Raw genomic sequence first — 60948 nt, 5'->3', positions numbered from 1 at the left:
TTTGTGTGAATGGCAAAGACGACTGCGCGGGGGAGTGGAAATAGAGATGAACCAAATTGGCTTCCTTAACTTACAGTAGACTAGATAGGCTCACTTCCACTCCTGGCTATTAAACCACCTTGCAGCAGCTCATAGGTTTGCTTGCAGTGATTTGAGTGTATGGGAATGACGGCTACGAAGGTGAGTGGAGGAAACCGAGATTAACCTAATTGGCTTCCTATCTTACAGTGGACTAGATAGGCTCACTTCCACTCCAGTGTATTGCACTAGACTCCAGTCTATTGCACCTCTTTGTTTAACTTTCTAAAGGATTTGTGTAGCGCTGGGTTATGGCTGGTGATCGCTGCATACTGTCAGCAGAAGCGGCCGTGAAAACAAAGAAGCGCCACTTCTGTCATGAAACCTTATTTTACGCTTGAGAACGCCCAATGTGATCCGCTAAGTTACGCCCCCTGTGACGTAATGTTACCGTCGTACGGAGGATCGCAACTTTTAAGGAGGACAACAAGATTGGTAAGGAAATCGGAGGATCCCGGGAGAATAATCCTCAGCTTTAACTACATCCGCTGTCTTCTTCTAAAAACATTTATTTTGGAAGATATATGTAAAATATGTAAACGTCTGGGCAAAGAAAAAAAATTTACGGGGTTTTACAAGAGGAGAGGCCTAGGGGTATGTTTAACATGCACTACTACTACTACAAATCATTTGTATAGCGCTATCAGTCGTACGCAGCGCTTCACAACATGCACGTCGCCTTGACGCCTTCTAGTAGGAAAAGGTAATTTAATTTTTAGTTTTGTTTTGACTCTGTGTTGGCTCTCATCAAGGATGGGGGCCACATCAGTTGTTGTTTTGGGTTGGTTTTTTTTTTTTATTATTTCTTACGTTTCCAACTAAGGTCATAAATGCTTATAATATATACATTAATAGACATTTCTTTTGCTGCCATACTTAACATGATGCATCTTTTATCGTTTTTAACAGTAATACAGTCCCACCAGCCAATTCCTTTCTAGTTCTACCCTGGTTGCTGCCATCTCCCAAAAAGAGTTCATATTTCTTTGCCAGAATTTTTCTTGTCTTGTTCTGATGAAGTGCAGTTAATTTTAATATTAGGTCAATCTGATCTAATCTCTTCACCATCCTACTGATTGAGGGTGTTTGTAATTTCTTCCAGTATCCTTAGAAATCAAACAAAATAAAACATGGAAAAGAAAATAAGATGATACCTTTTTTATTGACATAACTTAATACATTTCTTGATTAGCTTTTGAAGATTGCCCTTCTTCGTCAGATCGGAAATAAGCAAATGTGTTAGCTGACAGTGTATATAAGTGAAAACATTCAAGCATTACTATGACAGTCTGACACTCCTCTACTTCCAGTATCCTGTCACTGCTATGCAGGCTATTATCATCATATAAGTTACAAATTGCACCATCTCGACTTCCTTCCCGGGGACAGTCCGTTTAGCAAGACTACTCCAGTCTGCTTCCCAACCTTAATCTTCAGTACATCTCCCACAGCGCCCATTATCTTATCCCAGTAGGCTTGGACTTCAGATCAAGATCACCAATATGCTTAAAAATCCCCCTTTCTCCATATTACCTCCAGTAAGCATTATTTCACGATCCAAAAATCTTTAGGCTTTTGGGGTATAATACAGCATTTTAAAACAATTTTCCACAGAATTGCATGTTAACCTCTCTTAGAACAGGAAATAAATGTTTTCCATTCCTTTTCCCTAGTAGGTCTTCTCACATCTTCCTCCCATCTCTGGCAGAACTTAGGAGTCAGCACAGGTATAGCTCTCAATGCCATGTAAATGCAGGATATACCCCAGTATCTGTCTTATTTTTTGTGCAGTTTCTATTATACATAACCTTTTATAGGAATGGAAGGAACAGCCCCTTCTTTTCCAATCTGTACTTTTACCACTACTCCCTATACTCCAGAATTGTACCCTTCCGTAGTGTTAGCACCAGACCAGTCCAGGACTTTCTGGGTTATGATGTCCATCAGCCAGCAGGTGGAGATAGTAGAGAATTGTGCTGTACCTCATTAGACATCTGTGCAGCTCAAGCAATTCAGTATTCTATCTGCAGCAGGTGGTGGATGGATGACTGTGCAGCTCAAACTCAATTTTCAGTGTGCTCTTGGACCGGTTGGTAGCTAGTGTCAGTTGAAACGAGGATTGCCTTTATCCTAAGTTGCTGTTAATCCTGGGGTAGCTTCATTGCGTGCCCCCTAGTCCTAGTATTTTTGGAAAGAGTAAACAAGCCACTCAATATTTTATATACCTCTATCATATCTCCCCTCAGCCATCTCTTCTCCAAGCTGAAATGCCCTAGCCGCTTTAGCCTTTCCTCATAGGGAAGTCATCCCATCCCCTTTATCATATTTGTCGCCCTTCTCTGTACCTTTTCTAATTCCACTATATTTTTTGAGATTCAATGACCAGAACTGCACACAGTATTTGAGGTACGGTCATACCATGGAGCGATACAAAGGCATTATAACATTCTCAATTTTGAGCTTCAAGATTAGAGTTTAAAAGAGGAATTGTAGAATATTGCTAAACACAGTTAGAATTTTAAAATAATAATTAAAAACCCTTTTTCACATAGTTTTAAAACTTGAAGTTTCTGCCGCAGCATTAACAGTCTCTAGAAGGCACAGTAGGGCCCAGTTAAGTCTGAGAAAGAAAATAAAAATAGAGGGAATCAAGTATTATTAGCTAGTTTCCATAGTGTACAATCCCTTTTCCCTATTGTTTTTTAAACTGAAAATTTCTCTAGAGGTAGAAACTTAACAGCCAAGAGTATAAAAAGGATAGTAACTAGGCTTGAACTGTTCTAAAAGAAAGTTATTCTCTGTTCTTGTCTGCTGGAGAGGTAGCACTATAGTTGACTTGAATTAGCTGTGAGAAAGTAGAACAGTTGCTAAGGTTACTAAGGGCAATTTGATTACTGGCCCAAGAGACAGGCAGCGCTCCGGAGTTTCAATGCGTGGATGAGACGATGGTGCAGGGAGGAGGGTTTTAGATTTGTTAGGAACTGAGCAACATTCTGGGGAAGGGGGAGCCTATTCCGAAAGGATGGTGTCTACCTTAACAAGGGTGGGACCAGGCTGCTGGCATCAGCATTTAAAAAGGAGATAGAGCAGCTTTTAAACTAGGGACTGGGGGGAAGGCTGACAGTCGCTCAGAAGTGCATGGTTTGGAATAAGGTATCTTGTAAAGATATCACCAAAACAGGGAAGATAGGGTATCTTGATAGTGAGGTTGCAAAAGAGACCATAGTAGATCAGGTGTCCTTAAATAAAAATAAAAATCAGACAGATTGCAAATTAAAACTATCAAGTACTGAGCATGATGTAGATAGGAACAACAAACATAGTTTGAAATGCCTATAGAGGATCGGCTGCGATGGTCAAAAATTTACATCAGGCGTGGGTGCTGTTCAAAAATATCATCCTGGAAGCCCAGGCCAAATATATTCTGTGTATTAAAAAAGGAAGGAGGAAGACCAAACGACAACCAGCATGGTTAAAAAGTGAGGTGAAGGGGCAGTCGGAAACAAAGCCGTAGTGGAGAGATTAACTGAATTCTTTGCTTCAGTCTTGGAAGATTTGGGAGGGATACTGGTGCCAGCTGATGAGTCAGAGAAACTGAATGAAATCTCTATAAACCTGGAGGATGTAATGGGGCAATTTGACAAACTGAAGAGTAGCAAATCTCCTGGACTAGATGGTATTCATTCCAGAGTACTGATAGAATTGAAAAATGAACTGGCGGAACTATTGTTAGTAATATGTAGTTTATCTCTAAAATCGAGTGTGGTACCGGGAGATTGGAGGGTAGCCCACGTAACACCGATATTTAAAAAAGGTTCCAGAGGGGATCCGGGAAATTATAGACCAGTGAGCCTGACGTTGATGTAGGGCAAAATGGTAGAGACTATTGTAAAGATCAAAATTACAGAGCATATTCAAAAGCATGGATTAATGAGACAAAGCCAACATGGATTTAGTGAAGGGAAATCTTGCCTCACCAATCTGAAGGGATGAACAAACGTGGATAAAGGCGAGCTGGTTGATATTGTGTATCTGGATTTTCAAAAGGTGTTTGACAAAGTACCTCATAAGACTCCAGAAGAAATTGAAGAGTCATGGGATGGGAGGTAGTGTCCTAGAGTGGCTGTGTTCAATCAGCTGATTCTAGTTATCAATTAAATTTGGTTGATTAACTAAGAGGGGGCAGTTAGATTTTCACATGAGTGATATAGGTGTTGGATAACTTTATTCTTAAATAAATGAAGTAGTAATTAAAAAATTGTGTTATGTGTTCAGGTTCCCTTTGTCTAATATTACATTTTATTTAAAGATCAGAAAACGATCGGTGTGGCGTATGCAATAATAGGGGAAATCTTTTTCACTTCACTGTAATTCTAAATCTTGATTCTAGCGTAGGACCAAAGGATTGTCTAAGATAGTGTGGCGCTTTACCGCAGATGACACTATATGGCCTGGACTACCAATCGCCCATCCCAATGTCCCAGTGACTCAATAAGGACTTACTGGAGAGGAATGCTTTTTTTGTGTGTGTTTGGGCCAGGGCACGTCTGTATTTGGTACATTGACTCCTAGTGTGCATCTCAATGTACTGCCACGGGTCAAGTGCTACCAAGATGGCATCAGGAGGAACAGTGCCCTGCTGGGCACCATATATAAAAATGTGCTTTTTATGCACAAGCTAAATGTGCCTAAAGTTTTATGTTGACAGCAGCACACAGCACATTTTAAATCCCATGTTAATGAAGCTATTAGCTATTCAGCATAGATGCAGAGAAGTGTGGTAAAGACCAAAAGGTTGAGAGCAATGCTGTGGCTTTAGTATAAGGTCTGAGGAGATGTAAAAGTTTAGCTTATTATGCGGTCAGCTTTAGAAGTTTTTTTATGCCTGCTTCTTCTCTTTACTGAGAGTGTATATGTGTGTGTCTGTGTCTGCCTGTCTCTCTATCTAACTTTGGGTATTTAAATACTCTGTGCCCAAATATAACTGTCGCTAGGGCAGAAGACCCATGTGCATACGTGTCCCATGTGTTCTTCCATGTTAACATGCATTTTCTGACTTCTGCCTGTTTGCATAGGGAGCAAAAGTTTGGTGTTTGTTGTGGGAAGGCATGCACTAAGCATTAGTGCATGGTTCTAATGGAGAAATTATGTCTTGTCTGATAATTTTCTTTCCTTTAGTCCTACCAGACCAGTCCAGACAAGTGAGTGTTGTACCTGCCAACTAGCAGATGGAGACGGAAAAACATAGTAGTTCATGTGATTTGCCACAAGGGTCTCATGCAGCCCTGGAATGTTAAGTATTTCAAATATCCAAACAATGGTGCTCATGTGTATACTGCCGATAGCAGAAAAAAAGAGTTTAGGTGAAATGCCACGCATGGCCACAAGGAACAGCTTAGTCATACCAAGTTATGCAGAAGACCTGTTGTAGAATCCAGATAGTCTTCGCTATCTCAGAGCTACAGAAATTCTTCTCTATCAAAAAATGCAGGCAGTGTACAGCATCTTGAAGTAACTCCAAACATGTCTGCAATTTCCTCTCAGGGCCTCTGAGCCTTAGAAAGGCTATATGTCTAAAATGCAGAGCTACATCAAGGACATGATTGTTAACAAGAATGAGCTAACTCATTCCACTTCTCATGAAAAACTTGGAGGTATGCTATTGAGGCAGGTGAGAAGGCTGGAACCCTTTTTATTTCTTTTCTAAACAAGGTTCCATCTCAAGTTGCCAGATATAGATATTGATAATCAGCCAGTAGCGTGATAATGCAGAATTTAAGGTAGTGAGAATTGCTAAAAACATATGCAGTAATACATGTTACTTGAGACTGGTAATACCAGGTAGGAGCAAGAGACGGGGGAGGGGGGGAACAAGGCCAAGCTAGAACAAACTGGAGAAAAATCCACTAGCCCCTGAAAGATTTCGTAGCGCTTGAGTGAGGAGAAAAAGAAAATGGTGCCAAAAAAGCCAGAAAAAGGATTCAGAAAGCCGAAAAATATGAAGGAAATTCATAGTAAAGAGGCTCCTGCCATCCAACTGTCTGCCAGATTCGAAAGCAGAAAAAACTAACCTTCTAAATAATAGTACCGTGAGAGAAAAAAAAAACTATTCTGATCAGACAGAGAAAGAGATGAGAAAATGAAACTAAAGAGCTGATGGTAAAAGCAAAAATTATATTCCTCTACCATTTAATAAATATAGAAAGCAGAAGAAGAAGCTACATATGACAAAAAAAGCAGTATTGTTTCAGACAAAAAGGCAGTATTATGCAGATGCGTAGAGTAGGGGCTGGCAGAGGGACTGGACACCACAGTGTCACCCCAGCTCCAAGAAATCCTAAATTCCATTAAAAGGACCATTATCCTGCCTGCAACACAACTCCCTGCTCTTCTAACACCTAGTCATAGGTTAGGAGCTGAGAAGCACCAACTAGGAGCTGCATGGTCCATCCACCAGCTGCATGGAGATGGAAAATACTGAATGTTCTGTGGCTGCATGAGCCAATTTATGGGGTGCGTCACAGGGAACTACTTTGTTTTTCTGTCTTAATCCACTGGCCAGCAGACACAACACCCACTTGTCTGGACTGGTCTGGTATGGATGCTAAGGAAGTAAAGTTAGTGCATTGGCCCCCAAGTAAGTATTATTGCGCCAAGGGAGCAGAGCACTACAGCACTAGAGATTCTTTGAGGACCTCTCTGACCTGAGGGGGCCGTGAACCATATCCTCAGATTTGGGGGGGGGGGGGGATAACTTTTGTTTTGGTGGTGAGCCAATCAATCCCTCTTCACTAAATGAGGAGTGGATCAAACTGACGAGAAAGGGGCAACACATTTCCACCCAGTACAATAAATGGTGGCATGTTTCCATGGTGTGCTAATTGAAAAATTGGTAAATACTATGTTAGTTTATCATGGTAATTTGCATGCATTAATTTACAGCATTGGAAGTTAAAGCTTTTTGGGGTGCTGAAGCTCAGTGTATGGTTTTAATGCACAAGCTTACTATATCTGCCCCTAAGTGGAGATCTGAAGCTGAAGATAATAGCTGGGGGTTTTTTTGCCATTTTTTATATGAAGGTTAGCCCAAAAGGTGAATTTTTAGTGTTTTGATCCTGTACTTTATTATATCAACTTGCATTTTGAATTGTCTGCCAGGACTTGTGGAGTTTCGTGCATCTCCTCTTTGCACTTACCAATGAGCAAAAGTGGGGAGAGCACTAGATCATTTTGTTTATAATTTTCTAACAGGAAGGAGTCTTCCTAACTTCATGTAACCTAAAAGGCAGGTCTAAATTAAACAGAAGTGGTGGTAGTCAGGGGTTGAATACATATATGTTCAGTGCCACTGGACAGAAAGAAGCAATGCAAGCATGTACCAATGCCAAGATTTATTAAAAACAAACCAGTAAAACCTGACATGGCTATGCTTCAGTATATGTCGTCATTAAGGTAGAAATTATTCAGTGTCAGATGAGACACTGATTACATTTTACCTGGGGTTTGCCGGTTTCTTTTTATGTACCAATGCCAAGATTTATTAAAAACAAACCAGTAAAATCTGACATGGCTGTGTTTCAGTATATGTCGTCATTAAAGGTGGAAATTATTCAGTGTCAGATGAGACACTGATTACATTTTACCTGGGGTTTACCAGTTTCTTTTTAATAATTTGTGGCATTGGTGTATGGTTGTACTGACTTTCTTTTCTTGGATTTTTTTGTACTATTTGATCTCTCCATTTTGTAACACACATTCAGTGCTACTGACTATATAAAAGTCACACTGCCACTGAAAATTTGCTTCTTACTCCAAGAAGATATTTATAAGGCAAAGCATTTGAACACTGTATTTTCTGAAACTCATTTACAGGTCAGTCATCTGAGCAATGGAGGATGATGGCAAAAACAAGAGTGAAACAGTATCTGAGGTGCTTCAGCTCAATGTAGGAGGCTGCATGTACACTGCAAGGCGTGACTCCCTCTGTCGCTTTAAGGATTCAATGCTAGCATCAATGTTTAGTGGACGCTTTCCTCTGCAAAGGGATGAATCTGGTAAAACAAAGACACACACACCTTTTGTTTTCTTCTGTCGTGTTGAAATAACTTTTTTTGCCCACTGTTTTGTTATTCCTATAATATATATGTCATATAATTTTATAGTTAGACATTTGACATCGTAGAACCAAATCATTCGGTGTCTTTCTATGAAAGACATATGTACTGAGATGGAGATATTTTTAGGTTACCAGAAATTCAATGTAAAAATAAGAAGAGACAGACAGTTAAGCCAAAAATTATTCTATAAACAAGATACTTCGGCAGGTTGGTTGATTTGATATACTTGTTTCCCATCCACAGTCCTGCTGTTGACTTGCTCATGACGTTATTCTAATTTTCAACAGATTATCAGAAGGTCAAGTGGGAAATTGAGTAATTAAGTCCAGACCTAATCTGAGCTCAAGGTGTGTTCAAATTCAGGTAGAATTGGCAAGTCCCTCCAGAGGACTTCCAACCTAAGGGCAAGATTTACAAATGAGCCCTTCAGAGCAAAAGCAGGCCATGTCCATTTTTTTTTGCATTATTTCAGCTATACACTGATTCATAACCTCTGTGACCTAAAGACTTAGAAGACAAAATGAGCAGGTCTGTACCTAACCATTGATCTGTTGGCGAGTACAATTTAAGATAATGACGTTAAATCAGTGGGCTTTAAATAATGATGCTGTACCCACAGAGTTTTGCGATCTGCGAATAAATACATTTTAGATATTCCTTATTTTCATCAGGTTTGATTAGATGAATATCTGGGGTGCAGGGCCAAGCCTATGTAATGCTTTACCTTTTAGCTTTAGCTTTTTGTTCTCTTCCACAGATGGAGATTTTCAGGAAACAGCTTAAAGCTTATTTATTTAATAACTCCTCCTTACAGCAGGACTTTAAACAGCATTGCACAGATTAAATTTGTTTAGAGACCTTCATTTTTGTATAGACAGCGTAAATATTTTGTTAACTTGCTCTCAAGTGGTTCCTATTGTGCCATTGCATCCATACTCAATTATGGTGTCAGACAAATCCCTGGCATCTTGTTTGCGTTTTAATGCGGCGGCTGCAGAACTTGATGGCTTCTTTCTGATATTGAGCAAAGAGGTCCCTAACGTAGGATTACAAAACAAGGACCCTCATTAGACTGTAGGCAGAACTAGCTACAGTATAGTGCCTTATATATACTGTGAGGGAGAGGGCAACAGTGTATAATGGTAGCTCTACTTGTATGAAAAAAGTACCCTCCCCATGCATTATACAAATCTGAGTTCTTGTGCTCCAAGAACTGACCAGCAAAGGAACAAGCCAATTTATTTTTAAAATAGTCTGTTTATTTACTCGCAAGTGAAACTAACAAAAATGAAAACACGAGTAACATCAAATTATATACAATTATAAGTGAATGCAAGATAGCTCAGGAAAATGAAAGACAAATGTGCTCAGAGCAATCGCACATTACACCCTAGGTCAGGCCTCCTATCATTACCCTTTAGTAATAGAGCAGGTATACTACCTGGATGTAGATGAGGTCAGCAGATAGCTGGATGCAGAAGATCCCAGTGGTTTTGTAAAAGACCCCCTTAGTATGTCTTATACTGTCCTTTGGTTAGGAGGGTATGTATGTGCGCACACATAATTGTAACAGTAGATTGGTTTTCATCATTCTTAAAGTTCCATGGATGAAATCAAATTTGGAATGTATACATATGAATTTGGATTTTAAATTTTCACTTGACGTTGATCTGAAATGGAACCTTAAGGTTTAATGATGAGTCATGACCTAACTCACTTGCTAGAAAGATCATGAAAGAAAATGCACCAGGCAAAAGGAAATTATGGCCATAGACAAAAAAAAATGAATATTGAACCATGGTTTTTCTTTGTTATAGCGTAAACAAAACCAGTGACTACATACAAAATGATAGGAAAGAGGGTGGGAAAAGAACATAAGGAGCTAGCCATATGATGCAATGTTGAAAGAAAATAAACAATTTGAGAGAGTGAAAAATGAACAAAAAAATCTACCTGCACTTTTTATGATGCAATTACCAATGAAAATGTGGTGCACTGCTGAAAGGAGTTATGCAAAAATGATGAAAATTTGTACTGAAAAGATGCACTCTTATCTGCAATGGATTGGAAAAATTGAAGACTTGGAAACTTTGTAATGATTTTCATTATTTAGACTTACGTGCTAAATACAAGTGTACCCAACCAGTTTGTTTAAAGAACTTATATGTAGTGTTGTCTGTACTCCTCACTTTTCTTCATTCCTTTTTTCTGATGTAGGTGCATGCCTTATTGAGCGGAATGGGGCCCTTTTCAAATACTTGCTAGACTACCTTCATGGTGAAGTATGCATACCCAGTGATGAGCCAACGCGACTAGCCCTACAAGAAGAGGCTGATTATTTTGGAATCCCATACCCTTACAGCCTTATTGACCATTTGGCCAATGAAATGGAGACATACTCTTTAAGGTCAAATATAGAACTTAAAAAGGTCTTGCCTGTTTTGTTTTCTTTTTAAAGTATTTTTTTTTTAATTTGGCATATTTGGGTCGATATTCAAATCAATTTAACCAGCCAGAAATAGCACCTGCCTGTGTAAATCATCTGTTTGAGGCTAACCACTAATTTTCAGTGGCACTTAGCCTGTTAATGTTGCTAAAAATAACCGGTTAGCCCCAAACTGAAAACTGGCTATTTTGGGGGTATTCTGGGTGTGGAGACAGCACTTGGCCGGTTAAGTGCCAATATTCAGCACTTAACTGGCCATGTTAACTGCATAAATACTGTAAGACCACAGAAGTCAGTCCTATCTTTATGTAAGTAACCCTTAGTGGGTTAAGTGCTGAATATTGCACTTAACTAGCTATGCATTAGCCACCTCCTGAAACCTGGAAATTCAATGCTTGTGCCTGAACATGGACTGGCATTGAATTTCCAGGTTTTAATGCTGACAGCAGTCAACAAATGCTGATTACCACCGACTGAGGACCTGTTATATTTATATACCACACCTCCGAAACGCCCATAGCAGTGAATAGTAAATAAGACATACAAATATAAATCAAAACAAGATGATTAACAGTAGTACATCCAGTGTGAAACTGTAAAATTAGCAATAATAAAACTATGAAGCTACACTAAAAAGAAAATAAATAAAGCAGGAACACACTGAGAAAAATAAGAATAAATTCAGATCAGAATAATAAAATCACTATTTCCAAAACGGCTCAGAGTGGATACAAAATAGAATACTTACAAAATTGATGAGTGATTTAGGCAGAAACCAGGGCATCATAAACCTGACAGAGAGCTCTCAGTAAAGTTGTCTTATGTTTTGGTTTCTGTAATTTTATTGTTACCTGCCTAGTTAATAGGCAGGCTATAAATGGAAAATAAATCAATAAAACTAAATAAAATGAATATCGTGCTCTCTGTTCACTGAAATAAAAGCAATACACTGATTATTTAATTCTGCTTATTTTACTTGAACTATTAAACTGAGATTAGGCAGAATTGATGTTCAGCTAAGAATTTCATAAAGAAGAGCATTTGATAAAACCAGGCTTTTCAGTCCTTTTTTTCTAAACTGTCAGTAATCATCTAGGCGTTGGATGTTTTAAGCAGCGCATTCCACAGTTTAGGTGCAAACTCTTAAAAGGTGCTCCCAGTACCTTTTATTAAATTCTGATTGTAGGTATTCGTTGCATAATTGCATTGTACAAGCTGGCTTTTGCCAAGAGGGTACTTTCAGTTAAATGAACTGGAGCAAGATTTCTTAAGGCTCTAAAAATGAGTACTTTGAAACTGAATATGGAACCAAGGCTACCATTGCAGTACAGGAGCATTTTGATCCCTGTGATGATCTTGATAGCACTTCCTAGTTTGCCTAGTGTAAAACAGTAGAAATTAATGTTTGGATTTTTTAATTGTTTTCTTTGTAAAAACAGAGGGCTGATTTTCAGATCAAAATATATATAGATATATATTTGCTGTCAAGTGGTAAACACATAACTCACCTGTCCATGCTCTTTTTTTTTTTTTTAATAGGGTTGATAGTCAGCCGCCAGTGTTATACTCGGAAATTCAGTGCCAGGCTATATCCAAGCTCCTGCTTTGAATTTTCAGGTTTATGGAGCCAGTGAAACCATAGCTGGTTAAGTGTGATATTTGGCACTTAACTGGCTATGGCGAACCGTATACAGATAAGACTGACTTTTATGCGGTTACCTTGGCCAGTATCAGCACTTAACCAGCCAAGTGCTGACTCTACCTCTGAAATAGCTGGTTTTGAGTTGGGCACTAACTGGACGTTTTCAGCAACACTAACTAGTTAAATGCGGCTGAATATGACTGGTTAGCTCTGATCAAGCAATTTAACCAGCCAGGAGCCATTTCTGGCCAGTTGAATCGCTTTGCATATCGATGTCTATATGGATAAAGTCTGGCCATTGTTGAACTGACTAAATGGACAAATTTTATCTATATCAAAAAGGGCTGGATTAGGGGAAGTGCAAAGGCGGTGCAGGAAATCTGTTTAGCTGTGATGTTCAGCCACTAAACGGATAAGTTATCCATTTAGGCCTGCCGAAGAGCAATTAGACAGTCTCTAGAGTGGTACTAATTAGATAGGACTACTGGATATACATGTAAATTATATCAAGAGCTTAATAAACATAAATATTAAATTAAGTATCTGCATGCTTTGGGTACAGGTGTTTAAGGGGGTCCTGTGAGATGAGCTCAGGATTGGGGGATTAGGATTGACAAATGTTTGTCTTTTTTTAGGAGTCAGAAGATTTTGCACTAATGTCCAGGAAGCACAGTGATGACTAACATGTCTAGATATTTGTCTGAGTTTTAAAACTTTTATCTGCAGTTCTCTAATGTATCTGCTGTGTAAATGAGCTTGCCCTGCCTCTTCCAATGTAACTTTCAGCAGAGTCTGTGTAGGTAGGATTCAGTCAATGGCAAGACACTGGGGGCAGAGTACCAGAAAGCAGCCCTTCTCTCAGGGAGGAAGGAGAAGAGCTGAGGGAAGTTCTTGTGTTCTACAAGTAAAGTTTCTGCATGCGGTGGGGAACAGAAGTGAAGCCCACAAAAAATACACCAATACGTTTCTATAGGAAAAGCAGTTAGAACAGCTATAGCATACATACATACACTGACTCACATAGTGATTAAGGAATTGCACTTTTCAAAATTGACTTCCCCTCTCATCTTTTCTCACCTTTTCACAGCCAGCCGGTATAGATATAGATGCATGTGCATTTACACACCTCAACACACATACAAATATGCATATACAGACACACATACCTGCCCATACACAAGAGATAAACATACAAAACGTATACATACATGCAGAGAAGTTGGATAGAATTCCATGAACTATGAGTGCTTTCCCAGCTTGTTTTGTCATTGGTTTCTGCAGCCAACTGGTACCAGTATAAATGTTTTCCACCCACTCTGTCCTGTAATTTGATAGATCTTTTATTATATTGGCCATACAGATTAATAGAATCAGGTTTGCTAAAAGAAAAGCAATGTATACCATAGTTTTTGTGCTATGTTAGTCCACTTAGGTATGTAGAAATAAAAGGTAGTTATTTTAAAAAGGTACTACTTGCAACTTGTTCATTGATCCTTGCAATGTAGTAGAGAGAAAAATATAAAGAAATTTGGTCTTCAGGATCGTGCTTTGTGGGCCAGTTGGGACTGGGGTCCCTTTACCATTTTTCTTCAGTGTCACCCACAGGCTGGAGGAGCCCTGGTATATGGCCTTCGTCCAAGGACTTTTGCAATGGTTGGACTAAAACTAGGTTGGGAAGAAATATAAAATAATGGAAAACCCAGGTAGTTATGCATGAAGTCTCATGGAGTTTGTAGCCCATTAGAGCCTAGTTCTGAATTAAATAGAGAGAAGCCCAAATTTGCCGAACGGGTCTGCTGGGTGAAAAAAGAAAATCTGTAGAGTGCGTTAAATGATTTTATTGTAATTGTAAAATCTGTAGAGTGTGTTAAATGATTTTATTGTAATTGTAAAATCTGGAAGAGTTCCATATGTCACATGCAGCTTCTTTTATATTTTGGTTTCTTAGGTTTTGTTGGACTTCTGTGATTCCTACAATTTAGTGTGCACCAAGCCTACTGTTTGGGTCCTACACTATCTCAGCACAAGTGGCGCAAGCTGTGAGAGTAAAATTATCGGTGTGTATGCCACTAAAGTCGATGGCATCGAGGCTATTAGTAAACAGTTGGGAGGAAAAATTCATAGTAAAAGTATTTACAAAAGGTGAGCCATTTTACTAATAAATGTCATGCCATAGTAGGAGAAAACCATACATCAGCAGTATGTAACCTTCCTTTATTCTTTCAGGAACCATGGTAGCCCATAACATGCCAAGTATAAAATTAATGGCGCACAATACTTGCTTGTTAATGGGGTACTTGTAGTAAGCTGCTATAAAAAGTGGTCTTAGTGTGCTTTTACATGGGTTTTTACCACAGCTGGAAAATGGACGATTTCCCATTTTCCTAATTAATGGCCGGGTGCTAATGTTGCAGATTCCTGGCCCTATACGGCTTCAGCTATGCTGGGACAAATTCCTTTTTATTGGTGAACCTAAGCTTTCCAGTTGGTTCTTTATTATTAGAAACCACATATCCAAAGACCTCTGAGGTAGGCGCTGTGCACTGAAACATGGCCCTTGTTGGGTCGACGACATGGGAGATGAATGTATCATTTTGATCCTTGTTGTGGAATTAAAGGACTTGTGCTGATTTTGGAGGCTCTTAGTGCTTTTTTTGGTTTCTGGACTGTGCTTTGAGCCCTCTCTGCTGTTTTGTTGAGATGGGAGTTTGAGACATCCAGGTCATGTGTTCAATTCTGGAGGTATTTTACAAAAGTCTGTGCTGGTGTGCATGTGTACTGTATTTGCAGGCACATACAGCGAAAGCAAACATTTTACAAATGTACATATGCACAAAACGTAGCAGCATCTCGGCATTTTCCACGTGGTAAGTGCCAATAGTTATATGTGGAAATGAAAATTTTGCATTTTCCACGTGGTAAGTGCCAATAGCTATATGTGGAAATGGAAATTTTGCAGTTTACACGTGTAGCCGGTCCCATTTTACAAACTTGCACGTTTAACTTCTGTCAATTAAGCAGTGAGGCTGCGATTTCTGTGTTTCTTTGCCTCAAAAAAAATAAAAAAAAGTAAAATGAGGAATTTAATGTCTCGTGTAAAGTCCTGGGTAAAACAAACATTTTTTTAAAAATCTGTGTGTGCCTCTGAGCTGGAAAACCTGACGGGGGAATTTTTTAAAGGCCTATATTCCCTATGTGAAGATGGGAGAGGCATATTTAAATTTTTGCCCACCCAAACTTCATGCAAGCCACACTGCCTTGTGTTCTGGTGATAGGTGGTGGAACAACCACACTAGGTGGAGGAACACCAATCCCTATGATTGTAGCACAACAAATCAAGGAGTAGGTTTAAAAGTAGGCACTTCCAAAAACCACTAGGGCAACATATCTGTCCAATGAAGTGATGTTTATTGAAGGTACAAAAAGACTTGACACAGCAGCTGTGTTTCAATGCTCTGCACACCTGCCTCAGGAGTCTACAAATTACATATAAATAAATATAAATTACATGTAAAAATACTAATGAGTGCCTAAAGCCATTAAAGAATTGTATAAAAATATACTCTAAAACATAAAAAGAACATAATGAACAAACCGCCAAATGTTAAAATGAACCATACTGTACTGGGAAAAATCATATGACTAGCTGGACAATGTATCATACATGAATTTAAAATGTAATTATGAAGACAATATATAGCTTGAGCTCTATTATAGTTGACTAGCTGTTTTGCCAAACGACTAACACATGTACAGTGGTGGAAATAAGTATTTGATCCCTTGCTGATTTTGTAAGTTTGCCCACTGACAAAGACATGAGCAGCCCATAATTGAAGGGTAGGTTATTGGTAACAGTGAGAGATAGCACATCACAAATTAAATCCGGAAAATCACATTGTGGAAAGTATATGAATTTATTTGCATTCTGCAGAGGGAAATAAGTATTTAATCCCTCTGGCAAACAAGACCTAATACTTGGTGGCAAAACCCTTGTTGGCAAGCACAGCGGTCAGACGTCTTCTGTAGTTGATGATGAGGTTTGCACACATGTCAGGAGGAATTTTGGTCCACTCCTCTTTGCAGATCATCTCTAAATCATTAAGAGTTCTGGCTGTCGCTTGGCAACTCGCAGCTTCAGCTCCCTCCATAAGTTTTCAATGGGATTAAGGTCTGGTGACTGGCTAGGCCACTCCATGACCCTAATGTGCTTCTTCCTGAGCCACTCCTTTGTTGCCTTGGCTGTATGTTTTGGGTCATTGTCGTGCTGGAAGACCCAGCCACGACCCATTTTTAAGGCCCTGGCGGAGGGAAGGAGGTTGTCACTCAGAATTGTACGGTACATGGCCCCATCCATTCTCCCATTGATGCGGTGAAGTAGTCCTGTGCCCTTAGCAGAGAAACACCCCCAAACATAACATTTCCACCTCCATGCTTGACAGTGGGGACGGTGTTCTTTGGGTCATAGGCAGCATTTCTCTTCCTCCAAACACGGCGAGTTGAGTTCATGCCAAAGAGCTCAATTTTTGTCTCATCTGACCACAGCACCTTCTCCCAATCACTCTCGGCATCATCCAGGTGTTCACTGGCAAACTTCAGATGGGCCGTCACATGTGCCTTCTGGAGCAGGGGACCTTGCGGGCACTGCAGGATTGCAATCCGTTATGTCGTAATGTGTTACCAATGGTTTTCGTGGTGACAGTGGTCCCAGCTGCCTTGAGATCATTGACAAGTTCCCCCCTTGTAGTTGTAGGCTGATTTCTAACCTTCCTCATGATCAAGGATACCCCACGAGGTGAGATTTTGCGTGGAGCCCCAGATCTTTGTCGATTGACAGTCATTTTGTACTTCTTCCATTTTCTTACTATGGCACCAACAGTTGTCTCCTTCTCGCCCAGCGTCTTACTGATGGTTTTGTAGCCCATTCCAGCCTTGTGCAGGTGTATGATCTTGTCCCTGACATCCTTAGACAGCTCCTTGCTCTTGGCCATTTTGTAGAGGTTAGAGTCTGACTGATTCACTGAGTCTGTGGACAGGTGTCTTTCATACAGGTGACCATTGCCGACAGCTGTCTGTCATGCAGGTAACGAGTTGATTTGGAGCATCTACCTGGTCTGTAGGGGCCAGATCTCTTACTGGTTGGTGGGGGATCAAATACTTATTTCCCTCTGCAGAATGCAAATAAATTCATATACTTTCCACAATGTGATTTCCGGATTTAATTTGTGATGTGCTATCTCTCACTGTTACCAATAACCTACCCTTCAATTATGGGCTGCTCATGTCTTTGTCAGTGGGCAAACTTACAAAATCAGCAAGGGATCAAATACTTATTTCCACCACTGTATATGACCATCAGTGTAGAGTACATTTAAAAGGTAATTATACACGCAATCATATATCAGAACTCATAAGAAATGAGATGCAAAGGAATACTGAAATCTAAAAAAAACAAGAAGAATGACATTCTAAGGGATACAATGGACCTTTGTGTCTAAGGAAAACATGTTATATGACTTGAGTATAAGCACTGTTATAAATGAACAGCTATTCTGCTGTACAACATAAACACTGTTGTGTACTTCAAAAGTTGGTATGTAAAGCATACGTGCATAGTAAAAGCTAACCTGGAAATTAAAGATATGGAGATCTAATTCTGCACAAAATAGGTGCTTGAAATTTCCAAGGTATACTGCATAGAAAAAAATGTGTTAAGGAGATGAGCACACAAAACACTGAGAAGATGGTCAAACAGACAGTATTTCAGTGCGCAATTCCTGTCACTGTTATGCAGTTTTCTTCCTGGTAGCTTCCCCAATTAGGTTTTGCTGGTCAGTTTCCCCCTCCCACCCCTTTTTTTTATCGGCTTGATCCAGTCCTCATTAGGCCTTGAGTGCTCATCTAGTTTTTCCAATATTGAGTCATTTGATTTTTGTTGCAGCTGTTTTTCCCAAAACAAGACCCCCAACTGCTTTAAAAGGTGTTTTTAGTTCAATGAGACCATATCCACTATGGATAATCATAGTTTGGTATCTGTGACCCCCACTATGATCCCTCTCATAGTATTCTGCATTCCCAGATGTCAGAGAGGGATGTGTAACTCCTAAGATGCCTGCCTTTCTTTCTGTGGAGTAGAGTTTGCCCAACTCTGTAAAACAGCAAGGTAAGGTTATCAGGAGTACATACAGCAATCCAGCAATAAATTCTACTTTCAAGCACATCAACAGGGAGTGGTGAAGAAGGAGGTGAAACCAGCCCTAGGACTATTCTGTGCAAAGATTGTGGTTGGAGGTCGTGAGACTGGTTTTGCAGGAATAAGTAAAGCCAGATGTTGTTTTTAGATAAGGGGGACATCAGCAGGCATCAGCAGAGATATGAGAATGGTCACGTACACATAGTTAGGGTATAAAAGGAATGGTTTATTACTTCAGAAACAGGAATCTTGCCAGCACTGAGAAGTGTTTTGCTTCCCGACTGGTATAGTTCCTCACACAGGATGATACTCTTTTGGTATGTACTACTTATAAATTGTAATTGACAAGTTTGCAATTAGATGTCTATTTTCATATTTGTAATAAATAAGTTTCAATGATACATTTAAGATTAGTTAATGTTGTATCTCTTCCTGTGTTCTTTAGTCCAAATTATTTTATCCAGGGAGATAAGCACTCTGAAAGTTTAGCCTTGCATCTTGCAGCCTGTCTGAGAAGGAGTCATAGAGGGGCATAATCGAACGTCGCCGGCGATCTATTTTGGCATCGGCGCAACAGCTGGCTGGAACCGTATTTTCGAAAAAGATGGCCGGCCACCTTTTTTTTTCGATAATACAGTTTAGCCCGGCCAAATGCCAGAGTTCGCCGGGTTTGAGATGGCCGTTTTTGTTTTTCAGCGATAATGGAAAAAAATGCCGGCCATCTCAAACCTGGCGAAATCCAAGGCATTTGGTCATGGGAGGAGCCAGCATTTGTAGTGCACTGGTCCCCCTGACATGCCAGGACAGCAACCGGGCACCGTAGGGGGCACTTCTAAAAATGTTTAAAAATACACAAATAGCTCCCAGGTGCATAGCTCCCTTACCTTGTGTGCTGAGCCCCCCAAATCCCCCCCCAAACTCACTCCCCACAATTCTACACCATTACCATAGCCCTTATGGGTGAAGGGGGGCATCTGCATGTGGGTACAGTGGGTTTTGGGGGGGTTTGGAGGGCTCAACACTTAGCACCACATGTGTAACAGGTGGGGGGGGGGGGGGGGGTGGACCTGGGTCTGCCTGCCTGAAGTGCACTGCACCCATTAAAAACTGCTCCAGGGACTTGCATACTGCTGTCAGGGAGCTGGGTATGACATTTGAGGCTACCATACAGGCTGGCTAAAAAGGTTTTTATTTTTATTTTTTTAGTGTGGGAGGGGGTTGGTGGCCACTGGGGGAGTATGGGGAAGTCATCCCCCATTCCCTCTGGTGGTCATCTGGTCAATTGGGCACCTTTTTGAGGCTTGGTCGTGAAAATTAAAGGACCAAGTAAACCCGGCGAAATACTGATGAACGCTGCTTTTTTGTTTTCCATTATCCGCAAAAGCCAGCCATCTGGTAGCCACGCCCATGTCCCACCTTCGCTTTGCCGCCGACACGCCCCCTTGAACTTTCGCGGGCATGGCGATAGTGTCAAAAACGCTGCTTTCAATTTATACCGATTTCGCCGCTTTTGCGAGATCTCCAGCCATCTTATGTCGGAAGTTAGCCGGCGATCACTTTCGAAAATAAGCCTGGTAGGTACTTGCAGCCTGTCTGATAAGGAGTTACAGGTATAAGGCTATGATAGAGAAAAGCAAAGTGAAAAGCTTTTCAGCACAGATAAGACTGAGTCATTGATGTCTGCATCAGAAGCATCAGTCTCGGTGGGTCCCAGAGCTGTGTTGTTCACTAGGGATATATTGTCATCAAATGTGTCTCATTCACCCTTGACATGGAGTATTGATAGAGGCCACCAGGAGCAGTCATTGTCCAATTCCAGAAGAATGATTTGTCCTTGACTTCATCAGTGTTGAAGGAGTGTGATGCTGGTCTTAAAGTGGACGTTGACACCTTGTCATTGCCCTTCATCAAAGCATGTTGCTGAGCACAGAGGCACTGAGGTCACCGATGTCCTCCAAGCACCTTTGACATGAGGACCACTTATCCTCTGTCATCAGAGGAGGGGCCACAGCCTCCATGGACCTGAGGCCCCAGTTTCAATTCATCTCAAGTGACTGGAAGACGTGGCCACTCCTGCTATGAGGATGAAACACTTCTTTGCCTGATATGATGCTGCAGCTTCATTATCATTAAACTCGAAGTCATAGGTGGATCATCTGATCCTTGAGACCAAAGCTTCTGTGATTCCTACAGTTTTTAATGTGCTCCAAACCTACTGTTTGGGTCCTACACTATCTCAACACAAATGGCGCAAGTGACACCAATTGCCTGCAGGAGACACCTTGACACCGAAGCTTTGAAGGAGCTCGAAGTTGATATTGGCTACACCGGTCTCAATTTCCAATGAATCAGGGAGGAAAGCTTTGCCAACCCATCATGAATCCAGTGTCTCAACAACCCCTATCCAAGGCCTGACTTTATGGTCAGTTATGCAAGACAGGCAGAGACTCGGACATCTCCTCTGCAGTATTTTTATGAGTTTAAGAACATTCCTGGAACTTAAAGCCAGAGGTCTTCTCAGAGGAAATATCCCTAGGTCTCCCTTCATATTTGTTCCCACTTGAAGAGCTCTTGTTCATTGATTTTGTGAGGGAGATGGCACATGCCGTCCCATAGAGGAGGAGCCCTGGTCAGAAGCTGTACGTATTCACAGATACTTTAGCTGTCAGAACACTACTAAATAGCAATTATTCTGGACTTGTGTCTAGGGGAGGGTACCTCTTTAGCCAATGACTAACTAGATGTTGTTATAAAGAGGAACAATACCACAGATGGAATATATATATTATTTATTAAAGAAATCTCTCTGTATAAAAGGCAACACCAACGTTCTATGAAGCCTCCAGCCGGAAGTGTGAAGGGGGAGAGATATCCGGTTTCCCCATGAGTGTCTTCCCCGCCCTCTCTGTAACACAAAACAGTCAGTGAAGGAAAACACAGCAAAGCAGTGAAGGACTCGGAGGGGGGGAGGGGAGAGAGGGCGGAGGGCAGGGACACACACACTCCCACATGCACACAGAAGAAAACCTTGCTAGCACCCGTTTCATTTGCATCAGAAACGGGGCTTTTTTACTAGTATATATATAATCTGAAGCAAAATGCCAAGCAAAATACAGAATAGCTTGCTATAAAAATAGATTGTCACCCAAAATATAGATAATGGAACATGATTATCCTAATGGACTAACTAAATGAGTGTTTACACCACCAATCATAATACTGATAACCTAATGATTAGCATTGGAAGTTACACCACACGTCTTAAGCAAAATACCGTTAGCAGCTAAATTCATACACCATAAGTCAGGACATAACCCGTCACAGACAAAGCAAAGAACTAATTATCCCCACGACCATAGGAAGTAAATCCTGTTATCTCACCCTGCAGTCTGTGGCAGACTTCCAGCGGTAAAAAAGTGGATTCCTCCTCTTAGACTCCAGCTGACGCAGCAATGAGTCTCAGTCCAGGAATGAAGTCCGAGATCTGTCTTCTGGACACAGATCACACAGTCATAAGTAAGGCCGTATACTGTAGCTGAGCGTACCTTGTGAATTCGTTACAAGGTATGCAGTTCACTGTTTTTTAGGAAAATCAGTCTCTAGCTCATTCAGAGCCTTCTATCCACCTGCCAGTCTTCCGGTCATCTCCCTTCTTCTCCTTTTCTCTTCAGGCCAAACTTTTGGTATCTAAGGGTCGGATGATACCTGTGGACCAATCACAGATGGTGTAATCATGTTCAGCCAGCTTCTTGGTCAAGAAGCGAGCCTTTGTTCTTGTATCGACAGCAAGCAAACCTCTCTGTCTGCTCACATACTCCTGGAGCCATGTGTGACACTCTCCTCCAATCTTCCCAGGAGATAGCAGGCTTGTTTGCAACACAAAATATGTCCTTGGATGACGTCATCTTGCTATGCTCAGCAGTAATGTTCCTTTGACAAAGCTGGTTACTGGTGCATATAGGCCACAAGCTGTAATCCATATTGTTATAACAGAATAGCTGTTTAGGCCAAGACCAGCAAAGGTGAGATCTCAGGTAAATACTCCTACAAAGCCATGGATATCTTCCAATTCCACAACCCACCCAAGGAGGCTGTGACACAGAATACTGAAAGAGGTTTAGGTGAGAATGTAGGAGATCACCCCCCCCACCACCACCACCACCCCCATTTTTCCTATTAACAAAAAGCAGCTTCCTTACTATTCTATGTTGATTGAATCCACTCTTAATAGCCAAAAGCACCAAGATTTTCTCCTTGGTGCCCCCTGGGAGGGAAGCTCAAACACTGGAGTCTTTTGGGAGAAAATTCTATTCACAATTCTATACTCATGTCCTGCCTAGCATCCTACCATATCTTTATGGGCATGTACTTGTTGGATGCTTTATGCAGTGTAGTGAATTAGTAGCCAAAGGGGTTGGAGAGTGGAGGAAAAAGTGCAAAAAATACATGATCCATGCAACCTATGATATTTTCTATATGGCATCAACAGCTTCTGCAGTGAGCATTGGCGCCCGCACACTCACATGGCTGAGGGCCTCAGATTTGAGGTTTGATGTGCAGGAAAAGCTCACTGGCGTGTGATGCTGTGGAGAGAATGTCTGAAGATAAGATGTAAAGCTGTTATTCTTATGAAACAGAATAGCAGCATGTTTTGAGATCCTCTCCAAGCCCATTTCTGACCCAGCCTTCCCTTCCAGGAGGTAGCAAAGCAGTGGACAACGGAGGAGGTTTGGCATGACAGTAAGACCCTAGATCCTTTTTTCTTGTCTTGCATAAAATCTGTTTGAATACCTTCTATGTCTGAGATAGGTCTCAAGTCCAAATGGAGCTTATCTCTATATAGCCTTTTAGTTGTTCAGTTTTATGTGGGACTTGTTTCTATTGAAACCTCCCATCAACCTATCTCAGTGTCACGGGACTTCAATGTGATTCTTATACAGCTGATGAAAGCTCCGTTTGAGCCACTTGAACCTTTCCATCTGAAATACTTGACCTGAAAGGTTTTATTTTTGGTGGTGGTTAATTCAGCTTGCAGAGTTAGTGAGCTCCAGGTTCTAGTAACTGATCTACCTTACACTAAGTTTTTTCAACAAAGTAATTCCGTTCACCCATCTGAAGCTTCTTCCCAAGGCAGTGCCATATTTCCATCTTAACCAGTCAATAGTCCTTCCATCCTTTTTTCCTAGTCCTCCTCCCCATAAAGGTGAAAGCATACTTTAACACTCTGGGCTGCAAAAGAGCCTTGGCCTTCTACTTGGAGTGGACTAAAGCCCATAGAAAGTCCACCCAGCTTTTTGTTTCTTTTGATTCTTAACAGAATGAGGGCTACTGTGGCAAACACACAGTTTCCAATTGACTAGCAGACTGCAATTTCCTGCATTTATACCCAGGCTGGTCTGAAGCTAGAGAGTCAAGTCATGACTCATAATGTCAGAACTGTGGTGGCGTTGGTAGCCCACTTGAGGTCAGCCTCCATAGAAGAGATTTGCAGGGCTGCAACATGGACTTCTGTCCATGCATTACATCTCATTGTCTAGAGCAAAGACTCCCAACGCAACAGTAGGTTTGGCCAGAAGTCCTCCAAAATCTCTTTGGGAATTGGAATCCAACTCCATCCCCTCTAGGTCTATTTCTGTTTAAAGCTCGTAATCTTAAGGCTTGTTGCTACCAAAAATAATGTTTGCATGTTTTAGTGCCAATAATTATTCTTCCCCCCCCCCCCCCCCTTCTTTTCTATTAAAGGCAGCCTGTAGCTAGGGGAGTCATGTGTGAGGATTTCTGTCTTGCTTGTCCTCAGGGAAAACACAGTACATATTACATACCTGCAGCAGCAGTTCTCTGAGGCCAGCAGAACATAAATCCTCACAAACCCTCCCACTCCCCAAAGAGTTGCATTCTAATAGGCTTATAATGGACTGATGAGGTCCCTCATGACAGCGGCAGGCAGGAAGAGGCGTGCATGTGTAGTGGAGCAAGCTCAAAAGCTCTGTCTTCAGGGCTGGAGAACATTTCAATGCCAGGTTCTTTTGGCTGAAGCCACCCATATGTGAGGATTTATGTCCTGCTGGCCTTGGAGAACAATTGCACCCTAAAGGGAAATACAAACTAGTGTTATCACAGGAAACCTAAAAACTGGTACATTTAAAGAGCTTGATATAAAAAATAAATGAAAGGCTGAGCTCCAAAATTTATATTCCTAAGTTAGTCTTCTAAATTTGTACCCTATTCAGCCAAACACAGGAGCATAAATTTTCAGCTGAAAATTCATCTTAGGAGCTTAAGTTATGCTTATAAATTTAGGTCTGCCATTCATTTGCCTAGGTTGGATTTATGAGCCTAGTGCAGAAAATCAGTGTCAAACTCTTATTTTTCCCCCCACCTAAATCCGCCTCTGTTGTCACCTACTTTTTATGCTACTAAATATAAGAGTTCAGTGAAAATTTAAGTATAAATTTAGACTCTCGGCCCTAATAAATTTTTAAAGAGACTAATTTAGGAGCAATATCAGGCCCAAAGCTTCTATAGAATATGTATCCTGAAAAATTTGTGCCTTCTGCTTCATGAATATTTTGATATACTTAATTTGCTTTCCTTTTTAATTCTGTTTTTCATGTTGTCAGAGAGGCGGGAAATAATGTCCAGTATATTTGGAGCTATTATTCTCCAGCTGAATTAATAAAGATGATGGATGCCTTTGATTCCTGGGAAGGGAAAGGTATAGTATTTTTTGTTCTTCTAGAAGCAAACACCACTGAAATTTAACAGGAAGAGAGGAACAGTGAAACAGTTACTGAAATTATGTTGCTATTGCTAATTTCCTTAGTCTGTTCCAGATAAGTCCAGACCAAGTGGGTTATATCCCCCTGCCAACCGATGGAACCAGAGGGATAACAGATCAGAGCTGACTTCACTCTCCTTTATAGGGGACTGGTGATGCCTTCAACTCCTCAGTGTTTCTCTGGCTTCAGCAGATGGTACAGACATTTGGTCAAGTAGGCTGCTTCCAGGAAGGCTGTAGACACAGATTCCTGGTGGAGCACTCACTAAATCTGGGGAATACTGCATGTAACTGTTTTTGGGAGCTGAGTTCCCTCTGCGCCCCCCTCCCTCCTTGGGGGCAGACTAGAGAGTTAGGATTGGCAGAGGCGGGACCACAGAGCCTGGGGGGTCCTAAACATGGTGTGTCAGGTCCCTCACCGTGCCCCCCTCTGATCCTTTTGGTGGGGAGGGGGGGGGGGGTTGTGGCTGCAATACCTACTGTTGGAGGAGGCTGCAGGTACATTTCTTGAGTGGTGACTGATTAAAATTTTTGGAACAGGAAGAACAAAAATAGAAAAACAAATAAAAACCAACCATAAAAAGCCTCAGTGCAGCATGTTCCTAGACTATGGTGCTTTGTAATATTGGGACTTTGTCAAGGGGACTAAAGTGATCACACTCCCCCTCTCTTTCCTTCCACATATTTCCAGTATGTCGGGGGGGAGGGGGGAGGAGAGGAGGTGGCACGCTTCAGTTAAGTCATAGTGGTTCAGCTTGTCTGCTGGTGCATTTTGCCCTGACCTAAGCAGCATGCATTCTTCTTACCCTCCAGTTGCTTCCAGTATGTTTGAAAATAAAGGGAGGTGATGCGTTACAGGCAAGACATGGTAGGTCACTGTGGTAGCTGTTGTGTTTGGCTGGCCTGGGAGCAGGCAAGTAAGCAGGTGTGTGTGTGGAGGGGGGGGGGGGGGGGGGGAGCGTGATCTGTATTCATATTCATTGTGGATATCCTGACAACCTGAATGGCAAGGAGTACACTTGGGAAACGCTGATCTAGAAGGTCTTGGTGTAGATGCATGGAGACACATTTGATCTTACCTGGCCAGGGTCATCTGGATTGATTCCCAGATGATCCTTACTGCAGCATGGTCCAGCCTCTGTCCTCCATCACAGAACAGTATGCCCTCATTGAAGAGCACCAGGCATGCCAGGAGGCTGCTCTCTGCACTAGAGAAGTTTCTTTCCCTCCTGGCTGCCATGTTGGTTCTATCTAAAGGCCCACTAGATGCTGCTCTCTTAATGCAGGACCCAAAACACATTGTGGCTCTGTAGGGTAAACCGTTCAGTGCACATAAGGCATGCAGAAAGGCATGGACAAGTAAAGGGCACAGTGTTACACACGTGTAACATACACATGGACCAGGTATAAAGGGAGTGACTGCCTAAAGTTAGGTGCTGAAATGCTGGTTTCTTAGCACAAATTCTGCATCAACAATTATACACATATTGGTGTAAGACCACATTTTAGCACCTAACTTTACTCCATGTCAAAGGCCGGTATAAATGCTCACATCTGACGGTATTCTATGATCTTAGTATGTAAGTTCTGGTCATGCCCCTGACCCACCCATGTCCCTCCCACTTCCACCGCCTCTTGCAGTTACACACTATAGAATTTGCAAATTAGTGGCAGTTAACACCAGTTATCACCAATAGTTGGTTGTTGGTGCCAATTAGCAGCTCAGGGGTACATATTCAGCCGGTTGCGGTGAGCATTTTTAGCAGATGCCTGCTTTGTGCACTGATATTCAATGCGGGGCCATGTCCAGACACTGGCATTGATTTTCTGGGTATGTGCAGACAGCCTGTACTTATCCGGTTAATGCCAATATTCAGCCCTTAACCGTATAGGTGGAACTGGACAAGATAGGACTGTGTTTTATATGATCTGATTGGTCCAGTTACCTTATACAGTTAAGTGCTGAATATTGACACTTAACTGCATAAGTGCTGACTCTGCCCCCGGACCACCCACAACATAGCTGGTCTCTGTTTAGGTCCATGCTTCCCATCTTTATGTAGCTGTGACCCCGTGATTGCAGCTAAATGAAATTGTGTGATACCCTCCCCCGAGGTGCACAATAATGATGCACCTATGGAGAGCCCACCTAGGTCATGACCCCAAAGGCAGGTTTTTTGACCCCATTTGGGATCCCGACTCACAGTTTGAGAAGCTCTGGCTTAGGTGGTTATAGGGGATATTCAGCAGCACTCTGTGGTTCAGAGTAGCTGAATATCAGTAGATAGCCCCACACAAGTGACTTAACTAGCAGGAGCCTCTCCTTCCTGGTTAAGTTGCTTTGAATATTGGCCCATAATTTGTCAATTAAGTTTTTGTATTCTATAATTTGTGCCCACAGTTTTGCACACTAACCCCCAGATTCTGCATATGGCGCTGAAAGGTTGACACCTAAATTTAGGCATGGATCCAAGAATGAGCTATCAACAATAAATTAGTAGGCCTTAACAATCAATAATAGCACTTAATTGGCACTATTTGGATTTACACGCACATCTTCCTGTGCGCTATTCTATAACACCCTGTGCCTAAATTCTCTAGTGCATAACTGAAAAGGAGGTACGGGCATCCAAAAAATGTCGTGTGGTTTTATAGAATAGCAAATCAATGTCAAATCACAGTATGAGCTGTTGATCCAAATAAGGTAATCTAATACTGTACAGACTGATCAACAGCCAATCACAATCCTAAAGGGGTTGTGTTAAATGAATGAATAACAAATGTGAAAGCAACAAAACCCTCAGAAACCGAGGTGTATACCAAGGTCTGACCAACGAGACAATAGTATCTATATAAGAGTTTTTGTCCGTGATCTAGTCTCTTTCATAAGGTTTTTTCTTTTTTACACTTTTTTTGCTATCACAAACCGCCCATATTAGAGCCTTGTATTTCAAATCAGCATTTCTGAGTATATACACTTTAAACAAGCCAATATTAAAGCATAAATTAACTTAGCTTATAATTTAGATGGCTTGATGACCCCACTCCAACTGTGCATTTTGTCAACGGGGCCCAGAACGTTTCACCCACTTCAGGGCTTGATCAGGAACCACCAGTTTAATTTTAGTAGGGGTATCAATTTCCTGCTAGTACGGCTTCACTCAGGAGCACCATTTATTGAATCTAGTCCTAAGTGTAATATTGTTTTGCAAGGGGAAAATGTGACCTCTTCCATATGGATGTTACCATAGGTCCCTTGCTATTTTCCACAAGAGGTTGATCCAGTGCTGGAATCCACGTGTTTTCATCCATGTGTAAATGTTTCATGGCTTCCCTCCCTCCTCCACATCATTCTCCGGGGTGGAAATAAATATATTTTAGATTAGTCTCTTATGTTCACCACTTTTTGTTTAGATGCTGTCCCCTACCTTCACGTGCAGACAATTCTATAACAATTTATACCATCTTGATAAATTGGAAAGAATTGGCATTTCAGCAAAGAGTCTGTGAGCCAATTTTTTCCCATGGACTTAAAATAGGAGAAACCCTTTAGTACATCTGGTGCAAAATGTTCACTTGAATCAAGATTTGTGTATATTTAGTATTTAGCCAAGCTATCAGACCAGTAGATAATATATTATGCTATATTTTTAGGAAAGATATCTGTTGAATTGGAGTATTGTATATGAATTCTTACTACTCTTGGGCCTCTAGGTGTCAGCTATTGGCGAGTACCCCAGGAGCTGATAGAATGTTGGACTCTAGAGGAACGGCCTTTGCAAGGAAGTCTGCATCATTTGCCTGCTGTACGCAACAGGTACTAAGTTTTACTACCACAATTGGCTTCCAAAAATGTGGCTCCTCAAGCATTTTGCAGGGAGCTTTTAACTTTTTTTTTTTTAATCAAATTAGGCTTATTTAATGGAATATGGTTGTTTCACTGATGGTAATTCTATATTTTAGGCATTCATATTTACGTGCCCCTTGCACGCACAAATGTATAGAATAGTAGCATTTAAGTATACAGTGGTGGAAATAAGTATTTGATCCCTTGCTGATTTTGTAAGTTTGCCCACTGACAAAGACATGAGCAGCCCATAATTGAAGGGTAGGTTATTGGTAACAGTGAGAGATAGCACATCACAAATTAAATCCGGAAAATCACATTGTGGAAAGTATATGAATTTATTTGCATTCTGCAGAGGGAAATAAGTATTTGATCCCCCACCAACCAGTAAGAGATCTGGCCCCTACAGACCAGGTAGATGCTCCAAATCAACTCGTTACCTGCATGACAGACAGCTGTCGGCAATGGTCACCTGTATGAAAGACACCTGTCCACAGACTCAGTGAATCAGTCAGACTCTAACCTCTACAAAATGGCCAAGAGCAAGGAGTTGTCTAAGGATGTCAGGGACAAGATCATACACCTGCACAAGGCTGGAATGGGCTACAAAACCATCAGTAAGACGCTGGGCGAGAAGGAGACAACTGTTGGTGCCATAGTAAGAAAATGGAAGAAGTACAAAATGACTGTCAATCGACAAAGATCTGGGGTTCCACGCAAAATCTCACCTCGTGGGGTATCCTTGATCATGAGGAAGGTTAGAAATCAGCCTACAACTACAAGGGGGGAACTTGTCAATGATCTCAAGGCAGCTGGGACCACTGTCACCACGAAAACCATTGGTAACACATTACGACATAACGGATTGCAATCCTGCAGTGCCCGCAAGGTCCCCCTGCTCCGGAAGGCACATGTGACGGCCCGTCTGAAGTTTGCCAGTGAACACCTGGATGATGCCGAGAGTGATTGGGAGAAGGTGCTGTGGTCAGATGAGACAAAAATTGAGCTCTTTGGCATGAACTCAACTCGCCGTGTTTGGAGGAAGAGAAATGCTGCCTATGACCCAAAGAACACCGTCCCCACTGTCAAGCATGGAGGTGGAAATGTTATGTTTTGGGGGTGTTTCTCTGCTAAGGGCACAGGACTACTTCACCGCATCAATGGGAGAATGGATGGGGCCATGTACCGTACAATTCTGAGTGACAACCTCCTTCCCTTCGCCAGGGCCTTAAAAATGGGTCGTGGCTGGGTCTTCCAGCACGACAATGACCCAAAACATACAGCCAAGGCAACAAAGGAGTGGCTCAGGAAGAAGCACATTAGGGTCATGGAGTGGCCTAGCCAGTCACCAGACCTTAATCCAATTGAAAACTTATGGAGGGAGCTGAAGCTGCGAGTTGCCAAGCGACAGCCCAGAACTCTTAATGATTTAGAGATGATCTGCAAAGAGGAGTGGACCAAAATTCCTCCTGACATGTGTGCAAACCTCATCATCAACTACAGAAGACGTCTGACCGCTGTGCTTGCCAACAAGGGTTTTGCCACCAAGTATTAGGTCTTGTTTGCCAGAGGGATTAAATACTTATTTCCCTCTGCAGAATGCAAATAAATTCATATACTTTCCACAATGTGATTTTCCGGATTTAATTTGTGATGTGCTATCTCTCACTGTTACTAATAACCTACCCTTCAATTATGGGCTGCTCATGTCTTTGTCAGTGGGCAAACTTACAAAATCAGCAAGGGATCAAATACTTATTTCCACCACTGTATCTACTATAATAAAACTCACCCTCAACGTTCTGAAGACAACGTTCTGAAGTCACTCAGCCACTCCCTGAAGGGTTCATGGATTCATGGTGGTGAAGCCACAACACTGACCATGTCTCTCTGCCCCGCCCTCGCATGACAGACCAATCAGAAAAAACACCCTCAACATTCTGAAACACAAAGGACCATCACAACACCGTTCCCAGGCAACACTAGGCAACGTAAGACGGACCAATCAGAGGAAACTAAGTGACAATAAGGGAGGAGCATTCCCCAGCAGAATGGCTCATTATCTGTGCAGCACGGAGAGCACAGAACCACCGCTGGAACGAGAGAAGAATATTCCTGCTGTGGTTATGTGCAAAAATAGACCCGGGGGGGGGGGGGGGGGGGGGGAGAAATTTTTAAATGCCTAATGCCAGTACTGAAGAGTGCCAGAGGGCCTATAGCAAGAACTATATTTGGGATCGCTTGACATGGAGTCGGAGGAGCCGGAAAACAACGTGCCCATCACCATCTGGGACGTGGGCGAACAGGACAAGCTGCGGCCCAGCTGGAAGGATTACCCGCAACCCAGCCAGCAGCAAACAGAGACCAAGGAAGGGGGAGGAGACTGGCTGCCAAACTAACGAAACAACCGCACACCGACGCACCACCTCCATCATTCGAAAGGCATCCACTCTTTCTTCAACAGAAATGCAAACTAATAATACAAAACAAACAAAGAATACATGGTTTCTCAGGCGGCTGCAGGTAACTCCCCACCCCCTTCCTCTTCCCCTTTTGCCGAAGCGGCCAAGGACGTGCCCAACCATCCCCAGCCTCAAGCAAGCTGTCTCCCACCTCGGGGATTCCCCAAGCACCCGGAAAAAGACGGCGCTGATTCCTGCAGCGCATAAATGTTCCAGCATTCCCCTGAAATGGACCAAACATACCAGATCACCCCCAGACGGCCGGAGACTGTGCTCTTCTCCCTTCCGCCAACTTAAAACAACCATCCCCGTCCTCAGGCAAGCCGTCACCCACCTCCAGGATGCCCAGAACCCCAGCCCAATGGAAAAAGATGGCGCTGCTTCCAACAGCACATTTCTCTTCCAGCATTCCCCTACAGTAGCCCTGAAATGGCCAAAAAATACTAACAGACAAAGAACGTGCTCCTCTACCTTCCACCCATCTAAAACAACACTGCTGCCTCAGCACAACACAAAAAAAAAAATCTGGAAAAAAAAACCCACCACTCAGCAAAGGCTGACCCCCCTACAACCACATTTACATTTCACCAACAGAAAGACCCCCCCTCCACAAACCTCCATGACAGACAAAACCACACACACACAATACAACAGAAATACACCCTCAAAGCCACACGCCAATCCATCCCACTTTGCCAGCACAGCACAGCACATCACATCCCACAACCCCCAAGCAAAAAACAAAACAAAAAAAAGACACACATCAACAACCTGCACACACACCGCACACTCACACACAAAATAACTCTGTGAGACATACACACACACACAAAAAAAGCCACATGCTAGCGCCCGTTTCATTGGTTTCGGAAACGGGCCTTTTTTACTAGTTTACCTATAAAAGTGCCAGCATGGCGCCTAAGCACAATTCTGTAACAGCACAACTAACTTACATAAGGTGTAAATGCAAGGGATGCGTTTAGCTGGATGCGACATGAGTGGAGCCCCCAGTTATGCATATAGCCTACAGAATACTGTAAGTTACGTAATAAACATGGCAGATAAAGACCTAAACCATTCATCCACTCCAACCAAGAGTCACACTCATTATCAATTCATGATTAAACCAACAAGGAATGTGGTATAGTACTTGATCCTGGTCTTTCTTTGCCATTTTCTGGGACAGAGACCGTAGAAGTCTGCCCAGTACTATCCTTAGGTTCCAACTACTGGAGTTGCCGTTGAAGCCCACTCCAGCCAATTCCAATCTGTCCTGTCACATACGAGACAGACCGTAGAAGTCTGCCTGGTACTGTCCTCACATTCCAACTACTGGAGTTGCTCTCAAAGTCTTCTCCAGCACATCCTAAACCATCTTGCCATATACGGGATACAGACTGTAGAAGTCTGCCTGGCATTGGCCTTAGTTCTTCACAGCTGGAGTTGCCTTCTAAGCACCATTCATAACATCAACACATATGCAGTCATTTAAGTATTGTTTTTTATAGCATCCATTTTCTAATTGGAGAGCCTCTTGTGTTCATCCCATGCCTTTATGAATTCCGTTATTGTCTTTGTCTTCACCATCTCCCTTGGGAGGGCATTCCAGGCATCGATCACTCTATGAAAAAGAATTTCCTCGCGATACTCTCAGGTCTACTGTCCTGCAACCTCAATTCATGTCCTCTAAGTTTTACCATATCCTCCTTTCTGGAAAAGATTTGTTTCTATATTAGTTATACCCCCCCCCCCCCTTGTAAAATTCTTTTTTTGTATTAAATTTATTTATTAATTTTAAACATTACAACAAGAAAATACTTGTTATTGAAATACAGCCATGATTCAAAAGAGGAAATTAAGCAACATTTAAGGAAATATCGTACAATTATACAGATATACAAATCATATTCTATCAAATTCCTATAATTTTTTTGCTTCCTTAGACCACATTAAGTTGAGAGAGGGGTCGGTGGAATTTAGAGAGGATTTAAAACAAGTATTTATTAGCAAAATTAGGGAAAAAAAATATAGTGGTTTAACATTCCCACGTTATATTTATATCGTTACTGCTGCCTTGAATCAAGAAATGATTTAAGGTGTTCAAGTGAATAAAAGGTGTATTTAATCTGACCCAATTTAACAATGCATTTACGTGGAAATGCCAAGAAGAAGTTTCCTCCTATATCAGATGTTTTTGATTTTAACGCAAGGAAAGCTTTCCTTCTTTGTTGGGTAGATTTCGCTACATCAGGGAAAATCTGAACCTTAATTCCCCCAAAACAGGTTTTCAAGTTCTTAAAATAAAGTTTCATTTTATTATTCAAATCCTGTTCAAAAATGAATGACACAATTAAAGTGGATCTTTCAGTATTTTCATCCAATGTCTGTTCCAGTATTGCTGAAATATTATTTAAGTCCAGATTGAGTTCTTGAAGCTCTTGTTTTTTCCCTTTCTGTCCCTTAGGAACAGGAATATAATATAATTTGTTTACAGGCGGGATAGCTTCCAAAGGAATTTGTAAAACTTCGTTCACATATCTTTTGAACATATCATAAGGAGTAATCCCAGGGAGATTAGGGAAATTTAACAAACGTAAATTTAGTCTTTTATTGGAATTCTCAATCTGTTCCATCTTTCTCCGAATGTCTATATTGTCTTTAATCACAGATAATCTAAATTCCTGTAAAGAGTCAACATTCTTTTGAACACTTTGAATTTTTTCAATAGTTTCTTCTTTAATTAAATCCACTTTAGAATCAAGTTCTTGAAATTTACTATTAAAGGCTCTAATTTCACCTGATGTCTGATGTAAAGTTGTATCCATTTCATTCAGCTTCTTCCAAATCATCTCAAGATTTACCTCCGGTTCTTTTCCTGAGGCTCCTGCCTCTGCTCTTAGCGTCTTCCTCAATGTTTCTTGACCCTCACTGGGATCAGCAGCCAAAACACTTCCGGTAGGCTGCTGCTTCTCAACCAGACTCGTCGATGACGCTGGGCACGGAGGCTTCAGCATTGCTGGTGGTGAAAGAGACACCTCCTCTCCCAGCATGGTCTCCGCCTCTCCCGAGGGCCGAGCAACGGGATCCATGTCTTTGTTTCCGTGGGAAAGTGGCAAAAAGAAGCGCTCTAGCCCCGTGTGGAACGGGGAGGACGTCGAGGTAGGTGGGGGAGCTAACCTCGTAGACCCCTTTCGTTTGGTATGAGGTATCGTCGCGGAAAAACCTTTAGCACCAAACGGGACCCCAGAGCTGCCTCTCGACGCGTCCTGCTATGCCGCCATCTTAGTTCCGGCCCCCTCCCTCCGATTCTCCATCTTGTGTCAGCAGCAGCCTTCCTTGATGGAAGCCCTCAGCCCCCCTTGTTAAATTCTATAAAAATCTGCCCTGAACTTGCCAGGTCCTGGTGCTTTACATAATTCACTCTGTTGGATCACCCATTCCATTTCCTCCTGAATGATGGGTGCATTCAACAGCTCCCTCTCTGCTGAGGTGATCTGGGATACCTCTACACTAGTCAAATAACTCTCTCCAAACCAAGACCATCCTCTGGAGGTCTAGACTACAGCTGTTCATAATATGATTTAAAAAGCTGGCAGATTTCCTTATCTGTGTTTTGTTTTGTTTTTTGTTACATTTGTACCCCGCGCTTTCCCACAAATGGCAGGCTCAATGCGGCTTACATGGGGCAATGGAGGGTTAAGTGACTTGCCCAGAGTCACAAGGAGCTGCCTGTGCCTGAAGTGGGAATCAAACTCAGTTCCTCAGTTTCCCAGGACCAAGTCCATCACCCTAACCACTAGGCCACTGGCTTCATCCTTGTAATTTTCCAGGGACCCTCCTAACCACACACCATAACTATCGGTTTGCCATTCATATTTCCATGTTTGTAGTGTTGGTACTTAAAGTATTGTATGGATTTCTTTGCTGTTTGGTATAGTAGTTCATTAATGGGCAGATGATCAAAAGCAAACGCGGGCGCTAGAGGCTATTAGCACCATACTAGCGCCTGCATTTGCTACCGCCCCATGATCAGAGCCCCCGAGTGCATGAAACAACACACTCGTGGGCTCTGAACACAACTAGCATGCAAATGCATTCTAAACATATTCCCCCCACCCCCCAATGATCAGCGAGCAGTGCGCCCAAAATTGGTGCATTGTCCACAGCAAACCCTATGCCATCTCGGAGCTGGCGTTAGGGTTTTCAGACCATTGGGGAGGAATAGTGAACCCTGTCCAGCATGCTTTTGCATGCTATCAGGCCACCCATTCCTCCCAATACCAACACACTCCCCCCCCCCCCCCCCCCCCCCCAAAGCACAACCCCAGCCAGCGACACAGAGGCTGGAGGTCCGGCAGACCTTCAGTCCCCCCCCCCCCCCAGGACACAAGTTTGGGAGGACTGGAGATCTGGTGGGTCTCCAGCCCTATCCCCGCATCCCCCCCCCCCCCCCCCCCCCCGAAAAGGCCTGGTTGCTCAGTGGGCTGCAAATCAACCCCCCCCCCCCCAAAAAAAAAAAAAAAACTGGCAGTCTAGCGGCCCTCTTTCCCGCCCACCCCCTTGTGCCTTTGTTGGAGGAGGGAACTACACTCCCTCTTCCAGCGCCGCCTTGAAATTGGCAGCACCCAGCCCTGCCCAGTGCATCCTGGGATGTGCTGGGCTGGGCTTCACACTATATAAGGGAGAAACTCAGGCACAATCCTCCCGCACTTTACCCTATGATCAGAAATAATAGCAGGCCACTCCTCCAATACACTGATTATTTAATTCTGCTTATTTTACTTGAACTATTAAACTGAGATTAGGCAGAATTGATGTTCAGCTAAGAATTTCATAAAGAATAGCATTTGATAAAACCAGGCTTGTCAGTCCTTTTTTTTTCTAAACTGTCAGTGATGCACTTAGGGAATAGGAATCCACGGGAGACGTATGTGTTAGGCGGTGAGAGTCTGATAGGTACGGACGGGGAGAGGGATCTTGGGGTGATAGTATCTGAGGATTTGAAGGCGACGAAACAGTGTGACAAGGCGGTGGCCGTAGCTAGAAGGTTGTTAGGCTGTATAGAAAGAGGTGTGACCAGCAGAGGAAAGGGGGTGTTGATGCCCCTGTATAAGTCATTGGTGAGGGCCCACCTGGAGTATTGTGTTCCGTTTTGGAGGCCGTATCTTGCTAAGGATGTAAAAAGAATTGAAGCGGTGCAAAGAAAAGCTACGAGAATAGTATGGGATTTGCGTTACAAGATTGGGTGGCAGAGCCGGTGGTGGGAGGCGGGGCTGGTGGTTGGGAGGTGGGGATAGTGCTGAGCAGATTTATACGGTCTGTGCCAGAGCCGGTGGTGGGAGGCGGGACTGGTGGTTGGGAGGCGGGGATAGTGCTGGGCAGACTTATACGGTCTGTGCCAGAGCCAGTGGTGGGAGGCGGGGCTGGTGGTTGGGAGGCGGGGATAGTTCTGGGCAGACTTATACGGTCTGTGCTAGAGCCGGTGGTGGGAGGCGGGGATAGGGCTGGGCAGACTTATATGGTCTGTGCCAGAGCTGGTGGTGGGAGGCGGGACTGGTGGTTGGGAGGCGGGATAGTGCTGGGCAGACTTATACAGTCTGTGCCAGAGCTGGTGGTGGGAGGCGGGGCTGGTGGTTGGGAGGCGGGGATAGTGCTGGGCAGACTTATACGGTCTGTGCCCTGAAGAGGACAGGTACAAATCAAAGTAGGGTATACACAAAAAGTAGCACATACGAGTTTATCTTGTTGGGCAGACTGGATGGACTGTGAAGGTCTTTTTCTGCCGTCATCTACTATGTTACTATGTTACACACATAAGTTTGCATGCTATTATCTCTGATCATATGGGCGGTAAAGCCCTGCGCTGTTCAGTGCTATTTTTAGAGCACTTTTTGGAACAGCGCGAAGCTTTCGATCATCTGGGCATCTTTTACAAGATCTTTGGAGGGAACTACATCTTTGTGGTATATTTCAGCAATAAAGTCTGATTTACTACCTATTCGGGGGAACACTTTAAGCCAGGCCTGGACAGGATTTTTGGCACTCGATTCATTATTTTGTGGGGGCCTTTATTGAAATCACCGATCCTATTTTCCCCCATGGATTTTTTATTGACAAATATGAGCTCTTTGTGCTGCAGGGTATGGGTACGCACCAACTGTTAAGGAAAGCTTGCCTCATGGGGGAAAAAGATCATTTTAGGGGTTTGTACATAGCCATACCATCCATTCCTTTTGGGCCTGGCATAACAAACTCCATGCTTGGATTCTTTTGGAGTGCACAAGGAGTGAGAGCTCTCTCAAATGGAAAAAAAAAGTTTCCTTAGCATCCCTCCGGACCGGACCAGGATTGGACTGATGGGTTGTGCTCGCCTACCAGCAGGTGGAGACTGAGAAAAAACTCTGACTCTAGAGAGCCAATAGGAGCCCTGGCCATGTGACCTTAGCCTCAGTATTTTCTCAGTCTCCCAGCAGGTAGGAAGTGAGCCCATTAGTCTCTCTCCTTTTCTCTTTAGATATTACAGATATTTGTGATAATTCTTCTGTGCCTGGAATCTTATTTAGAGGCTTGACAGGGTTTCCTTTCTCTTCTTTCTTTGACAGCCTCGGGGGTGTTAAACTCGGGTGTCTCGAGGCCACCCCCCTTCCTCCCCATCTCCCTGGCTTAGCAGGGAAGGGCCGTCCCTTTCTCTGGAAAGGTGTACCGTCTTTGGGAGAGGCAGCCACTTTTAACAGGTAGCTGCTTTAAAAGAATTAAATCAAATAAAAGTAAATTCAAAGAAGCAGCCTTTCTTTCCCCAGACTTCTAACGAGCAGGCAGCTCCAGTGTTTTATTATGATTGAGGGGTTATAAAAAAAAACAAAAACAAAAAACAAACAAAAGAAAATAATTCAGTATCTGTGACTTTAAACTGCGATTTTTCTCGTCAGATTTAATTTCCTCCATTTTCTTGCGTTTTGGTGGAGGCAGTTTAAACAAATGAAAAAAAAAAAAAAAGAAAGGTGCGAACCGCGTAAGCGCGGCCACCTGTTTTTTCCGATATGGCTTAAAAGTTCAAACAGCTGCTGTCGGTCAGCGTCGCGCAGTTCACGCAGCCGGAACATGTAAATTTTGCTCTCCCTTCAAGGTTTCTTCGGGTCCGGTGCTGCCTCCAGTTTTTTCGGGGCCTTTTTCGCCGGCTGTTGTTTCTTCGCCGTTCCACTGGGCTCCGCTTGTTCGGAGGTGTCGGGCGCGCTGTCGACAATCGCCACAGGGCCAGTGGAGCGAACGGCGGCCATTTTGTTTCTCCCTCCATCTTATCAGTCGGGGATCTCTCTGCTGAAGGTAAGGCTGCAGTTCATAGAGCAGTTCGGCTCCAAGATGTGTACACTTTTGTATGTGCTGAACGGCGTATTCTAAAATGCTCTTCACATCAGCAGGCAATATTTGGTTGAAAGGGGGCTCCTTTCATATATGGATATATAACAAGCTTTTCTTCTTTTAAATTTCTATGTATCATGGGGCTGTTAACACTAGTTTTTTCTGGTGCTCAGTCATTTTTCATTGCCTGGTGGAAAATCTGCATCTTATCATAATATCATAATTCATTTCAAGCATTTTCCTCAATAGCTGTAGTATTATACAGTGTTTTAAGAACTTTAGAAACTTTCTCTATAGGCATAGAGTAAATTTCTGTCTTTCTCATTCCCTGGTGAATAGGACTACATTGTCTAAGAGTCAATTGATTGGTACTTTGCAATTCTGACCATAATATCTTAGTTCCTTTCAAGCATTTTACTCCATGCGTATGATGTTATATAGTGTTTTAAGAACTTAACAGACACTCTCAATGGCTGTAGTGTTACACAGTGTTTTCTTTTTCCGACTTTAAGAAGCCTTCTCTAGAGGCATACAGTATATTGTTCAGATGCCATGGGGATATATCAGCTCTTTCATATTCTCTGAGGGACAGTCCTGTCTACCAAGCTCCCAGTCACTCAGCTGCCTTAGCAGGCATGCTTTATTCATGTCTTCCCTTCTTTTCCAACTGCCTTGAAGCCTCTCATTTTTCATTTTAGCTTTCTTCTGGTTTTTACAGGACATATGGTCACTTAGAGAATAAAGTCATCCTTTCACTTAAAGATAGTGGACGGTCCTCAAACCATCTACTCGTGTTTGTCACTACTCTATCAGTTCAGCATTGGCAGATTATAAACATCCTGGTTTGGTCCAGTATGCCTATACATACCATCTGCTATGTCTTCCTCTTCCTTAGAGACCTGATGTTATATCAAGCTTTCTTGAATTCAGATACAGTCTTGTCTACACTGCCTTCACCAAGTGGCTGTGGCACAACTTCACTTTTTTCGTTACAGGTAATTTCCAAGTTTGTCCTTTTTCATTTTCATTCTATGCGCCTTCACTCCAGAGTGTTCTTTCAATTGGAAGGGGATTCACTCACTTCCTGTGTATTTATACCATAGGTACATAAGTATGGTTATGCTGGGTAAGGCCTAAAGTCCATCAAGTCCAGCATTCATATCTAATGGGCATAGGTACATAAGTTTTGCCATTCTGGGGAAGCTCAAATGTCCACCTTTCTACAGCCAGAACAGCATTAAAGAAAAGAAAAAACAAAAAAACAAAAAAAAAACCTCTCACGAGAGTATCGAACAGAAATCTCTGCTCCAAAAGCAAGGCTTTGCAGTAATTCTGCAAACTAACGCATACAATATTTGCCATGGCTGTTCACCACTAGAAACACCGGGGACCCTGGGCCTAAGTTCGGTGTTTTAACCTGAAACAAGCTCAACATTCATATCTATTGGGTGTGAGTCTGGTACTACTACTACTACTTAACATTTCTAGAGCGCTACTAGGGTTACGCAGTGCTGTACAAATTAACAAAGAAGGACGTTCCCTGCTCAAAGGAGCTTACAATCTACCTCTCAGTGAGGGAGGACGCATGACCGTGGTACGTGGATTAGTGGTATGTGGATTAGGGAGATCCAAGAAATTACAGGCCAGTGAATCAGACGTTCATACTGGGACAATTTTTTTCTCTCCGGAGCGTACTACCATAGCTGGTGGACTCCTATATTCAGAACTTTCTATATTCAGAACTTACCCAACTATGGAACGCCATAGAGATAGGGTTGGAGTTTGTAGCCCTATTTAACTGGTGTCCTTGGTCACCCTTCCTCTTCTCCTCAGGATCCAGAGAATGGCTAGTTTTTTGCTTATGCATTAACCGGTCATTTTCAGCAGTACTCTCTCTTCCGTTCTTTTATAGATCTAAGAGGATGTTCATTGCGCTCTTAGGGTCATTTCATTCTTACCTAGACGACTGCCTAATTGGAGAAAGTCTTATCAGCAGAGTTCTCAGGTCACGCACCGGGTGTTGCATTTCTTACAGTCTCTAGGTTGGGTGGTGATTGTAGCCAGGCCTCTCATTTGATCTCTCATCAGATATCTCTGATTTTCTCTTTGTTTAGTCAGGTTGGCGCACAGTCTTTTGTCTCCTCTGCAAACATCCCAGTTTATATTTTTCTTGGTGACCTTGGGCCTTCGGCCATTTCCTCGCTCTATTCTGCAGAATGCAATTTTACTTTCTAATGCCCAAGAAGGAATTTTCCTTCATCCTATTGCGAATCTCAGGGTCATCAATCGCACTATTTAAGTGTCATCTAGTTATCTCAAGAACCTTAGTTCTGTCATTGGGATGCTTCGTGCAGTACACTTTTTGGCAGAAGCTTGTTTGTATATATTTTTTTTCTGGGGGACCTCAGCAATTCGTTTTACCTTCGGGTGAATTTTGTTTTCCCTACTGACAAACAAGGCGGAGAGAGCTATGTTGGTCCTTGCCATGGCAATGGGTTATGTCATACGCCAAGGAGGAGTTAAGAGTATACTCTTGAGTTTGTACTCATTTTTTCTTAGTTGTGTCACCCTGCATTTAGGTGAATGGACTCTCATTTTTTCAGCCTTACTTCCTCACTGCGACACTTCAGGGCTATCTCTTTTTGCCTTCAGGCTCACGAACATTTCTTGCTTCTTCTGTTCAGCAACAGTCTTGACGGAGACAGGGACAGATGCCAACGTCCAGCAGGGGTTTTTCAGCCTTCTTTATGCGTTTCTTCCATCATCTCACTAGGTGTTTACGCAGAACCAAGGCACCCTTCTACATCCGGACCCCCAGTCACTCAAACTTATGGCGTGGTTACTGGGTCTGCAACATCTTTGATATTTTCGCAGGAAGTACTTCAAGTTTTAATTGCTTCCAGACAGAAATCTACATTAAAGTCCTATGAATCAAAGTGGCGACGGTTCACTCTGTGGTACTCCTCTCGCCACTTCATTCCACAAACAGTATCCATTTTGCATGTTTTGGAATATCTTCTGCATCTTGCGAAATCTTGTCTGTCTTACTCATCCATTAGAGTTCATTTGGCAGCTCTATCAGTGATGCATGATACTGTTGACAACCGCACGCTTATGCAGCATCCACTGTCAAAGCGGTTTCTTAAAGGAGTCCTGCACCTGTACCTCCCGCTTCGTCCACCAGCTAGGTGAACTAGGTGAACAGACTCTTAAAGTTCTGTTTTCTAGTAGCCATAACTTTTTCTATAAAGTTTTCCTCTTCAAGCAGTGTTTCCCAGTAGCCATTGCAGCAAGTAGATCTATGTGTGGAATACTTCTACGGTTGGTAACTTCTTTTCGGTCTGCTGTAGTTTAAAGTTTTCACCTTTCCCAATCGGTTTGTTCTTATTGGTTTTGTCCTTCTAGCCAGTAGGCGTAAAAGTTTTTCATTGTTTCTAACCCGCTATATCGCGAAGGATCAAGGAAATGAGAATGTCTATTTCTCTTCTCGCTGAGAGGGCAGTTCCACAGCGTATTACAACATATTCCACAACTTCAGAAGCGGGCTCTATTCTTACTATGGCGATTTTTGGTGCTCTCGGTGCACATTGGTAAGTTGGCAACTTAGTCCTAGTTTCATTTTATTTTGCTCATTGGGACACACTACATGTTAGTTGTCGCCAGGTGGCCTATGCAGCATGAACATTTCTCTGCAGTTTTCATAGGGTCCCTCCCTTCAGATTACTGCTTTGGTACTTCCCATCAGTCCAATCCTGGTCCGGTCCGGAGGGATGCTAAGGAAGGAGAAATTAGATCTTACCTGCTAATTTGCTTTCCTTTAGTCCCTCTGGACCGGACCAGGCCCCTCCCATGTTCTCTCTACTCTTTAGCTTCTTTTATTAAGTAGGAAGTGTATTCAGTAGGAAGTGTATTCATTCCTTTACGATTCGTGGAACAATACTATATATATATACAGAACTTTACGTGGTCTATACCACTTCTCTGGTGGTTGCTGGTGAGCTCAATTGCTGGAATCTATCTATAAAACCTTAAATACGCCATACCACTTCTCTGGTGAGAGTTGTGGCTGAGCTCAGTTGCTGGAAAATCTATAAAACCTTAAATATGATTTACCACTTTTCTGGTGAGAGTTGCTGGTAAGCTCAGTTGATGGAATATATATAAAATCTTAAGTGGGCCATACCACTTCTCTGGTGAGAGTTGCTGGTGAGCTATAAGACAAGTGAGCCATACCACTTCTCTGGTGAGAGTTGCGGGTGAGCTATATTATACGTGAGCCATACCACTTCTCTGGGGAGAGTTGCTGGTGAGCTATATTACATGTGAGCCATATCGCTTCTCTGGTGAGAGTTGCTGGTGAGCTATAGTACAAGTGAGCCATACCACTTCTCTAGTGAGAGTTGCTGGTGAGCTGTAATACATATTGGGCCATACCACTTCTCTGGTGAGAGTTGCTGGTGAGCTCTGATACTTGGCATTGCCGAGTGCTTTGTGGCTGCTAGGATTCCATACGGCACAGAAGGTCTTTCTTTCTTTCCTGCTTTGTTATTCAAATACTGAGGCTAAGGTCACATGGCCAGGGCTCCTATTGGCTCTCTAGAGTCAGAGTTTTTTCTCAGTCTCCACCTGCTGGTAGGCGAGCACAACCCATCAGTCCAATCCTGGTCCGGTCCGGAGGGACTAAAGGAAAGCAAATTAGCAGGTAAGATCTAATTTCTCCTTTATCTATTTGGGAGATGTATATTCAGTCCCTGTCACCCACAGCCGGAGTGGGATTCTTAATACACTTTGAAGGGTTCTCAGATTGACCAGTACAGCCTAGTTTTTTTTTTTTTTTTTAATTTTTTTAAGTTTAGTGAGATTATTGGTGATGTCCGGGAGGTCATCAGAGTACAGACCTTTTGTTTCTAGATTACCAGCTGCAGATATGAGATGTGAATGTATATTTGGGGGGGGGGGGGGGGGGGGGTTGAAAGTTTTTGACCACCTTTTTCTTCTTGATGCAAAGCTGTTTTGGTTATTTTGGTCTCAATAAGATACAAAAATAAGAGATATAAAGAAAATCTAAAAGAAAATCAGAGGTGAGATATTTATTAATGTTGACCCTCGGCTCTAAGTAACATAGTAGATGACAGCAGAAAAAGATCTGTATGGTCCATCCAGTTTGCCCAACAAATAAATAAGGTATCCTTTGCTCTCAATACCTTCTAAGGAGGCACTAATCTGGACACATGCAAACGTCTAATCCATATGTTAATGAGGTTCATTTTCAAAACAGAAAAGCGTCCAAAAAGTAGCACCAAGTGGCAGATGGACACTTGAACAGCTCTTCCAGTATCTTTACAAACTCAGTGACTTCCTTTCTGTAGAGGTAGTTCACCAGTCTAGCTAAGTCATGTGGGGATCATCTCTATCTACCTGTTGCTTCGGGAGCTTGGAACACTTTGCAACTGGTTGCCTAGCCGTGTCTTGTGTGTGTGTTCCAGTCTGCATCTTTCAGCCCTTGTGCCTCCAGCCATTCCTGGTCTTACAGGTTCCAGCTATTCCCTGGCCTCGACTCCATCAGGCCAGCTCCAAAGTGCTCTCTTAAGAGCCACTCTCTGTTCTGACTTGTCGGGGCATCCCTAAGGGCTCTCTTAAGAGCCACTCTCAGGTCTAGCCTCTGCTGGGGCGTGACTTGTCTGCCACCAGTTAGGGCCTGCCAAGCCTTTGGGTTGAGTAGGCAGCGTAAACTGGACAGCGGCCCAAGGGCTTACCTACCCTGAGCTGTGAATGATTGCAAAGGCCATGAGCTTGGGTGAGTCACCTGCTTTGCAGCTGCTCCAGCAGCTTGCCCTTCAACTCCAGCAACTTTCTGGCTCTGTTCAGGACCTCGCCCAGCAACAATGGACTCAGCTTCAACATATTTCAGAAATCCTTCAGGGGGTCTGTGCTCAGCAGGTGACGATGCAAACTGCAGGCCCTCCAGTTCCGAACCTGCCTCCGGGACCTGCTCCATCAGAAACGCTTCTGGGCTTATCTGGTGCCTCAACCTTGAGTCTCAGCACCATCGCGCTTTTATGGGAACCCCAAAATGTTCTGAGGATTTATTAACCAGTGCCTAATAAACTTACAGTCCTCCAGCTTTCCATCTGATCGGGTCAAGATCAACTTTATCATCTCTCTCCTTTCTGGGAAGGCACTGGCTTGGGTATCTCCCCTGTGGAAGCAGAATGACTCGCTTATGTCCGATCCGGTGGCCTTACTCATGCGCTTCCAGCATGTATTTGACAAGCTGGGGTGTGTCTCCTCGGTAGCTTCTGAGCTCCTGTGCCTATGACAAGGGACACTAACTGTGGGCCAGTATGCCATTCAATTCCGGACCCTGGTCTCGGAACTGCAGTGGAATCAGGAAGCTCAGGTGGCTGTCTTTTGGCAGGGCCTGGTGGGGCACATTGAGGATGAACTTGTTTCCTTATGCATCAAGATTGACATCCACTTTCAAGAGAGGGCTAAGGAATGTGGCGGCAGATGCTGCTCTACACATTGGACACCCTAGTTTCAGAACCCCACGGACCCATTGATGACAACACCTCCTGCCACCCTGGAAGAAGAGGATCCCATTCAGATAGGACATTCTCGACTTTCGAAGGAGGAGAAATGACATCTGAGAACGCAAAACCTATGTTTATTTTATTTATTGGGATTTATTAACTGCCTTTATGAAGAGATTCACCCAAGGCGGTGTACAGCAGGTACAGTTTAACATAAAACTTACAATTTTGTTAACAGCATAACAATAGTAAAAATTGCCAAATATAAACATGAATAGAATAAATGAGGTAAACTTTGAGAGCAGCAAATTAAAACCTATTAGATTACTATGAAACAGTATCAAAAATATACATATTTAACAGCACTGAAATTCAAATAACAGAGATATATAATACAATGTCAGCATAATACTAATGAAACATCTAATAAGCATGTATTAAAACATTCAGGTAACATAGATATGATGCTAATGCTTTTCTACAATACAGCTCACCATGTAGCTGAGGGGCCAAGGGCAGATCTACAGATAGGGGACAAGATGGGTAGTGCAGAGTCAGTTGGGATAAATAGGTGGGTGGCTAAACTCTAGGCAAGGTCTTTGTACAGTTAAACAAGATATAAGGAACTGGTCTACGTTACAGTGTGTGTAGGAAGCTAGTCCAGGTGCAGAGTGGTGTGTGATCAGCCACCCTATATATTAAAGGCTTGGGAGAAGAGCCAGGCTTTCACCTGCTTCCTGAAATAGAGGTAGTCTTGAGTTAGAAGTAGCCCCTCTGGGAGTAAATTCCAGAGTGTGGGAGCTACTCCTGAGAAGGCTCGTTGGCGAGTATCACATCGTACAATTTCTTTTGATGAGGGTACAGATAGTGATGCTTCTTGAGAGGAGCTTAGAGGTTTCAAAGGTGTGTAAAGGGCTAACTTATTCTTTAAGTACTCTGGCCCATTTTTTCTGAGGACCTTGACAATTTTATTTTTTTTATTTTTGTTACATTTGTACCCCCCGCTTTCCCACTCATGGCAGGCTCAATGCGGCTTACATATACAGGTACTTATTTGTACCTGGGGCAATGGAGGGTTAAGTGACTTGCCCAGAGTCACAAGGAGCTGCCCGTGCCTGAAGTGGGAATCGAACTCAGTTCTCCAGGACCAGAGTCCACCACCCTAACCACTAACACTCCTCCATTTAGCCCTGTAAGGTACTGGCAGGAAAGGTGTGATATGGTCACACCGCTTACAGCCTTCTATCAGTCATGCTGCAACATTCTTAATTAGTTGGAGCTGATGCAAACTCTTTTGGTTTGACCAATGTACAGGGCATTACAGTACTCTAGTCGTGATGTTATGGCATGGACCACTGTGGTCAGACTTGTCTTTTCAATATGTGAAGAGAGATTTCATAGCTACCGCAGGTGATAGAGACAATTTTTAAAGGTCGCTTGAATCTGTGGGATCAGAGCGAGTGATGAGTCTGGCAGTATTCAAAGATTCCTGATCTGTGATTTTAGGGGAAGTTCGTACTTCCCAAAAGGTACTTTGAAGTCAGATATTTGTCCACTTGTATTAGATACTCAAAGAAAATCTGTTTTGCTTGGGTTCAGGCAGAGTTTGCTGTTGTTTGCCCATTCCTCAGTTGCAGTTAGATAGTCGGTCAGTTTAACCAACTGTTGTCTGTAATAAGATTTGAACCATGTAAATACAGTGCCACACATACCTGTTTCTTTCCAGCCTTGTAAGCATTTTATTATGATCCACAGTGTCGAAGGCTGCTGAGAAATCCAGCAACACTTTAGTATTGAGGCAGTTACTATGTCACGGTTTCTGTGCAGATCATCAAGAAGGGTCACAAGAACTGTCTGTTCTGTACTCGTGTCTGAAACCAAACTGACATGGGTCTAGCCAATTATTTTCAATTAGCCAGTCATTGAGTTGAATGCAGACCATGTGCTCTATGAGTTTTGCCAAGAAAGGAATGTTAGAGACTGCTCGGTAGTTTTCGAGCTTGTCTTGGTCAAAGGAGCCCTTTTTCAGTAGGGGCGTATCACAGCTCTTTTTAGTGTTGTTGGCAGCTGCCCTTCCACAAGAGAGGTGTTAACAATTTTAGTGGCCCATTCAGTGAGGCCTTTGTTCGCTCGTTGTACTGTCTTTGATGGGCAGGGGTCAAAAGGGCAGTTTGTAGGCCATAGACATTTCAGAATTTTTTTCAAGAGCTTTCTCAGTTAAATCATTACTAGTTAGTTGTGACTGGGAAGGCTGGTTTTGTTGTGGGGTTTGCAGTAGGCTGTTTGTGAATGTTCTGTGGGGGGGGGGGAGAGAGAGCAGGTAGGGAGGGGGGGGGGAGAGGGCAGGACAAGGTGAATGTGCCCTTGGGGGTGAGAGAGAGCAGGGCAAGGTGAATGTGCTCTGGGGGGGGGGAGAGTAGGGCAAGTTGAATGTGCCCTGGGGGGGGGGGGGAGAGAGTAGGGCAAGGCGAATGTGCCCTGGGGAGGGGGGGAGAGCAGGGCAAGGTGAATGTTCCCTAGGGAGGGGGTGGTAAGAGAGCAGTACAAGGTGAATATTTGCTGGGGAGGGGAGGGTTGGGAAAAGAGCAGGGCAAGGTGAATGTTCCCTGGGAGAGGGTAGGAGGGGGCAGTGAAAACTGAGAATGTGCCTTGGGGTTGGGGAAAGTCAAGCTTTGAGGGTGTGCCATGGAAAGGGGTGGGAGAGATAGAATAAGAGGTGGAGGTGTGTGCCTAAAGGGAAGGAGAATGAGATATGGGTTTATTGCATGCGGGAGAAGATTTTAGGGGCAGAATTAGGGGTCTTACAGTAGTTGGGGTGAGAGATGGAACTGGGGAGGCTAGAGCCTGAGGAGGGAATAGGCAGGAGGGATTTTCAGGCCTTATGGGGAAATTCTGTTTCAAAAACACAAAAAAATGCAGAATTTTTAAATATTACATAGTAAGTGACAATAGATAAAGACATGACTGGTCCATCCAGTCTGCCAAATTGTCACACTCATTATCAATTCATGATTAAATCAACAATAAATGTGGACATAGATCATAGAAGTCTGCCCATCCTTTCCTTATGTTCCTACTACTTCAATTGCTGTTGAAGCCTGCTGCAGCCTGTCTTGACATTTGCAGGACACAGACCGTAAAGGTCTGCCCAGAACTGTCCTCAGGTTCTAGCCATTGAAGTTGCTGTTGAAGCCCTTTCCAACCCATCCTAAACCGGATTACCATATACGGGACACAGACCATACAAGTCTGCCTGGCACCGGCCCTAGTTCATCACAGCCGAAGTCTCCTGTAAGCGTCACTCGACAAATCCACAAACATGCAGCCATTTAAGTTTAGGGTTTTTAATACCATTCTTTTTCAAATTAGAGATCCTCTGGGGCCAATATTCAGACCGCGGGAAGGAGCCTGGCTAACTCCCATGATCAGCAGTCAGCTCGTATATTCAGTGCCAAGCTGTTTCCGGTGACCAGCATTGAATATCTGGTTTATTTTTGGCCAGTTTAAACTCTTCTAAGTTAATATTCGGAGATAGCCAGTTAAGTTTAAACCGGCCAAAGATATTCCAGCTATTTACGCAGCCCAATGTGGCTGGTTATGTGCTGAATATTCGGGAATAACCGGCTATGTCGTGTGATATAGCCAGTTATCTCCTAGCCACTATGGAAATATTCACTGGGGGACAGCCAATTATCCCCTACTGAATATCGCCGGGTAGCCAGTTACGTGCCACAACTGGCCAGGTGCCGTTCCTAGCCGGTTAAATGGTTTTGAATATCAGGGGGTCTGTATTTATTGTGTGCAGAATTTGAAAACGTTTTGCGCAGAATTCCCCCAAGAGTAGGCGCTTCAACTCCTTCAGTTGCCACCTGGCAGGGAAGCAATGCTTGCATTAGAGAACTCACATACTGCCCCAGCTCTGAGCCCACCAGCCTGGGTCCAGCATCTTTCTCCGCTCCCTTCCTGCTTGTGGTCTGGTATCTCTCCCTTTCAACCTTTGCCCCACCCCCACCCCAGGGCCTACTTTCAGACTTGTCTTTACCAGCGGAGAAAAGGCTTCAGAGCCAGCCACAGTCAGTGTGTGTGAATCACTACCACTGCTGGCAACCTCTAGAGGTAAACAAAAGGTTTGAAGGCATAGCAGGGTTGGGGGAATGAGAGACAGGAAGAGGTGCTGGACCTGGGGGCGGGGAGGTGGGGGGGATGGAGGGACAGATGCCAAACAGGAGGGAGGAGAGGAAGAGATACTGGACCAGAGGAGGGGTATGTGCAAGGAGGAGGGACGGTGTGGCAGTGTTTATGTGGGGTGCGACAATGTGTATGTGTGTGTTTGGAGGGGGTGCAAGTGTGGACAGATTGAAACATTTTTAGGAAAAGTGTGTAGGGTGTGTATGTACATGAGGAAAGTGTGATATAGGATGTGCATATTAGTAAATGGGGGAGCAGTGAGTATGTGGATGTTAAGATGTGTGTTGGGGGTGTGTGTGTATTGTGGACGCAAATAGTTAAAATAAACACGCCATTTCAATAAATACAGTTTAAAATGTGTTTAGTAATGAATCACTATATTGGTATTGGTAACATATTGTATAATAGCGAGTAGCGCTCACAGGAAAATGTAACTGAGTTTTTGCATAGGATGAAAAAGTTTTGCCTGCATCAACCTGGTCCTTAGAGGGAATTAGGCTGGGAAGTGACAGTTTTAGTATAGTTATCTCCTTTCTGGGGTCAGCTTTATTTTACTTTGGATTATTCTTATTTCCTTTTATTTTCAGTTTTGTGTTTGTATTACAAAGAAAACGGTGAGAATTTTAAATCTGTAATCGATCTATACCAGTGTTCTTCAATACAAGGTCTGGGGGTCGGTGGCAGCTCCTGGAGACCGCTGGGGTGGCCCCCATTGTCATGCTGTTTTGTTTTTTTTTTGTTTGTTTCCACTACTATCTGCCTCACTACCCAAGCTCATGACAGAAAGGAGGAACTGGATGAGGGAAGAGTCACATGGCTTGAAGGACAAGCATTTTTCAGTAAACAAAAAGAATGCAGTAGGAAATGCCTACCTTGGTTTGAGGATATCCCCAATGAAAAGTATGAAGACAGGGTGGAGGGGATGAATGTCATTGGCTTATATTGGTCAGTCTAATGGTTAGTGCAGTGGACTGAGAGCCAGGGGAACCAGGTTTGATTCTCACTGTGGCTCCTTGTGGTGCTGGGCAAGTCACTTAACCCTCCATTGCCCCAGGTACAAAAACTTAGATTGTGAGCTCATTAGAGGCAGAAAAGGTATCTGTGTATAGTTTGTAAACCGCCTTGGTTTTATCACAGAAAGGTGGTATGTCAAATGTATGATCCATAACTGGTCAACAGTGTTGCCTAAGAAGATATTTGGCAGCTCTCTTTCAGCTCATTTGGACCAAAGAGGGGCATTTTCGAAAGGAATGTCCAAGTTGCGATTTGAACATCCTTGTGAAACGTCCAAATGCAGGGGTGGGGAAACCCGTATTTTCAAAAAGAGATGGACGTCCATCTTTCGTTTAGAAAATACCATCAGAGACGTCCAAATCCTTAAATTTAGATGTCCCTAAACATGGACGTATCTGACTTTCAGCGATTTTTGAGACCAAAGATGTCCATGTCAGAAAAGGCATTTGGACATGGGAGGAGCCAGCATTTGTAGTGCACTGGTCCCCCTGACATGCCAGGACACCAACCGGGCACCCTAGGGGGCACTGCAGTGGACTTCATAAAATGCTCCCAGGAACACAGCTCCCTTACCTTGTGTGCTTAGCCCCCCAAACCCACTACCCACAACTGTACAGGACTACCATAGCCCTTATAGGTGAAGGGGAGCACCTATATATGGGTACAGTGGGTTTATGGTGGGTTTTGTAGAGCTCGCGGTTTCCTCAAAAAAATGTAATAGGTAGGGGGGGGGGGGTATGGACCTGGGTCTGCCTGTCTGAAGTGCACTGCAGTACCCACTAAAACTGCTTCTGGGACCTTCATGCGCTGTCATGGACCTGAGTATGACCTCTGAGGCTGGCACGACATATTTTTAAAGATGTTTTTTGAGGGTGGGAGGGGGTTAGTGACCACTGGAGGAGTAACGGGAGGTCATCCCCGATTCTCTCCTGTGGTCATCTGGTCATTTCAGGCAACTTTTTGTGCCTTATTCGTAATAAAAACACATCCGGGTGAAAACATCCAAGTGTTCGTCAGGGACGCCCTTGTTTTTTTCGATTATGGGTCAAAGACGTCAAGTGTTAAGCACGCCCAAGCCCCACCTTCGCTACGCCTCCGACACACCCCCTTGAACTTTGGACATCCTTGCGACGGACTACAGTTGGAGATGTCCAAAATCGGGTATCGATTATACCGATTTGGACGTTTCTGGGAGAAGGATACATCCATCTTCCGATTTATGTCGAAAGATGGACGTCCTTCTCTTTCAAAAATGAGCCCAAAAGTGGCCCCAAATTAAAAACAAGTGAAGACCACTGATCTATACCATGGTCATAAGACACCAGTGTGTGGCTGCAGGCATGCCAAGCTTTAGTTGGAAAATATTGCCCTCCTGCCTGGTAAATCCATTCTGAATATCTACTCCATAATTTTTAAGCTCCTAAATTAAGATGAATTTTCAGCTGAGAATTTAAGCTCCTAAAGTTTGGCTGACAATTAAGTCGCAAAGTTAGGAGCCTAACTTAGGAGTATAAATTTAGGAGCTCAGCTTTTTTTTTTGAACATCGGGCCCTGTGTGTTATGAGGCCTTGCTTGTAGGGAGCTAAAATGTTTGTTTATGTTTATTCTACACTTGATATAAAAATGGTTTATCCCATGGACAACAATATAGACAAGTTCTATATTTAATTTAATTTTCTTATAACTTAGCCCATGCCTTTTTCTTTTGTCTTGACAGGCGATTGATTGACTTTAAAGAAGAGGAAGCTGTGGAAGATGTAAATTTTAAACAAGGCCCTAAACGTATTAGATTTTCTGGCCCATCTACAAGCACTTGTATCAAAGTTAGAAACTCAGCTTCATTAAAGTTACTTACACCAGAAGGTTCTCTGGAAAATCACAAACCACACACTGTGGTAGCCCTTAAAAGAACTAGCAATGTTAATTTGGTTCAGCACCATCCTGTGACAAGAACTGTATCTCTGACCTGTAATTCAGTGCCTTCAAACTCTCAGCTATTATGTGGTGCATCTGCTACTCCCACTGCACAGGCTGCTGGGTCCAGCAACACAAGCCAGCCAACTTCTCTTACGCAAAAGAAATCAGCAGCCACTCGCATAATAAAATTGAAACGGCCGCTTATGAGTCCTGTGCTTTCAGCATGCTCTTTAGAATTGAATAAAAGCAGTAAACTGGAAGGTGCTCCTGTGGACAGTTTCACTTCTACGACGGCAGAAGATGGAATGCTGAAGAAAATAGTCACCAGTTCAGTTACATGTACTAAGACAGAGGATGTTTTACAGAATGAAAAACAGACTGCAGTTAATGCCACTTTTACTTTAAAGCTGCAGCGCTATGAAAAGGGGGAAAAAATCAAAGTGTAGATATTCCAGATGCTATTTAAATGTAAGCAGCATTGAGTGTGCCCCATTGAATCTGATTTATATTGCATTCCTCTGGATATAAGGTCCTACAAAATTTGGAAACTCATCCTTTCTAGCCACTTTTGCCACTCATTGTGGGAAAATTGGGGTTTAGCATTTTGGTTTATTATATAACTACAGGGATGGTTGTTCTCAAGTGTCTGGGGCAGGATACTGTAGGAAAGCTGTATATGTATGCACAGATGCCCATTAAAAGTGCTAGCAGGCGTCGTCCTTCCTCCTGAACAGGCTTCCCAGTTTCTAAACTTCCCAGGAAACTACTAGATTGTTGCACATAACTGGCAAGACAAGCCTTTGATTCTTTTGACCTCTCTCTCATAGCATCTCCGCTTTGGGCGTAGCAATGCGAACGTCTTTCCTAGCTCACAGCCAGCGATGCACCAAAGGGGATTGCTGAGCTGCATGGATCCCCTTTTGTGCATCCTCGCTGTTTGCAAATAAAGCTGTCAAAGGTGGACCTCCACTGGGTTTTTATTTTTATTTACCCTGGTGTTCCCGTTGAAATTGACCCCTCAGTCTTTTTTGAACTTTACCTGGTGATCGGACCACGCCCACCCCCCCCCCCCCCCCCCCCCCCCCCCCCCCCCCCCCCCCCCCCCCCCCCCCCCCCCGGAAACATTTTAAATCATTTTTCTCTAGTGGTCCAGTGGACCAAACCCCCTTCCCTTGCGCAGGCACACACCACTCCCTCCGCACCTGACCCACACCCATGCCTCTCCTTGTACCTTTACAACAAGGTGGAGGCAGGAGGGCAGGAGCAAAGCTCCTCCCTCCTGCCTCTGGCCTGCCTGGATCAAAATGGCAGCACCCAGGCCCTGCCCAGTGCATTCTGGGATGCACTGAAACAGGGCTAAACACCATATAAGTAGGAGGGTCATGGTCCACTGGGCCACCAGGGAAAGTTTATAAAAAGATTGAGGGGTCAGGATCCACTTGACCAGCAGGGAAATAAGATGTGGGGGGATGTTGTGAAAAAATTTTTTGTTTTTTTTTTTTTTGGGGGGGGGGGGGGGGGGGGTTCGCCGGAAGGTGAGAGGTAGGAAGCACAAGCAGGCAGCCTTTATATCTTCCTGTTTGTGCTTCTTCCTCTCCGGCAGCTCCAGAGCAGCCATAAAATTTGCTCGTTAAATTAGGGCTGCTCTGGAGCTGTGCATCCCGTGGAATACACATTAGATTATAAATGAGCTCATTAGAATAATAATGAGCTCTTTGTAATACATTTGCATGGGGTTCTCGGTGGCTGCTAACGGGACGCTTTAGAGCCACGGAAACCCCCTTTATGCATTCCTAGCTATGTAAACATTTGCTTTAGACTGGCTAGAACCAGTCTAAAGCAAATGTTAATAGCAAGGTAAGCTTTTGTGCATTTGACCCTCAGAGTTCCAACCTAGAATCTGCAATCCAAGAGTGTTTAGCAGATATCCCTTTTTGTGGAGATTCGGTGACAAGGTTGAGGAAGTAGTCAACCTGATTAAAAGACATACAGATACCATTAAAACTCTCTGCAGACTGCAGCCCTCTACCGCTTCTTCTAGAAGATATTCGGGAGGATTTAGATAATCTAATTACTACAACTCTACGCCTACTGCTCCTTTGAGGATTGCATCTCCTCATTCATGCCCACGACAACAGCGGGGAGTGAAGTCACAGGCCCCTCCTCAGCTTAAACAACCCAGTTTTTGACTCCTCCTAGAGAGCATTGCCATCGTTCAGTTGTCCGTACCCATGCCTGCCTACTGGTAGGAGGCAGGCTGATCCTATTTCAAGAGAGGTGGCCTTGACCATGTTACTCCTGTCCCGTCCACGCAGAACAGTGGCTGCCCATTTCCTCATGAATAAAATTTAAATCCCCCTACTGGTTTACAAATCCTGATCTTCCAACGCTCCGCCTATCAACAATGTCCTTATCCTCTACACCCCCCTCCGCTGCCTCCACTCTGCAGATCATAATCTCCTTGCCCTTCCTCCTCCCTCTGTTATACAGCTATCCTACCACTCTGCCACCATTCAGTTGTCCGTACCAAGCCACCTACTGGTAGGAGGCAGGCTGAGCCTGTTTCAAGAGAGGTAGCCCTTTTGACCACGTCACGCCTGTCCGTGTCCACACAGAACATTGGCTGTCCATTTCCTCACGCATAAAATTCAAAATTCTCCTGGTTTACAAATCCAGATCTTCCACCTGCTCCTGGCTATCTTAACATTCTTCTGCCCTTCCACCTCCTTCTGTTATACAGCTATCCTGCACCCCATGACTCAGCCTTCAGCTACCTGGGTCCCAAACTTTGGAATGACCTACCTTTATACATAAGTCAGACTTCTGTCCTTAAACACACCTCCGTTGCCTGTGGTTCCACCTAGCCTTTCCTACTGGCATTCTATATGTTCTTCTCCCTCTCCTCTCTGATATTGACACTCTGTAAATCGCTTTTATGCCTGTGTGTAGGCCCTAGTGTTATATCAAATGTGTGGAAATAAATAACCTCCAACCGTTGATACTTTGGATCATTCAACACGGTTATGCTATGCATTGAGAAAGGAGGCCTTCCGACCATCCACCAAAAGTCTAGTTTCAACTCCCTCCAAATGATAGTACTTCAGGAGGAGCTCTCTGCCTTCCTCTGGTAAAATGCAATAGAACCAGTTATGACGGAGAGGAGGTCAAGGTTTTTACTCTATGTACTTTCTCATACTGAAAAAGATGAAGGGAGTATGACTGATTTTCTACTTAAGGGATTTAAAGAAATACCCTGTTCAAGGAAAAGTTTCACATGGTTTTCCCTGGGATCACTTCTTCCCATGATCCAACTCAACAACTGGCTTTGCTCTCTAGACCTAAAAGAGGCATACGCCCACATGTGTACACTTCCTACTCACAGGAAGTTCTCCTCTGCCGCTTGGGACTCTGTATTATCAATTCAATGTCTTTGCCATTTGGCTTGGCCATAGCTCTCGTGTTTTCACAAAATGCCTGATCGTGGTAGCTACAAAACTCCGTAGGTGGAGCATACCTGTCTTCCCCTACCTCGACTACTGTGATCAAAAAACGCTCTCAGCAGTTGGTGAGACTTCCATTCTCTCCACCTATGTCTCCTGGAGCTCAGATTTGTAGTAAATTATTCCAAATCTCAGCTTCAAACTGGTTCAAACTTGCAGTTCATCGGGGGTCTTCAGGACACTTGTTCACTGGGCGAGCTTTTTTTCCCCACCAATCGAGAGTAGACATTGTAGTACCTCTCTCTGCTCAGATTTCCAGTTTCAGACAAGTTTATGCCCATCAGATGCTTAGTTGCTTGTCCACATGGCTCAATAGGCCATGTAACACCATTGGCTTGGCTGCACTTGCGAATACGTCAGTGAACTCTCTCCTTTCGGTGGTCTCAATCCACGGGGTTCCTCTCCGCCTGTATTGCGTTACCCTACTGACTATACCACTCTCTACAGTGTGGATGGTGCCAGAGAACTTCACTTAGGGACTTTCTGTTTCAACTCAAAAAGAAATACAGTATAATCAGTATCGGCTATATGGTAAACTAATACAGAATAAGCGATGGACTGGAAAAAGTACAAATGAGAATGGAGTGGATAGAGTACCGTTCACGGAAGAGAGTGTGTATGAACAACTTGAAAAGCTAAAGGTGGACAAAGCCGTTGGGACTCCGGACGGTTTCCACCCCAGGCTATTGAGGGAGCTCAGAGAGGTTCTGGCGGGTCCTCTTAAGATTTGTTTAATAAATCCTTGCAGACAGGAGAGGTTTCGAGGGATTGGAGAATGGTGATGTGGTCCCTCTTCACAAAAGTGGTGATAGGGAAGAAGCTGGAAACTACAGGCAGTAAGCCTCACTTCGGTTATTGGAAAAGTAATGGAAGCGATGCTGAAGGAAAGGATAGTGAATTTCCTGGAAGCCAATAAGTTGCAGATCCGAGACAACATGGTTTTACCAAAGGGAATGGTGCCAAATGAATCTCATGAATTCTTGATTGGGGTGACATGGAGAATTGAAATCAGGGACGAGCTATGGACGTTAATCTACTTAGATTTTCAGCAAAAGCTTTGACCCGGTTCCCCACAGGAGGCTTTTAAATAAACTGGATGGGCTGAAGATAGGACCCGAAGTGATGAAACTGGATTAGGAACTGGTTGACGGACAGACGCCAGAGGGTGGTGGTAAATGGAATTCGCTCGGAGGAGGGAAAGGTGAGTAGTGGGAGTGCCTCAGGGATCGGTACTGGGGCCACTTCTGTTCAATCTATTGTGGAGGTGACATTGCCGAAGGGGTTAGAAGGTAAGTGTGTCTATTTGCGGATGTACTAAGATCTGTGAGGGAGTGGAAAAACATGAAAGATCTGAGGAAGCTAGACTGAATGGTCTAAGGTTTGGCAATTAAAATTCAGTGCGAAGAAATGCAAAGTGATGCACTTAGGGAATAGAAATCCACGGGAGACGTATGTGTTAGGTGGGGAGAGTCTGATAGTACGGATGGGGGGAGGGATCTTGGGGTGATAGTATCTGAGGATTTGAAGGTGACGAAACAGTGTAGCAAGGCGGTGGCCGTAGCTAAAAGGTTGTTAGGCTGTATAGAGAGAGGTATGACCAGCAGAAGAAAGGGGGTGTTGATGCCCCTGTATAAGTCGTTGGTGAGGCCCCACCTGGAGTATTGTGTTCAGTTTTGGAGGCCGTATCTTGCTAAGGATGTAAAAAGAATTGAAGCGGTGCAAAGAAAAGCTACGAGAATGGTATGGAATTTGCGTTACAAGAGTATGAGCAGAGACTTGCTGACCTGAACATGTATACTCGGGAAAAGGAGAAACGGGTGATATGATACAAACGTTCAAATATTTGAAAGATATTAATCCGCAAACTAACCTTTTCCGCAGATGCAAAGGCGGTAGAACGAGAGGACATGAAATGAGATTGAAGGGGGGCAGACTCAAGAAAAATGTCAGGAAGTATTTTTTCACAGAGAGAGTAGTGGATGCTTGGAATGCCCTCCCGCGGGAGGTGGTGGAGATGAAAATGGTAACGGAAATCAAGCATGCGTGGGATAAACATAAAGGAATCCTGTTCAGAAGAATGGATCCTCAGGAGCTTAGCCGAGATTGGGTGGCAAGAGCCGGTATGGGAGGCGGGGATAGTGCTGGGCAGACTTATACGGTCTGTGCCAGAGCCGGTGGTGGGAGGTGGGGCTGGTGGTTGGGAGGCGGGGATAGTGCTGGGCAGACTTATATGGTCTGTGCCCTAAAAAAGACAGGTACAAATCAAGGTAAGGTATACATAAAATGTGGCACATATGAGTTATCTTGTTGGGCAGACTGGATGGACCGTGCAGGTCTTTTTCTGCCGTCATCTACTATGTAAACAGATGACACTGTTCTGTTCTTGGTCCCCTCCTCTTTTCTATCTACACATCTTCCCTTGGCTCATTAATCTCATCCCATGGCTTTTCCTACCATCTCTATGCTGATGACTCCCAAATCTACCTTTCTACCCCTGATATCTCACCTTGAATCCAAACCAAAGTTTCAGCATGCTTGTCTGACATTGCTGTCTGGATGTCTCAACGCCACCTGAAATTAAATATGACCAAAACCGAGCTTCTCATTTTCCCCCCCAAACCCACCTCCCGCTCCCCCATTTTCTATTTCTGTTGATGGCTCTCTCATTCTCCCTGTCTCCTCAGCTCGAAACCTTGGGGTCATCTTTGACTCTTCTCTCTCCTTCTCTGCTCATATCCAGCAGATTGCCAAGACCTGTCATTTCTTTCTTACAACATCCGTAAAATCCGCCCCTTTCTTTCCGAGCACTCTACCAAAACCCTCATCCACACCTTGTCACCTCTCGTTTAGACTACTGCAATCTGCTTCTTGCTGGCCTCCCACTTAGTCACCTCTCCCTCTCCAATCGGTTCAAAACTCTGCTGCCCGTCTCATCTTCGGCCAGGGTCGTTTTACTCATACTACCCCTCTCCTCAAGACCCTTCACTGGCATCCTGTTCAAACTTCTTCTACTAACCTATAAATGTACTCACTCTGCTGCTCCCCAGTATCTCTCCACACTCGTCCTTCCCTACACCCCTTCCCGTGCACTCTCCGCTCCATGGATAAATCCTTCTTATCTGTTCCCTTCTCCACTACTGCCAACTCCAGACTTCGCGCCTTTTGTCTCGCTGCACCCTACGCCTGGAATAAACTTCCTGAGCCCCTACGTCTTGCCCCATCCTTGGCCACCTTTAAATCTAGACTGAAAGCCCACCTCTTTAACATTGCTTTTGACTCGTAACCACTTGTAACCACTCGCCTCCACCTAGCCTCCTCTCTTCCTTCCCGTTCACATTAATTGATTTGATTTGCTTACTTTATTTATTTTTTGTCTATTAGATTGTAAGCTCTTTGAGCATGGACTGTCTTTCTTCTATGTTTGTGCAGTGCTGCGTATGCCTTGTAGCGCTATAAAAATGCTAAATAGTAGTAGTAGTAGCACTGCAGAAGTGGCCTTGTGGCTGTTCAATATACATTTTTTTGATATGAAGAGAACCCCTCAGAAACCTGTTGGACCATACGTCCCAGGTTCGCAATGGACACTAAAAGAGCCGCTGACTTGTTTCTATCACTGGGATTTTTAAACTCTTCTTTTTTGTTTTTTGAAGTGCTCAATGCAAAGTATTTAAATTCTACAATACTGACTAGAACCAAATTATATACAGGAAAGCGCCACATGGCTTCTATAGGCCATGTAACACCGTTGGCTTGGTTGCACTTACGAATACGTCAATGAACTCTCTCCTTTTGGTGGTCTCAATCCACGGGGCTCCTCTCAGCCTGTATTCGGGTTACCATACGACTGTGCCACTCTCTACAGTGTGGATGGTTCCACAGAACTTCACTGAGGGACTTCTGTTTCAACCCTCCATATCACAATGTTTTCTCCACGGACGCCTCCATGGTAGGTTGGGGCACTCGTCTCGATGGCCTTCATACACAGGGTTCTTGGTACCTGCAGGAGAAATGGCATCATTACAAGCGGTCTGGAATGACCTCGACTTTCCAGGATCGTCTCCTCAATCAGTTCTCATTAGGCAACCAGGTTGTGATGTATTATCTGAACAAATAAGGGGGAATAAGGTTTTCTACTGTCAACAAACAAACCAAATATGGACTTGGGCAACTTCTCAAAACATTTCTATAAGGGCCATTTACCTAGCCAGCAAGCAAGCTGAATTCTGTGGCGGACAAATTGAGTAGAGTCCTTCAGCCTCATGAGTAGTCCCTCAGTATGCCTGTAGCTCATCAAATCTTCCAGCAGTTGTGGGGTGGGGGTGGGTCCCAGCAATAGGCCTCTTTGTTTCTCCAATCCTCTGAACAATTAACTTACGTTGCATTGGCTTCCAGTCCATTCCTGTCCCATCTTCAAAATTCTTTGTCTTACCAGGCTCTCATTTAGTCTCCCCTTCTTATTTTTCCTCTCTGATCATACCCTACACCCGTCACATCTTAGGTCTCTTTGATGCTGATCACCTCATTTTACCCTCCCCTCAACATGCTCACTATGAACCCATCCATTCTCTGCCTTTTTCTTTATTGCCCCTAAGTTCTGGAATTACCTCCTTTCTAAATTCAAGGAATTGGTGAAGACTCACTATTTTCAGCAAGCTTTTGGGTCCTCTATCTCATCTTATGAATTCTTCTTTTTCCTTGACCTGCTCACTACAGGCTTGGGTCCATTCAGTCCCCATTCAACCCCCCCCCCCCCCCCCCCCCCCAGTCTTGAATGATAGGAAATCAATCAATTTTACATTGGTGTTCTTTTCCACTTTTAAATATGTTTTTTTTAGTCTAATTGTAAACCACTGTGACCAGTTTCTATTGTAATGGCA

General features: G+C 43.4%; 1 protein-coding gene across 1 annotated transcript; it reads left to right on the top strand.

The window, feature by feature from the left end:
- Window positions 1–706: 706 nt before the first annotated feature.
- On the top strand, window positions 707–53017 carry LOC115475098 (BTB/POZ domain-containing protein KCTD18-like). The gene is made up of 7 exons (XM_030210838.1): window positions 707–781; window positions 7951–8132; window positions 10413–10624; window positions 14232–14425; window positions 25094–25188; window positions 28966–29068; window positions 52372–53017. The coding sequence occupies exons 2-7, from the start codon at window positions 7967–7969 to the stop codon at window positions 53015–53017; spliced, it is 1416 nt and encodes a 471-aa protein (XP_030066698.1). The 5' UTR covers window positions 707–781; window positions 7951–7966.
- Window positions 53018–60948: the final 7931 nt, after the last annotated feature.

The sequence above is a fragment of the Microcaecilia unicolor genome, chromosome 7 (assembly GCF_901765095.1).
Source record: "Microcaecilia unicolor chromosome 7, aMicUni1.1, whole genome shotgun sequence".
Lineage (NCBI taxonomy): Eukaryota > Metazoa > Chordata > Amphibia > Gymnophiona > Siphonopidae > Microcaecilia > Microcaecilia unicolor.
This window is presented reverse-complemented; position numbering and strand designations above follow the sequence as displayed.

Coding starts and splice junctions, on each gene's coding strand:
- LOC115475098 (XM_030210838.1), top strand. CDS start 7,967: ATGGAGGATGATGGCAAAAACAAGAGTGAAACAGTATCTGAGGTGCTT. Junction 8,133..10,412: donor TCTGCAAAGGGATGAATCTG/GTAAAACAAAGA, acceptor TTTCTGATGTAG/GTGCATGCCTTATTGAGCGG. Junction 10,625..14,231: donor CAAATATAGAACTTAAAAAG/GTCTTGCCTGTT, acceptor TTGGTTTCTTAG/GTTTTGTTGGACTTCTGTGA.